Genomic DNA, 72,089 nt, shown 5'->3' on the forward strand with positions numbered 1-72,089 from the left:
TTTATTATTGAATGGTTAGGGTTTAGTATTCAGTGTTTAGGGTTTAGTATTTCCTATTTAGGGTTTAGTAATCCCTATTTAGGTTTTAGTATTCAGTGTTTACAAAATATTGAATGATGATTAATACTTATATTCACATAAGTATACATTTAAGCATGGAAATGTATATCTTAGATAAAATTAAAGTAAATATTGCCATTTGGATTTATTATTGAATGACTAGGGTTTATTATTGAATATGACTAGGGTTTAGTATTCAAGGTTTAGGGTTTAGTATTCAGTGTTTAGGTTTAAACAATATTGAATGATGGTTAATACTTATGTTCACATAAGTATACATTTAAGCATGTAAATGTATATCTTAGATAAATAAAAGTATACATTCAGTGTTTAGGTTTGAAACATTACATTTCTTCACAACAATGTTTATTTTTATTCATACGAATGTTTACTTTTAGTTAGTTACTGAAGTAATAATCTTTGTAAATAAAAGTAATTATTGATGTGAAGAAAAGTAATCTTTATAACAATAATTACTTTTTAGACAACAATAATTATAATAAATATAATATTTTTGAAACATTACATTTCTCCATATCAATTATTACTTTTTATTATATATATCAATGATTACTTTTAATAAACATAAATAATAATATTATTATTTGATCAAATAATTATTATCGTAAGAAAAAGTAATTATTGATATGTATAATGCTTTATATTGAATGAAGGTAAATATTTATATTACCATAAGTATACATTTGTGCAACAAAATGTATATCTTATGCTTATTAAAAGTAAATACTCATATTAGGGTTTAGTGTTCAGGTTTTAGGGTTTAATTTACAGAGTTTAGGGTTTAGTTTATAGGATTTAGGGTTTAAAAAATATAATACTTTATATTAAATGAAGATAAATTCTTATATTTACAGAAGTATATATTTGTGCGAATAAATGTATATGTTATGCTTATTAAAAGTAACATTTACTATAAGCAAATGTAATAATTTTGGGGGACAAATCAAATGGGCGCGGGTCAAGGGCACGGATCCGGGTCAGGGCTGGGGCGCAGGTTGACCCGGCCGCATCCCATGCGGATGCCCGCATGTAAGTCCAGCGCTTTTTTTTTAAGTATTCGAAAATTTTGTTTCCATTTTTATCCATGCATTTATTTTACCTTGGTTGGAAGCTCTGTGTCACATGTCGCGTTCATAGTGTGCCATATATACACATTGCGTAGTCCATATTTGATATTACAAACTGCCTAAGTGCAAGGTACTACCGAAACTCAACTATAGGGAAGGGCTACCGTGAGAACACCTTTTAAAATAAGAAATAAGAACAATTTTCAATGTACGAGATCCTATGAACGCTGGTAACGAGATCCTCGAAAATATAAAAAGCATTGGTAGTTTGGCGGCTGAGAGTGAGCCAAATAATTTAAATCTTGCATCAGATCTAGGCCTTCCTCCTTTTGACCCTTTTCTGGAGGGCCCATCAACAAATGGACCTTTCAGCCCACGTGAGATTTTGGATCATTCTTCTGTTTTGCTGGGGGCCATGGCCCAACAGGGAGAGGCCTCTGGCGCCCAATTAGCAGAAGAGGCGACAAAAGGAAAAGAGAATTCCCAGCAGGCTGCGCAATCCCTAGCTAGAAAGAATTCTCTCGAAGCTCTTCCAAAAGGGGTTGACGACAGTATAGAGAGAGTCTCTTTGTCGGGTGCGGGCTCTCCAAGCATGGTCATTACCCCTGAAGAAAGGCAAAATCAGCACATTGAAAAGCAAAGGGGAGTGAAGAAGAGATGGAGAGAGAGGAAGTCTCTCAACGCCAAAAGGGGAAGGAGAGGACCGAGAATCAGTGTGGATCGAAAGGGAGGAAAAATGGGGGAATTGGGCAGCTTGCAGAGAATACGGTGGCCAAGAGACAAAAGAAGCTCCGAAAAAGGCAATCAAAGGTTAACGATAAGGAGAATTGGAGAAATTTTATTTCCCAATTGGAGTCGGGTAATGAAACTGAAGGGAAGACGTGGAATTACGAGGTTGGCGGGAGTGGGGATCTTCAGCCCTTACAAGACGACAAGATGAGCGAGGAGGGCAGAGCCATCTGGGAATTCGGTAAGAAGATCGGCCTATCTAGTAGCGCTGATGATTCGGTAATGGGGGCGCAAATCGGGATGCTTGATAAGCCGGTTGTTCCGCTGGGAGGGGAAAACGTTCGTTTATGATGAACTTCTTATCTTATAATATTAGAGGCTTGGGAAGCTCGGCGAAGAAGAGAGATGTGCAAGATATCATCCGGCAGTAGAGAATCGACGTGTGTTTCATTCAGGAGACCAAGCTGGAAAAATGGGAGGAATATCCTAACCCTTGTTTTGATGATACCAAAATTCATAGGACTTAAATGTAATAGACTAGAATCGTTTTTGAACTCAAGTGTTAGAGTTCGTTTCTAGTTTAGTTGCGGTGTCAAAGACTGAAGACTGAAGACTGAAGACTGAAGAACGAAGACTGAAGACTGCAGTTACCAACTGAAGTATCAGTTGAAGAATCAGTTGAAGACGGATTATTTAATGCGCGCCATGGACTGATACTAAAGTCAAGTATCAGTTGAACATTCCTCCTAGGACTGATCTTCCAACGTTCAGAGGAAGCCACGTACGCTCAAGTACAGCCGCATTAAATGCAGAGATATCTCAATATCTTATCTCTGCAGAGGTCATTCCTATCTGGTGGTTACTTTTCAGAGATGTCACATCTCCTGTCCATCAAAGAGAGCCGTTTCCACACAAACAAGGAACCTCGAAGATTGAAGCCTCAGCCCAAATTCGAATTGCTCTCCAACGGAAGAAATCTTGAGGACGATTTACGCCAACGGATCTATTCAAGAGTTCTCCTACAAATAGCGCTCGAGGATCACTTCAATCTTCACCGATTCAACGACATAAGCTGAAGCTCTGCCGAAATAGCTACTCAGCCTAAAGCTTAAACCGCCCAAAGCTTGAATCGAAGAAGAGAATTCCAAAGCCAAAATCAGTCACTGCTGATTACATACATTCTCTTAGACCCTAGGCATATATTCTGTGTACCCAGAAGCCAAAGGTCAAACTTGCTTCAAAGAACTCGTTCTTTGTAAGTATAGTTGGCACTCGTTTAAACCTCTCCCCCATAAGAGTGTTTGAGTGACTCGGAGTTTCAGAAGGTGTTCTGAACTCTGATAGGGAAGTCTGAGCACGAGGTGTGCTTAGCAAGGAAATCCTGCGCGAGCTGTGTAGGTGCTGAAATCCTGCGCGAGGTGTGTAGGTAGGGAAACCCTACGCGAGGTGTGTAGGTGCTGAAGAGAGAGTTTATCTTCAGTTCACAGTTTGCAGTGCACCAGTGAAGCACTTGCGGAGTGGATTGTTGGTCTGATCAACCAGCCGTGGATGTAGGAAAGAGTTTTTCCGAACCACGTAAAAGTCTCTGTGTTATTTACAGCTTTCAGTTTTACTTTCATAACCGTGTTATTTCAATTGATAAAACTGAATGCTGACTAACTGAAAAGAGAAACCTTAATCCAACTATCTGCTCCACCGAGGCTATTCGAAACTAAGTTTAATTTCCGCTGCGTATGATATCGATCTGACTCACTATCCTCTGATAGTAAGGAAGAGAGATATCATCTTCATCTTTGCAAACACGACTGAAGCCCCTACGTGGATCAGTTAAGTTCCAGTGACTTAACTGATAACTCTTTACTGAAGAGCTTTCAGTATCAGTCGTCAACCCTGTTGGTCAACACTTATTTCGGTTAAACAGGTGTCTTGTTTGCGTGTAAAGTTTCGTTTCTATCTCTGACTGAGATCCCTCTGATTGAGGTTTGTAGATAGTCACAAAAATAGCCTATAGGTGTATTCCCCCCCCTCCATACACCTATTCGAGACCCCCCGGACCTAACAATTGGTATCAGAGCAGGTTGTTCGCAAGAACTATCTGTCTCTGACTAGTTCTACTTGAACTAGATCCTTATTAAAGGTCTCGAAAAAGTTTTACTCTTTCTTATTGTTTTGTGCTTGCTACTTGCTTTATCTGCTGTTACCTGTTCTCTCTTTTTTGATGGAGACTAACCACAGCAGATTATCTTCTCTACCTATATTTTGTATTGAAAAATACGACATATGGAAGTTTCGGCTTGAAAGCTTCCTCATTGCCCAACATTGTAGAATGTGGGAAGTCATCACCAGCGGTCCAATCATTATCACCGAAACTGTAAAAAGGGTTCCTACTGACATCCGTCAGGAACCTTACGATGAGGACCAGCCCAAGTCAAAGGCAGACTTCACCACAGAAGAAAGGAAGCAAGATGAGCTAGACAACCTCGCCAAAAGCATCATCTCCGGCACCGTTCCTGACAAGTATGTCATGAAGATCATCAAGTGCAGGACAGCAGAGGAGATGTGGGATATTCTGGAAAGAATGTGCGTAGGTTCTGAGGAGATCAAGGAGAATAAGCTTTCCATAGCTTGTCAGAAATTCGACTCCTTCCTCATGCTCAAGAATGAATCTGTCGAGGAAATGGAACAAAGATTCAATCTCATATTGAATGAAGTTCAATCCATTTCCAAAGACAAATACACTCAACGAGAAATCAACTTGAAGATTCTTCGAGCACTGCCACGAGGAGAATGGCAGATCTACTCAGTCGCTCATCAGCATAAGCCAGGATTCAGTCAGCTCCCGACAAACAAGCTTTTCTCCGATCTCATGGCAAATGAGTTCGATCTTCTGAGAAATCTTGATAACAAGAAGGCTGGAGGATCAGACGAAGATGGTCCATCAACCTCAAGAGGAGTTGCACTGAAGGCCTCAACCAGAGAAGGCAAGAAGCAGATCAAGGAGCCAACAGAACTCAACCCTGAGGACTTCTTCAGTCAATATGCCTTGTTGACTGACAGATTCAACAAGATGGAGTCCAAGTTCCGGAAGTACAGAAGGTTCCACAAGCAGCACTACAAGGGAAAAGAAAGAGAAAGGGACTCCAAACATTCCACAGATCGAAGCGGAGAAAGGAAGTTAGCCGCTTACGACATCAAAGAATTGGAATGTTATGGATGTAGAAAGAAAGGACACTTTAAGCATGAATGTCCTGATCTGACTCCAGCTGAGCGCAGGGAACTGAAAGCAAAGAAAGATCGCAGATCTTTGAAGAAGAAAGCGATGGTTGCTGATGATGCTGACTCTTCCAACGACACATCAGAATCATCCGACTTCGACAGTTCCAGCTCAGATGATGAGAGCCGAGCCCTGATGGCCAACGAATCAAAAAGTGTAGCTGACAACAGCTACGACAATGGAATGAATGGCCCAGAGGTAAAATCTCTCACGAAAACTCCATATACTGATAACTTCCTGATGCTTTCAGGAGACCACTCAGAATCTGGAGATAGCTCATCCGTTGAAACTGACGAGTTTGATCAGCTCCTGACTGATCACTGTCAGCTGAGGAAAATGTTCGAAGATCTCCTCAAGCAGAATCAGAAAAAGGACAAGGAGATCGATGATGAACGAGCTAAACATCAGACAATCATCTACTTTCCGGATGAAACATGTCTTGATCAGCTAATCATGGAGAACAGCCGTCTGGAAGAAGAGCTCAGAATCTCCAACTCAGAATGTGAAAGAGCTTCTCATGAAATCAAAAGGCTTAATCACAAGCTGGAAGAAACAGTCAAGAACTGCATGATGCAGTCTCCCATGATGAGCAACTTTCCATCGAAAGGACTGGTCAACAGCATCGGAGGAAAGGTTGCAGCTGCCAAAGGAAATGATATCATGATCATCTCTAAGAATGATCCTTCTGAAATCACAACCTCAGAAGAATCAAGAGATCATGATATGGATGAAGTTCACAAGCGCAGACTGATGGCCAGATCAAATGTTCCACCTCCACGAAGCTACAGACGAGCTAAGGAGGCTCCCAACCAGATCATCATATTGAAAAGGCTGGAAAGCAGATTTCAGTCAAAGATCCGGGAAGGAACATCAGGAGCCAAGAAGAATCTTTCTCATCAACCCAGGAGGAAGAAAGGAGACATCAGTCAGAAACTGACATCCTCAGTTCAGTTTCAGAAAGAACAACATCCATGGAGATCAAGCAATGCTGAGTCCAGTCGAGCCATGCCACTTCCTCGACGACAAGCCACTGGACGTCAGACAAATCTCCATAAGTCTGCAAAGACTAAAGTATCTCACGGAAGATACTTCGGCGAGCAAAGAAGACCTCAACCACTCACCAGACAGAACTGCTACAAGAGTGAGGCCTTCAAAAGGATTTCTCAACGGAAGAATGCTCATATGCCACCTGAAGCGCCAACGACACCGATCAGACATCCAACAATGCGCAAAAAATCAGCCAGACCAATTCTGAAGCAGATTTGGGTTCCAAAGGGAACTCGAACTAACATTGAAGGACCCAAAGCTTGATTGGGTGCCTGAAGCAACTCTTTCTTGCAGGTCAATGTCAGGAAACATAAAAAGAAGGAAGAGGCCAAAGCTTCAATCAGAACGTGGTATCTGGACAGTGGCTGCTCGAAGCATATAACGGGCTACAAAGAATATCTATCCCAGTATGTTGAGAAAGCTGGATCCAAAGTTGCATTCGGAGACAACTCGATTGGAGAAACAAAAGGCTATGGTGTGCTCAACATGGGTAACGCCAGTATCAGTAATGTTAGCTTTGTTTCTGGTCTTAAACATAATCTGTTGTCTGTGAGTCAATTTTGTGACAGTGGTTTCACAGTGAAAATCAAAAAGGATGAATTCACTGTTAGAAACAATCAGAAGAAGGTGGTTCTGAAGGGATTCAGACAAGGAAGTCTCTACGTCGTTTCTTGGGAAGACAGCCCACCAGAAACGTGCCTCATTAGTAAAAGCAGCTCAGAGCTCAATTGGCTATGGCACAAGAGACTCAACCATCTCAACTTCAAGACGATCAACAAACTTGCTAAACATCAACTGGTAGAAGGACTCCCTTCTATTGTATTCCAGAAGAAGCAAGAATGTGAAGCATGCCTCAGAGGAAAGCAGACGCGGACATCATTCAAGTCAAAGACAGGACACTCCTCTGAAAGGATTCTGCATCTACTTCACATGGATCTGTTTGGCCCGATCACTCCAAGAAGCTACAACGGTAGGAAGTACACCTTGGTAGTTGTGGATGATTATTCACGATATACCTGGGTTATCTTTCTTTTCAAAAAGAAAGAGACACTGGAGAAACTGCCAAAGCTGTTGAGGAGACTGAGCGTTGAAAAGGAAGTCAACATCATCAGCATCAGATCAGATCGTGGGACTGAGTTCCTCAATACTGTCATTCGTGAGTATTGTGATGAACAAGGAATCAGTCATCAAACTTCTGCAGCAAGAACTCCACAGCAGAATGGAGTTGCAGAGAGAAGAAACCGGTCTCTAAAGGAAGCAGCAAGGACGATGCTAGCCGAGTCAAAACTCCCCTTGAAGTTTTGGGCCGAAGCAGTCAACAACGCATGCTACACGCAGAATCGCTCATTCCTCACTCAGAGACATGGAAGAACTCCATACGAGTTATGGAAGAACAGAAAGCCATCGATTGCCCACTTTCATGCTTTCGGTTCTAAGTGTTTCATACACAACAACGATAAGAAGAGGTTGAACACCTTCGATTGCAAGGCTGATCCAGGAGTCTTCCTTGGATACTCCGGAACAGAATGTTTAAGCAAAGCCTATCGAGTGTTCAATACTCAAACTCTATGTGTAGAAGAAACACCTCATGTGATCTTTGATGAGTCTACAGATGGTTTCAGGGAACAAGATGCTGAAAAGAATGTTCAGATCACTGAAGGTTCCAAAGCTGAAATCCATACTGACGAGCCATCTACTGTCTTGGTATGGGGACCTGGCAAGGATGAAGATACTGAGATGCTTCAGTATCAGAAGATCAACCAACGGTCTGAAGTTCAAACTGGAGCCAATACAGATGGCAATAGTCAAGGGGGAACTCCAGTTGCTGAAGTTCAAGTTGAACGCGCAGAAGCCGCCCCAGCTCAACTCTCCCCTGCTCCAGAAAGTGCTCAACATCCCAGAGCTATTCTAACTGAAGAAGCTCCACCATAACCTGAAGAAATCAAGAAATATCGAAGATGGTTTGAACTCCACTCTAAGGAGAACATCATTGGAGAACCATTAGATGGCGTCAAGACTCGGAGATCTATGTGCAACCTCGTTTTCGACATCAACCAGAACTGCATCAACGAAGATAAGAATTTCAGCTGTTTCTTATCAACTACAGAGCCGAAGGATATTGAAGAAGCTCTGAAGTCAACAGAATGGGTCATCGCAATGCTAGAAGAACTCAATGAATTCAACCGGAATTCTGTTTGGGAGCTTGTGGATCGACCAGACGATGCAAAGGTGATTGGCTTGAAATGGATTTTCAAGAACAAGAAAGACGAAGAAGGAAACGTTGTGAGAAACAAAGCAAGGCTTGTGGCTAAAGGATACAGTCAAGAAGAAGGAATCGACTACGACGAGACATTTGCCCCAGTTGCCAGATTGGAAGCAGTCAGACTCTTCTTAGCTTTTGCAGCTCACAAAGGTTTCAAGGTACACCAAATGGATGTCAAGTGTGCATTTCTCAATGGAGTGCTCACAGATGAAGTCTATGTAGAACAACCTCCAGGATTTGAGGCTGCTGGACCAGAAAAGGTGTACAAGCTGAAGAAAGCGCTCTATGGGTTGAAGCAAGCACCAAGAGCGTGGTATGATACTCTCTCGGAGTATCTGGTTGAACAAGGCTTCAAAAAGGGATCTGTGGACAGAACGTTGTTCACTCTCAAAGAAGGAGAAGATCTCTTGCTTGTTCAAATTTATGTCGATGACATAATCTTCGGATCCAAATCCGAACACATGTGCAATAAGTTTGCTGACATCATGAAGAACAAATTCCAAATGTCCATGATGGGAGAAATGAATTTCTTTCTCGGATTGCAAGTCAAGCAGACCAAAGAAGGAATACTGATCAGCCAGTCCAAGTATGCCAAGGAGCTGATAGCTAAGTTCGGTATTCAGTACATGAAGTCAGTCAAGATCCCAATGAACACAAACTGGAAAGTTGATCCAGGTTCAGAAGGAAGCTCTGTCTCTTCGAAGAAGTATAGAGAAATCATTGGATCTTTGCTGTATTTGACTGCGAGCAGACCAGATATCGCATTTGCAGTCGGGGTTTGTGCAAGATATCAATCAGATCCTAAGGAAGCTCATTTAGATGCAGCTAAGCGGATTCTGAGATATCTCAAGGGCACACCCAATTTAGGATTGTGGTACCCAGCAGAGGACGACATCAAGCTCACCGGATTTTCAGACTCCGACTTCGGTGGATGCAAGCTTGATCGCAAATCAACCTCCGGAACATGTCAATTCCTAGGCAACAAGCTCATCTCTTGGTTTTCTAAGAAACAGACTTCAGTCGCCACCTCTACAACTGAAGCTGAATATGTTGCTGCCGGAAGCTGCTGCTCACAAATCCTGTGGTTAGTCCATCAACTAAAGGACTATGGGATCGAGGAAAAGGAAGTTCCTATCTATTGCGACAGCTCCAGTGCTATTGCAATCTCCCAGAATCCAGTTCATCACACCAGAGTCAAACATATTGAGATTCGACATCACTTCATTCGTGATCATGTCGAAAAGAAGAATGTCTCTGTGGAATGGATTCCCACTGCTATTCAGAGAGCGGACCTGCTGACCAAGGCTCTTCCAGAAGAGAGGTTCAATGATCTTTGTGCAAAGATTGGCCTCATCAACCCTGAAGAGTGATGCTGTGTTTGAAGATCTTCTCGAACAGTCATGCTGACTGGTGGTCAACCAACTGCTGCTTCTACGTTCGTCGACGTAAAAAGCAATGAAGTTCGAGTGCTCATCTGAAGAGGAAGTCATCCTGATGAATCATCCAGGATCACGTGGTATCAACTGACTACTATGTTCAGTTGATCAGTAAGTATTTTAAGATGCTTACCTTTTCAAAATCAGTTATTTCAGTTTAGAGCTTTAAGTTTTTAGTTCAAAATCTTTTCTCTAACTGATCAGTTTCTTTCAAAAACTTTAACTGATTATTGGAATTGTTGGAATTGGAATATCCGAAATAGGACAAGATTTTTATAAAGTGAAAATCTGTTTTGATTGAACTTGTCCTGATCTTTTTGCCAAAAATCCTTCCAACCTTTTTGCCTCTGCAATAAAATTTCTTGAAACACTCATTGACATGACATATGTAATGATGCCTTTTGAAGTCCCTCGCAGTGACGGCGGACGCGAAATTGTTTCTTCAATTGCATTTAAGGCACAGTTTTCGAAAAACCTTTTCATCTTCTACATGGTTCACATATTGTCTATTTATACCATGTTGTCTTCATAGTGTTTCTGCATTAACTAACAACTCTCCACAGCTTTCACTGTGAGAAAAAGTTTCAATTGTTTCCAAAGTTGCAGATAAAAATTGTTCCGACTAAAGGAGAAATCTATGACTGCAAAGTCATGGAGTGGAAGAATGACGCTCATAGTCTTGGTCTTCACCGGACCCTTCCACTGGATCACAACGTCTCTCCGGCGTCAAAGTTTGCTCTACCCTCACTTGTATCCAGCGAAGCGAGTGTCTTCCATCCTCATGCCCGGCACATGGATTGGAAGTTCCTGTCTAGAATATGGACAGACTTCACCTGTTTCTCAGGAAACTTCTCACCTTTTGGTGAAGACTCCATGTGGTGCAACAGCAATGCGTAAAAGCTCATTGCCATCCGGCGCAAAATCGACAGTGCTAGTCCTCACGACTGTCACTGATTCGATTCTCCATCTTCACATCTTCTTCTCCCCCATGTATGACGAAGGCATGTTCTGATCCAATTCTTTCATGAACGCCTCGTCATATATTTCCTTCGTTTCTCCTTCCCTCCTCTCGCACTTCTAATTCATCTCTTCTCGTCTGTCTCCTCGCTCTTCGGATAGTATGTATAGTTGCATCTCATGATTATCTCTAACGATACTATGCATACTTTCCTTTCCTTCACACTGCTTTCCATCATTCCTCTGTCTCCCCGCCTTCTCCGTCATTCTTTTTCTTTCTTCTCCACCCACTCCTGACGTCCTTCTCCTTCTGCATTCTCGGGACCTCTCCTCTTCTCAAGACGTTTTCACAACTTGAGAATTGGAGTTGTTGTCTCATTTGATTTTCAGCTTCCATGGTCATCTCTCTCTTTTTGATGTTGCCAAAAAGGGGGAAAGTTGGGAAAGTAAGAGTCAGTGAGTAATCTGTTTGAGAAGATTACTCCTGTCCCTATTTCTTGACTGTAGATGGGATAGCTATGGATCACCAGAAGGATGACGTTTCAGAAGAGACCTCAATTCAACGGAAAACAAGTGAGAGTGGAACAAGCTTAGGAACATTGAAGACACGAAGACAGAAGATGAAGATCAAGAAGTTCAAGGCGCAGCCAAGCAGACTGCTGGAGTCCATGGTTTATCCATGATGTTTTTGTTTTACTTTTTACTCCAATGTAAGTCTTGCTCTGTACCTAGACTGATGGCTTATCAGTCCGTTTAATGAAATGAACTTCTTATTGATCTCACCCTGAAGACAATGACTCTTTGTCCAGGCTCTGATTTATGGTTTTATTTCTGTCTTCTTGCTGTTCTGTGTTTAGAACTGTTTTCGTTCTTGCTCTGAGTACAAGTTATTTAGGTTCTGTTGTTAAGGGGGAACAGCTTTCACCCCTTGTCTAGAACTTGTACTGTGAGCTCAGTCTTTTTGCTGTCTAGAACTGCTGTGTGGTTTTGGCATCATCAAAAAGGGGGAAATTGTTGGGACCCTTGTGGAATATCCTAACCCTTGTTTTGATGATACCAAAATTCATAGGACTTAAATGTAATAGACTAGAATCGTTTTTGAACTCAAGTGTTAGAGTTCGTTTCTAGTTTAGTTGCGGTGTCAAAGACTGAAGACTGAAGACTGAAGACTGAAGACTGCAGTTACCAACTGAAGTATCAGTTGAAGAATCAGTTGAAGACTGATTATTTAATGCGCGCCATGGACTGATACTAAAGTCAAGTATCAGTTGAACATTCCTCCTAGGACTGATCTTCCAACGTTCAGAGGAAGCCACGTACGCTCAAGTACAGCCGCATTAAATGCAGAGATATCTCAATATCTTATCTCTGCAGAGGTCATTCCTATCTGGTGGTTACTTTTCAGAGATGTCACATCTCATGTCCATCAAAGAGAGCCGTTTCCACACAGACAAGGAACCTCAAAGATTGAAGCCTCAGCCCAAATTCGAATTACTCTCCAACGGAAGAAATCTTGAGGACGATTTACGCCAACGGATCTATTCAAGAGTTCTCCTACAAATAGCGCTCGAGGATCACTTCAATCTTCACCGATTCAACGACATAAGCTGAAGCTCTGCCGAAATAGCTACTCAGCCTAAAGCTTAAACCGCCCAAAGCTTGAATCGAAGAAGAGAATTCCAAAGCCAAAATCAGTCACTGCTGATTACATACATTCTCTTAGACCCTAGGCATATATTCTGTGTACCCAGAAGCCAAAGGTCAAACTTGCTTCAAAGAACTCGTTCTTTGTAAGTATAGTTGGCACTCGTTTAAACCTCTCCCCCATAAGAGTGTTTGAGTGACTCGGAGTTTCAGAAGGTGTTCTGAACTCTGATAGGGAAGTCTGAGCACGAGGTGTGCTTAGCAAGGAAATCCTGCGCGAGCTGTGTAGGTGCTGAAATCCTGCGCGAGGTGTGTAGGTAGGGAAACCCTACGCGAGGTGTGTAGGTGCTGAAGAGAGAGTTTATCTTCAGTTCACGGTTTGCAGTGCACCAGGGAAGCACTTGCGGAGTGGATTGTTGGTCTGATCAACCAGCCGTGGATGTAGGAAAGAGTTTTTCCGAACCACGTAAAAGTCTCTGTGTTATTTACAGCTTTCAGTTTTACTTTCATAACCGTGTTATTTCAATTGATAAAACTGAATGCTGACTAACTGAAAAGAGAAACCTTAATCCAACTATCTGCTCCACCGAGGCTATTCGAAACTAAGTTTAATTTCCGCTGCGTATGATATCGATCTGACTCACTATCCTCTGATAGTAAGGAAGAGAGATATCATCTTCATCTTTGCAAACACGACTGAAGCCCCTACGTGGATCAGTTAAGTTCCAGTGACTTAACTGATAACTCTTTACTGAAGAGCTTTCAGTATCAGTCGTCAACCCTGTTGGTCAACACTTATTTCGGTTAAACAGGTGTCTTGTTTGCGTGTAAAGTTTCGTTTCTATCTCTGACTGAGATCCCTCTGATTGAGGTTTGTAGATAGTCACAAAAATAGCCTATAGGTGTATTCCCCCCCCATACACCTATTCGAGACCCCCCGGACCTAACAAGATGCCTGCACCTCACAAAGCCCTGGTCACGGCATGGAGACTGCTACGAGATCGTCTGCCAACCTGCGATAATCTAAGGAAGATGAAGATCACTTTGGAAGAAGAGAAGCTTCAATGCTCATTCTGTCACGAACACAGTGAGTCCTCAAATCACCTGTTTGCCATTTGTTCCAGAACGCAAGAGATGTGGAATGCCATACAGAAGTGGCTAGGGGTCTTCACAGCTCGCCCTCGCTCGGTTACTGCGCACTGGATGATGTTCTGTTGTTTCGGCAATGAAAAGAAGATTAGGAGGTTACTTAAGATGGTGTGGGTTGGTAGTTGCTGGATTCTGTGGAAGAAGAGAAACGACAAAAGGTTTGAAGGAAAGAAATGGACGGTTGAAGATGTGATCTTAGAGATTAAAGCTAGGACTTGGTGTTGGTATAAAACATTTGGTATTTTTGATAAGGAGATGAATTTTTCTGTTTGGAGCTCCGAGGACTTGATCTCGAGAGTGATGTAATTTTCGGTACTGCTGGTACCTTGATTTGATTAATAAATTGCTTGAACAAAAAAAAAACACTATACACTACGTGCTCGTTTGGTTCAAGTAGAGGAATGGAAAGGGAATGGAATCAAATAAAGGAGTGGAATGGTAACAATAACCATTACTTTTATTGAGTGTTTGGTTTAACAATGGAAATGAATCATTAGTAAGGGATTCCCTTTCTTTTGTTTCCCCTCTATTTTGAGGGGTAACAAATTGGGTGATTGGGTTACCCTCAAGTAAGGGTAATGATTATCTCATTATCCAAACCAAACAACAAGTAATGGATTCAATTACTTGATTCCCTTTCCAACCTCTAAAAACACCCAACCAAACGTGGGCTAAATCCTAAACACTAAAAACCTAAACACTAAAAACCTAAACACTAAACCCTAAACCCTATACCCTAAAATAAAATATTATAAAACATGTGTATATAAAAAAGAAGAATGCGTAATCAAGAACAATAAAATGCATGTATTATTACATGAAAATGCATAAAACATTAACCACAAATAATTATTTTTGCAAATACATTTTTTTTTTAAAAAACCCTAAACACTAAACCCTAAATACTAAAACACTAAACTATAAACATCATTAAACCCTAAACACTAAAACCAAAACCCTAAAATAAATACTAAACACTAAAACACTACACACTAAAACCTAAAAACTAAACCCAAAATACTAAAATACTAAACCCTAAACACTAAAACCAAAACCCTAAAATAAATACTAAACACTAAAACCTATATACACTTAAACACAACACACTAAAACCTAAAAACTAAACCCTAAACACTAAAACACTAAAATCTAAAAATCATTAAACCCTAAATACTAAAACCCAAACCCTAAAATATATACTAAACACTAAAACCTATACACTAAAACACTACACACTAAACCCTAAAAACTAAACCCTAAACACTAAAAACCTAAACACTAAAAACCTAAACACTAAAAACCTAAACACTAAACCCTAAACCTTATACCCTAAAATAAAATATTATAAAACATGTGTATATAAAAAACAAGAATGCATAATCAAGAACAATAAAATGCATATATTATTACATGAAAATGCATAAAACATAACTACAAATAAGTTTTTTTTTGGGGGGGCGGGGGGGGGGTCAGCAATCAGAAAATCAGTTTTTGAAAAAAAAATTAGGGGGGGTCAACAATCAGAAAATCAGTTTTTGAAAAGAAAAAAAAATTGGAGGGGGGGGAGGTGGGGCAGGGGGGTGGCGAAAATACCAGATTTATTAAAATGAAATGCATTTTTTGTATAATTTAATGCATTTTTATGTGGAAACTTTATGCATTCTTGTTTGATTTTATATGCATGTGAAACATGCCTATTTTTGGGGAGTTGTAATGGGGATGGTTGGGGGTGGTGTGGGTGGGTTGGGGGGTGGTATGGGGTGGGGTGGTGAAAATACCAAAACTGTAAAAATAAAGTGCATTTTTCTGTTCAAAGTTATGTATTTAATGTGAAAACTTTATGCATCTAAAATATATCTATTTTGTGAAAATCTAAAAATATATATATATTTTTTAATTTTTAATTCCGAAAATTATATTCCAATTTTACCCCTCTCCAGATTTTGCCTTGGAATGCCTTGCCACGTGTCACCATCTTGATGCGCCACATGTCATAAATGTGTGGTCAAGAATTGGTCCTACGATACTACCATAAGCTTGGATACTATATGATCCTATTCCTATATATATATATATATATATATATATATATAGGGTCAAGTTAAACAAAGAATGACCCTATGTATAGAGAATAGAGAATACATCATAACCGCCTATTTAGAGGAATTGAACGGTTATGATTAAGTTGAAAACTCCATTTTATTTACTAATTAATCATATTTTATATATTTTTTATTGAATAGAAGGGTAAATATATGTACATTAACAAAATGAATTTACACTCCACAACTACCCAATTACCATCATTTACGGGGAATACATTTGGGAAAATTTGTTTCTCTCTCAACCATCCTACCGCCTTCCCCCTCCCTTGTGCAGTCACCTTGCCGCTTTCTTCATCCCTCTTCGCCGTCAGTAGCAGTGATGAGCAGCAACGCCCGCCACCTCCTCGCTAACGCAGTTCAACACAGTAGGCTGGACCAAGGCTTCGGTCGCCGGGATCTGCTTGTCGACGCACGCGATCGCCGCTAACTTCACGTAACGGGCCCGTCAAAGCACACGGCTGTCGCCGTTCTTGGTCCGATCGCGCATCCCCGCGCTTGCTGCCCATCTCGCCGATCAAGGCGAGGATCTAGGTTCGCGATTTTCCCTGTTCGGCGGCTAACAACAAAGGTAGGGTTTTTGATCTCTTTCACAATTTTGAGAATTTTTTTGAACAAATCTAGTGCGTCGTTTTTAATTTTCTCATTAATTGAAAGTTCAAAACCAAAAGCATATGACTTTACTTTGGTTTCGATTGCAGATTCGATTTTAGAAGGTTTGTAAGAATCAATGTTGCTTCGTTAAGTTCTTTCAAGTTTGCTGGGAAAAAAAAGGCTTCCCCAATATCTGTGTTTGTAAAACTTTGAATTGTTGCTCTGCCGCACGTTCAAAATATTTCTTAGATTGTTAAATTTATTCTCTATATTTGTTCAAAATGTTTATTGTGAAATTATTATTTGAGAAGCATCTTATTTTGTTTTTCTGTAATACGTGCAAAATATTTCTTTGGTTGTTCAATTTAATCTCCATATTTGTAATGATTTTGGTGTTGGGCTTATCCATCTTTTATGCATTTTATAGGATTGATGTTGTTGCTACCACGTACTTAAATTGCAAGCTTGCGGTTGGAAGTGCAGCTGAAAACAAGTAGGAGTAGTTTTATAGTCGACTCCATTTAACTCGGACATCATCGGCATTTTGCAATGATGGGACACAAAATATTGCAAACTGCAGGAAATGTTCGTTTACAAAAATATGTTCTGTTCATTTATAAATTGTATTATGTTCATTTACAAATTGTACATTCATGAATAATACACTTTTTTCAGTGTACCATTTTTATTATTTATACTTTGTGAGTAAAAATTGTGTCATGTTAATTAAAAAATTATGTTTTGTTTATTGAAAAATTGAATTGTGATTCTTCGTTAGATATTATATTCCTGAATAATATTACTAATATTTGATTAAGAATTGTAAAAATATTTAACATAAAATGTTTTGAAGCGTAAAAAAATTATGAACATCTAAATAAAATATTCAAATTTTTCTTGTTGACATAAAATATTTAACATAAAACATTTCGAACGGGCATAAAAAAACTACGAACATCTAAAATAAAATATTCGATTTTTTTTTTATGACATACAATTTGCAACATAGAACTTTTCGAACAAGCTAAATAAAATTACGAACATCTAAACAAAAATGTTGTATAGATAAAGAGAGAGATGGTGTTATTTAGAATTTATTGGTGGCAACACCTAGTTCTGAAAATTGACTATAGGCAATTGCGGTTTTAACGAGAGATATGGTGTGATTTAGAGAGAGAGAGATAGAGAGATTCCATAAATAAATAAATCAAATTATGTGATGATGACAAAAGAAATGGCTGCATAACAGATTTTACGTGAAGATTGGGATATTTAATATCTTACCAAATATAAATGGATCAATAGAATCTTCAATGTATTAATTATCGATTTTCATGAATATGTATATTACTAGTTTGACCTTATCGATTAAAAATATGGCAATAAATCTGAAAATAATATCACCGTTAGATTGGTAAATTTTAATGATCAAGATTAATTCTTCTTTCTCTACATATTTGTCATTCTCTGTTTAACCATTCTATATATATATATATATAATCCTATAGGGACTGTACATTCGATTTGGATCGAACTGATCCGGACTGAACTGAGAAAATCGAGAATCAACGACAGATATTTTGGTGGATCTACTCGGACACAAGTTGTAGTGTGGACTGAACTGAAACTGACTATCGGTTTTGGTCCAGTTCGGTTCAAAACCAACCAGAATGTTCAACTTTGCAAAATGTTTTTTTTTTTTCATTTTTAAATCAATTTTAGCCAATTTAAGAACAATAATTCATTATACTACTAATCAATACATTAAAATCATAAAATTCAATATACTACTCATTATAAAATTCAATTAGCAATTAGGGTTTGAATTGACCCCCATAACAAAATTCTAAATATAAATATAAATAAAAAAATATATTAATTATATTTATTCAGTTCCGTCCAATTTTCGGCGGGTCTCGGCCACCACTACTATAAAAATGCACATACATAACGCTTCATACATAACGGTTTTTTTAAAAAACCGTTATGTATGAGCGCATTTTTGGAAAAGATAACGATTTTCATAAAAAACAGTTATCTATGTACTGTTGTCCATGGAAATAGATAACGGTTTAAGTTAATCCGTTATGTTTATGCGTTATCTATTAGTTTCATACATAACGGTATTACAAAACCGTTAAGCCGACCGTTATCTATGAGCATCTTTTTATAACGGTTGTTTTAACCGTTATATATGAGCGCCTCAAGACTGTTATGTATTGTTTTTAACTTTAATAATATTATAAAAAATTAAAATCCTAATTTCCTAATACAAACTAGCCAACCCACAGTCTCCTTCTCTAAAGTTTCTTCTCTAAAATTTTAGGAAGTATCCCTCTCTCTCGCCACTCTATCTTGATTCTGGTTCACAGCCGCCATGAATCGCCGCCTCCCTCTGGCGCGACGAGGTCAGCGCCTGTTCTTCTTCCTCCTCCTCTCCTTTCCTTTTGTGCCCTATTTCTTCCCCAATAACAAAATCCCCAATTTCTAGGGTTTTCAGCCTCCCTTTCATCTCTGAATTTCGCCCCTCCGGTGAGTCCCGCCATTGTCGCCGCCTCGCACAGTTGCTCCCTGCCTCAGGTAACACCTTTTCTCTCTCTCTCTCTCTCTCTCAAGATCTATTTCTCTCTCCCTTTCTCTGCTCTCCCTCTCGATCTCCATCTCTCATGTTCTCCGCGGCCTCTGCGAGCCGCGGCGGCACATGCAGAGCGGACGGTCATCGCCGCCTGTGCTCTCCTCTCTCTCCCTCTATCTTGCTCCGCCATCCCCTCATTCTCTTTAATTTCGGATTTGGTTTTCACTAATTTTATTTTTAATTTTTAGTTTTTACTATTTTTTATCGTTAAATGTTGTTGTTTCTGTCATTGTTTTTTTATTAAATTTTTTGTCATTGTTTAAGTTGTAGAATCAGATTGGCGGTGGAAAGCCCAAAATGAGATGGTTAGGAACTCAATTTTGTTGCTCTCTCAATTCTTCCAATTCCCAGCCCTAATTTTATGAACTATTGAAGTGAAGCACCTGCTGACATTAATAAACCTGTATCTGCACCTGCTGGAATCATTGATTCTTTGGGAGTTTTGATAGAGAAATTTGGAACAAGAGCTTGAAATATGAAGGTTGGTTTTATTTAATTAATTTGTTTTAATTAGTTTCTTGTGGTGAATGTTGTTACATATCTGGGAAATTAAAGATAGTTAAGGACGATGGTGGATGGGTTTCTCCTCTATCATTATGCTTTCTCTTGGAGATGTTCATCGTTGCTCAGTAGTTACACTTATTTTGGCTACATTTGGACCCCTCATTTCTTGATTTAAGTAGAATTATTGTTTAATATGATGGTTCAACATGTAATATTAGGTTTGCCATATAGAGCCCAGCGTTGTTAGTTTAATCTTGAAGTTTTTCAATGTTCACATTTCTCTTAATTGCCACTTTGTCCCCCAGGTTGGTCTCATTACTTCAATATCAATATGTTTCTTGTTTTGACCTAGTTAGACAGCATATTGACTCTATGGAGTTGCCTGCGGGATTGTGATCTTGGGTTTGGCTCTTTTAAGCATACTGGAGAAGATACAATATGTTTGCCATTATGAGAATTGTGGGAAGGTAATATGCTCTACTGAATTATAGCATGGCTATGTTTTACCATAATATGATAGTATCTTTATTCGATCATGAAATCACCTGAAATTCATATTATTTGTTTAAAGAGAAGTGGAACATAATCCAGTTGTATATCTTTTCCAGGTGATTGTAGATATACAACAAGTCCAACAGATTTGCTGAAGCTGAGAATATATTGAGAAAGATTCTTCATATGATGGAATTATGAAAGGTTTATCATCTTCTGTTATTTTATTATTATCTATTCTACATGATCTTTCAACTTCATTGTAGCTTGGTGACATTTTGTACTTATTATCTATCTCTTCCAATTACTTTGTTGTTTTAACTGGGAATATGAACTTATTTTTTACATGTGCATTGACATTTTCCTTATTCTGCTGGTTCAAAACTCATGGTGGTAAGAGTACATAAATTGTCTGCTGATTTGTCCTCTAGAAACACCTAGTCCCTTAAAACCTGATCGTGTTTAGCCACATAGGAATTAGAATTAGAAGTGCCTCAATTTGGTGATCCATTTTTCACTCTTATCAGGCACCCCTTATTTTCCTCAAGTCTAATTGTAATTATATTTCTTATTAATAGAGTGTCACTGACATGCTATAGCTGAGCTTGATAAAGCCAAAAGTCTATCGAACGATTCAGAAAGGTTAGCATGCATGAGCATTATAACGGAACTTAATCCAAGTCTCCCTTGATGGAAGATAATGGAAAAACCTCTAACCTTTGCAATAGATAACGGTATGAACTTGATTTTATGTTTATTTATTCTATCTTATGGTTCTTAGCTATTTTTTCCTACTAATTTGAAAACTCTATGAATATTTGTATTAGTTTAGCCACTCGTGATGGTTTGCATGGAGATCACTTTCAGTGCAATAGTAGAAACGAAATAATGAGATCGAATCTTTAATTGTGATTGAATAACATGATCCCCTTAATTAAGGAAATGATAATTACTGAGAAATTGAAATTACCATTATATCCTATTAGTGTAACCAGCGTAATTATCAGCATAAATATTGGGATCAAATCTGTCCGTTGATTGTTATAGATCCATTGGTTTATAATGGTTCTTAATTTATATACTAAATCTAGTTCTTATTTTATATATATATATATATATATATATATATATATATATATATATATTAAAGACAAATATTTAAAGAAGTGAGAAACAATCTCATCCATTGATCATGATCCATCAAACGGTCCAGGATTAAGAATAAATCTCGTGTCCAGATTTTGATGAACATATCAATAATTGTGATGAACATGTCAGTAATTTTTTTTTATTAACGGACGTATTTGTTGAAAAGATGTATTTGTTTAAAATTTGCACTCCAGGATTCGATTCTCAAACGTCCCCAAACGTTCAATAAAATGATTGTTATGTTCATCAAAAGCTATTGAAATGTTCAACGTTCCTAACTTTCAGAAAAAAATAATTTCTCCATAGAACCTAACCATATATATATATATATATATATATATATATATATATATATATAGGAAGAGGTTCTAATAAAAACCTCTGTTAAAATGAGAACTAGGAACCTAATCTTGACCTTTTAAATATTAGATCTAATGGTTAGGATTTAGTCAACAAAAGAAACCGTGCATCTATTATATTTTACTGTGCACTTAAAAAATATGCAATTTATGCAATTGAAACCAACAATGCAAAATACTCAAGCAAATCGAAATTGTGCATCTATGCAATTGAAACTGTGCATCTATGCAATCGAAATTGTGCATATGTAGTTTAATCTCAGCCCTCTATTTTATTTAAATCAATGGCTTTAAATTGGTTCCTAGTTTTCATCTTAAGAGGGGTTTTTATATTAACCCTACCCTATATATATACATATATATATATATATATATATATATATATAGAGGTGGGCTAAAATAAAAATAGCTTTTTTGTATAAAATAGGAACAGATCTCACCCATTAATTTTTCTAGATCGTATGGCCAGATTTCATCCTAGTTTTCAGCCTACATATACACGCATAGGATGCTAGAGGATATTGATGTCATTTTAACTTTTCACAATCAGTTACCAATATATGATTAATTATTAGCATATTATTTCCATATCAAAACAAATCTTTTTTTCCTTAAATCATAACCTAAGCGTGTAATCTCTTTAAATATGCAGTGCAATTGTTTACATACTGAAAACCCAGAAAACTTGAGATTTCTTTAATCTCGTCGTTGCTTGAAGATCCATATATATAGGTCGTCTGGTACGCCGTTCTACTCAATTTACTGTTGTAGGCATTCGTGTCTATATATTTAGTATCTAGGTGGTTGTCAATATAAATTCCTTGAATATAATTGCGCTAAATATAGAACACGAATTCCTCATATTTACGATTGGTTCAGGAATTGTTTAAATAATTCATGCATACATATTAGTAATTCATACTCACAGTTTAAACTATGCTCCCCTTATTTTACATATAGCGTTAACACAGATTCAGAATATCTATTATGATTTGGCTAAGTTTTTTTTTTCTAATTCATTCATAATGAAGTAGTGGTTCACGCCATAAGTTTCATGAAATATGTTGCAAATATAGAACAAAGCGTAAATTAAATTGCATGAATTATGTGTTGATACATCAGGAATTGAAAATTAAATTGCATGAATTACGTTTTGATATAACATGGATCGAAAATTATTTTAATCCAATTCAGGAGCTGCTAAAATAATTCATGCAATCAATTTTGTGATTCATTTCTGGTGTGAATATTGTAGCCATATTAGTTCTCTATTCACATCTTAGATTATGTCCCTTGTGCATATCTAGCACGTTGATATGTTTTTTAATTAATTCATACACAATAAATTTGTAATTCATGATTCAAAATAACTCTAATTATTTGATAAGCTTTCCCAGTGATTCATACATAACAAACTAATTATTCATATTTAATATAATTAGTAATATGATAGTAGTTATTTGATTGCATGCATATCAATTGTATCCAAATTCTAGATTGTCCTCTAGAAAAGCATGATATGTTATATTATAATAGTAACCACAAATGTATGTAGATAATTTCATTATATTTTTAATATATCATGTTTCATTTCCATTTAACATCTGATTTTGAAAAGGGGAATAAACCAAGGAGAAATTGCAGGAAATGCGATCGTCTTGTTCTGACTCACGTAATTGCGGGAAGGTAGTTGACAAAGTGAGCGACGAGGAGTGACTACCACTACTGCGTTGTCAATTCATTATCTCATTGCTATTGAACAATTTTTCGTTTTTCACATTTCAATCTTAGACATTGGGTTTTTGGATATTTTTGATGCTTTGAAAAAAAAAACTTCCATTGATTATGACTGTTGTTGTTAACTATTTAGTTTGAATTAAGCTCTTATACTGTGGAACCATTAGATACGTGACAGTCCTTAAATTCCTATTTAACAAGCATTGAATCATTATAAGTTAGTATTTACATCTCTTCACAACAACAAAAATTAATAAAAAAAATAAAAACTAGAGATCAATTCATGCCGATGAACTCAAATATTCATGCAATTGTATGTAACAAATGTACCACATGTGCCGCCAATTCATACCAATTCCTCGATTATTAATATATTTTTCACAGTCACACACAATTGAATTGTCGATATACTTTAAAAAACCCCCAATAAAAAAATGAACTTCACGCTGAATGAATTACTAACATATCAGTTTTTTATAACGTGCATTAATGTTTATGAATCTAAGAATTATTAGTTTGACGCTATTTGAGTATTTTAGCTTATACTTCTTATTAAATTTTGTATGTCATACATTGATATTCAGTTCATGTCCTACAATGATAATTCGGTCCACTTTAGTTAATGATCGATGCAATTGCCTCACTGCTATATCTCCAACTCAAATCTAATTCGTATAAACAAGGGAAGCAGTTTGTAATACCCCGCCCATTAATATTAAGTTTAGAATAATTTTTGAACTTAGATTTGAGACGATTCACGCCGGATTGAGAAAAAGAAATTATTTTAATTCCAACAAAAATGATTTACAAAAGCATTTGTAAATTTAGTAATTAAATTTATATGCTTTGCATATTTATTTAATTAAACATTCAAGCATTTTTATGAGTGAGCTTTAATTTTATTTGGGCCTTAAGCTTTTAATTGCTTGAGTTTGAGTATTCGAATAATTCGAGATAATTATTTGAATGAGAACGGTGAACTCGGAAGTGAGATCTGAGTCCGTTACGACGTTTTTGAAATTTTTGACTTTTTGATGATGAATAGTAAAATACTGCTATTTAGTCTTTTTGTCGACTTTCAAAATCTTACGTGCACGTCGTCGAGAAATATTCTTAGTTTTTCGATACGAGTCCAAAAATGAAAGTTTTTATTTTTGAACGACAAGTGAATAGTAAATCGGAATTTCTCGATAAACGTGTAGATCTCGTTTATCAGAATTTCGAGAACGAGCTTGCATTTTCTATATTTATATAGAATTACGAGTGTAATGAAATTGAGTAGAGGTTGAGAGGGCGAGTAACGAAGAATGTGGGTAATTAGTCGTTAAAACGAGACGAAACGGGATATTTAACAACTAAGTGGGATAATATCCTAAAAGATCTAACCTACCCTACCCATGACCACCCCACCCAACCGCCCAGCAGCCTCATTTGTTAAATACACGGCTGTTGGCAGCCCACAACACTCATTCTCTATCTCTCTCTCACACACTCACACTCAAACACCTACTTATCACGCCAAACACCATTTTTAGCTTGGACGGTGGTTTCAAGCTCCGATTTGAGTGCCGAGACGAGCCCCGATCATTATTTCGATCATAGATTCAAGTAGGTAACAGCTTAACCTACGTTTTGATGGTTTAATTCTCAGTTTTCGTCGACGTAGAAAAAACGTCGATTCTCGACTTTTTTTTCAAACGTTGTCGGATTGATGTGAATTTTTAGTATGTTGTTCTTGGGTAATTATCGAGCATGTTTAATGAAAGAGTTAAGATCGGTTCGAACCGTAGCTAGGGAACCCAGATGGGCAGCCCGCTTTTGTTCTTCATTGCTCTTCATCCTTCGATTTCCATTTGATTGTTGTAACTTGTTGTTTGTGCTTAGGAGCATGCTAGGATTGTTGTGCTTTAAATTCATAGTCTTCCAAGCATGAAAATAGCATGTTTTTATGAAGATCTTGGCTGCCAAAGTTTGAAGTTCAAGGCTGCCATTTTTTTTACGAAAGTTTGAGGTTGAAGATGATGCATGTTAAGGGTTTTGATGTGTTTGTGTTCTAGGATGGTTGATGAGCATGATGAAGTTTTGAAGTGTAAATGTTAGAGTTTGCATGAACTTAAGGCTGTTGTTCGTGTTCAGTTTCTGGAGTCATGCATTGCATCATGTTTTAATTGGTTATTTAAAACTCCGATTTCAAAAGAAAGACGAGTAAGAATATTGTTGGTGTTCTTAACTCAAGAGAATTGTTTTCAAGTATTTATTCTTTAAATTTTGAAAACCCGGCTAAGTGAATCATAGGATGATGAGCACTACACCATGACTTGAGTTTAGATTAAGAGACCTATTAAGAATAGATTTCTTGTAGGCTTTGAACGTCAGGAGGATTAGCACTGCTATTCCGATTCAGAGTTAAGTTAAACGACAGGCTTTGCCTAAGCAGGTGGGCTTACTTTCCAAATGTATAAAGTATGATTGAGTTATTAAGCTCTAAATGTTTCATTAAAATGCAAATTATTTATTCAATGAAATGAAAACTGTTTATCCAATAAAATATTTATGTGCACTCTGCTCTGTTTAAGGCTCGCAAAGTTAATCAATTGAGGTTCTCTTATGACCTAACACGTTGTTTGAGAATTGTGTACACTCGTTAGCTGACCTGGTGGGTTGATCTCCATCGGGCACTAACTAAGAGGCGTTATAAGGGTGCTTGCTGGATGTGTTCCGAAGCATGTAATGTAAGGGCCTGCCTGGGTAGCGTCCCGAGGTCAATTCAACTTGTCTGAGTTACGTCCTCAGGGCAAGTGCAATGGGAGAAATGGATCCGTCGGTGGCTAAAAGGTCCGGGATCACAGCGAGTAACAGAAAGGGAGTGTGACATGTGCGCACAAATGAAATAAATTATTTTAACATGCTTAGAAGTTCTTTCAATTTAAAACCTTCTAAGTTATGTCAAGTATGATTGGATAAACTGTCTTTAAGAAAAAAAAAATATGAAATGTTTATGAAAATGCATGCCCACTGAGTACTTTAGTACTTAGCCCAAAAATACTTTCAAATGTTTTCAGGTTGGCTGGCTGGTGCTGACGGGGCGGAGCTGAGGCTAGGGTTTAAATTCCTATTTTAGACTTCCGCTGTAGCATTCACTCATATCCGTCTTTTGTTATCCCAACTTAAGATCTTTATGTTAACTTTCAAATGATATACTTGACCGAGCTTAGACTCTTCACTACTAAATTTATGCCAATGAATGTCGGTTGTCAGAAGTATGAAACAAAACTTGTGATCCAAAGGGGCATAGCCCGACTTTCAATCCTATTTCGGTTTTAACAAGGTTTTTCCCTTGTTTATTTCTATGAATTATTCACACCTCGATTATATTTATTCCTTCAAGAATTGGGGTGTGACAGAATGGTATCAGAGCATAAGTTTTCTTTCATGTCTCTGATAACCATAAAGTTTTTTTTGATGTCGAGTCTAGAATAGTATCTCTAGACTTCTAATAATGTCAGTAGCCCTCAGCTCGCCGTCACACTGCCGCAACCAAGGTACGATAATAGTTTCAAAATTATACGTATATGTATTTCAGATGTTATGAATGTTTCCAAGAAAAAAGTGTGTGCTTTCAATGAATGATGTTATATGAATTGCTCATCGCCTTCATATAGTTATTTTGAGCCTTTGACTCATATAACCAATGTATGTATGTATGTCGTGTTTGGGACAACCCGAGCCCTTAACGAATCAATGTATGTATGGTCGAGTTAGATTCCTTGAATCTTTTCGGCACAAGCAAAGTTTTCATGAAAGGGACTTTAAATGTCCATATATGTTTAAAGTTTCAAAAGAAACAGAAGTATGCATGTATGTAAGAATGAATGAGAAAGCTTTATGTTGTCGTTTTAGGTTAGCTGCCTATACGATTAGAATGATGGGTCCTCTTACAAACTGTTTGAGTACCACCCAAGAATGCCTTGAGAATGTTAGTCGTGATAGCACCGCTTGATCGATTTAAGTAAGGATTGGTAAGATAGAAATGTTTAACATAGATATGTTACAACATAAAGGCAATGCCTTAAGACTAAGGATTCACTTAAGCTATTTCAATAGCGGTAAGATTAAGTTTTTCACATAAGAACTTACGTTGCTTATGATTATGATGTTAGTCGTGATAGCTTTGCTAGAACGGCATAGAATGGACTTTCATGGTATCAGTAACTTATGATGAAGTACTTGTTAGTAAGTGTTTTAAGTTAGAAGTTTGACCAGAGCCTTACATGAATAAGAAGTTGACATGATTGGGAGCGAAGCTCCCATTTGACTGAGTGATTCGTTTTGTTGGGTCTGGCCAGCCCACATGACTAAGATCTCGGTGATTGTCAATTAAGATTTTTGATCTCGAGGTAGAGCATCATCCCAATATATAGACTCGCACTATATAGTTGTTACAATAGATTTGATAATCAAAGCGATTTTTGGAATCCCAAGCGAAGAACTGAAGCAGATAGTGAGTATGATGAAGTTTTCAACCAGCTGTCAATATGTGAGCCACATGGTGGACAATAATGAGAAATGCGTAAAGGAGTTCGTAAATGAATCGCGTCATGAGATATTCATTTCCCCTAGTAAACCAGGGAGATATTACGAAGGAACAAGCAATGAGCGAGACTCTCACCACCGAGTCACTACAACAAATGGATAAGGAAAAAGTTCATGCACAAACAAGATATGTACACCACCTCAAGATGGAGGTAAAGAAAAAGAAAATGGAATGAAAGAAATAGAGGAAACTCTGAAATGGAAGGAAAGCAATGGAACTAAACTTAAGGTATAACCCGACCCTAAAGCTAGCAAGCTCAAGCCAAAAGAGTGAACGCTTGGGCTAAAGTGTCAGAAGCTCCATTAAGAAGAATGTCCGAATAGAGCAAATGATCTTTTTAAACGGCAAAGAACGTGAACACTATGCCTCATCACCTCAAAGAATAAATTTGGAACACCACCACAATGGAATTTTAGAAACTCACATTGAATAATCATTTGGAAATGAGTTTACATGGCAGAAAGAGTGCCATTAATCCTCGAAGTGAAAGTTACCAAGATGATGAGAAAAGTTTGATGTTAGAATTCCCTAGTCAATCTGAGAATGAGACTTAGGACGAAGGAAACAATCAAGGAAGTTCCAACGATTCGAGAGTACAATGATATTTTTCCCAAGGAATTACCAAATTTTCACCAGACCTAGTTTCATGCAACATAGTATGTCACTATGGGGAGTATTAGTTCGAGATGTCAAACGAAAAGATGATACACTAGGGATGTGTATGGATTATAAGAAGTTTAAGCAAGCTCATACGGATAGATGTCCTCTCTCAAGGACGGATGGCTCGTTTGACCCAATTGAAAGAAGTGAAGTTTCACAAACTCATCGTGTTAACTGAAGGAAACAAGAGGGACCCCTGTCAAGTAGAAATAATCGAAGAATGAGAAGCACCATTGAATGCCAATCAGATAAAGAAGGATTCGTGAATTGCGCACGTGACTGAAAGTTGAGACTAGATTGAGTTTGATACAAGTTCAAAAACAAAGTGATAACATAAGTATCTTGGTGATCAAAGCCACATGAGTTAAATTACCTGACTTATGACTTAGGAATCGCTGTTGTTGTGTACGCATCGAGAAATTGGAAACACTATCTCTACGGAGCTAAGAGTGAAATCTTTACCGATCACAAGAATTTGAAGTATCTTTCGAGTAATACAATTTGAGCTCAAGTCAATAGAGATGACTCGAACTAGTAAAAGTTTTGGATTGTACCATCAGTCACGACTTAAGAAAGCAAAGGTGACAACAGACGCCATGAGTCGAAAGACTGGCTAAGATAAAGTATTTGAGTACCAATAAGGAGAACTGATTGGCTACCCTGTCTCATTCAGTATAAGAATTGTTCTTCGTTTGGAGGCATTATCAAGTTGTGTACCTGCACCAGTGATAGATCCGAAACTAGTATCAAGGCTGGTCGAGAAAGTCGATCACATCTAGTAAAGAATCAAAGAAGCAAGATGAGATAGTCCTAGCCAGGACCTAAGTTATGAAGAGAAATCAATCCAGATACTTGATTGCAAGGTTCAAGTTTTACGAGACAATAATATTGTTCTCGTCAAGAAGTGGAACCATCACAGGATGGAAAAGGCCACAAAAGAGATGAATGAAACGAACGACTAGTATCACAAGTTAGAATACCAGATATGTAATTCCGAGGACGGAATTTTTATAAGGAGGGAGGGATGTAATACCCCGCCCATTAATATTAAGTTTAGAATAATTTTTGAACTTAGATTTGAGACGATTCACGCCGGATTGAGAAAAAGAAATTATTTTAATTCCAACAAAAATGATTTACAAAAGTATTTGTAAATTTAGTAATTAAATTTATATGCTTTGCATATTTATTTAATTAAGCATTCAAGCATTTTTATGAGTGAGCTTTAATTTTATTTGGGCCTTAAGCTTTTAATTGCTTGAGTTTGAGTATTCGAATAATTCGAGATAATTATTTGAATGAGAACGGTGAACTCGGAAGTGAGATCTGAGTCCGTTACGACGTTTTTGAAATTTTTGACTTTTTGATGATGAATAGTAAAATACTGCTATTTCGTCTTTTTGTCGACTTTCAAAATCTTACGTGCACGTCGTCGAGAAATATTCTTAGTTTTTCGATACGAGTCCAAAAATGAAAGTTTTTATTTTTGAACGACGAGTGAATAGTAAATCGGAATTTCTCGATAAACGTGTAGATCTCGTTTATCAGAATTTCGAGAACGAGCTTGCATTTTCTATATTTATATAGAATTACGAGTGTAATGAAATTGAGTAGAGGTTGAGAGGGCGAGTAACGAAGAATGTGGGTAATTAGTCGTTAAAACGAGACGAAACGGGATATTTAACAACTAAGTGGGATAATATCCTAAAAGATCTAACCTACCCTACCCATGACCACCCCACCCAACCGCCCAGCAGCCTCATTTGTTAAATACACGGCTGTTGGCAGCCCACAACACTCATTCTCTATCTCTCTCTCACACACTCACACTCAAACACCTACTTATCACGCCAAACACCATTTTTAGCTTGGACGGTGGTTTCAAGCTCCGATTTGAGTGCCGAGACGAGCCCCGATCATTATTTCGATCATAGATTCAAGTAGGTAACAGCTTAACCTACGTTTTGATGGTTTAATTCTCAGTTTTCGTCGACGTAGAAAAAACGTCGATTCTCGACTTTTTTTTCAAACGTTGTCGGATTGATGTGAATTTTTAAAATGTTGTTCTTGGGTAATTATCGAGCATGTTTAATGAAAGAGTTAAGATCGGTTCGAACCGTAGCTAGGGAACCCAGATGGGCAGCCCGCTTTTGTTCTTCATTGCTCTTCATCCTTTGATTTCCATTTGATTGTTGTAACTTGTTGTTTGTGCTTAGGAGCATGCTAGGATTGTTGTGCTTTAAATTCATAGTCTTCCAAGCATGAAAATAACATGTTTTTATGAAGATCTTGGCTGCCAAAGTTTGAAGTTCAAGGCTGCCATTTTTTTTACGAAAGTTTGAGGTTGAAGATGATGCATGTTAAGGGTTTTGATGTGTTTGTGTTCTAGGATGGTTGATGAGCATGATGAAGTTTTGAAGTGTAAATGTTAGAGTTTGCATGAACTTAAGGCTGTTGTTCGTGTTCAGTTTCTGGAGTCATGCATTGCATCATGTTTTAATTGGTTATTTAAAACTCCGATTTCAAAAGAAAGACGAGTAAGAATATTGTTGGTGTTCTTAACTCAAGAGAATTGTTTTCAAGTATTTATTCTTTAAATTTTGAAAACCCGGCTAAGTGAATCATAGGATGATGAGCACTACACCATGACTTGAGTTTAGATTAAGAGACCTATTAAGAATAGATTTCTTGTAGGCTTTGAACGTCAGGAGGATTAGCACTGCTATTCCGATTCAGAGTTAAGTTAAACGACAGGCTTTGCCTAAGCAGGTGGGCTTACTTTCCAAATGTATAAAGTATGATTGAGTTATTAAGCTCTAAATGTTTCATTAAAATGCAAATTATTTATTCAATGAAATGAAAACTGTTTATCCAATAAAATATTTATGTGCACTCTGCTCTGTTTAAGGCTCGCAAAGTTAATCAATTGAGGTTCTCTTATGACCTAACACGTTGTTTGAGAATTATGTACACTCGTTAGCTGACCTGGTGGGTTGATCTCCATCGGGCACTAACTAAGAGGCGTTATAAGGGTGCTTGCTGGATGTGTTCCGAAGCATGTAATGTAAGGGCCTGCCTGGGTAGCGTCCCGAGGTCAATTCAACTTGTCTGAGTTACGTCCTCAGGGCAAGTGCAATGGGAGAAATGGATCCGTCGGTGGCTAAAAGGTCCGGGATCACAGCGAGTAACAGAAAGGGAGTGTGACATGTGCGCACAAATGAAATAAATTATTTTAACATGCTTAGAAGTTCTTTCAATTTAAAACCTTCTAAGTTATGTCAAGTATGATTGGATAAACTGTCTTTAAGAAAAAAAAAATATGAAATGTTTATGAAAATGCATGCCCACTGAGTACTTTAGTACTTAGCCCAAAAATACTTTCAAATGTTTTCAGGTTGGCTGGCTGGTGCTGACAGGGCGGAGCTGAGGCTAAGGTTTAAATTCCTATTTTAGACTTCCGCTGTAGCATTCACTCATATCCGTCTTTTGTTATCCCAACTTAAGATCTTTATGTTAACTTTCAAATGATATACTTGACCGAGCTTAGACTCTTCACTACTAAATTTATGCCAATGAATGTCGGTTGTCAGAAGCATGAAACAAAACTTGTGATCCAAAGGGGCATAGCCCGACTTTCAATCCTATTTCGGTTTTAACAAGGTTTTTCCCTTGTTTATTTCTATGAATTATTCACACCTCGATTATATTTATTCCTTCAAGAATTGGGGTGTGACACAGTTCACCCCATAGTTAGTACTTCATACAAAAAACCATGGACAGTATTTCATACTTTGTAACCTATTAGTTTGTGCATTTTATCTTCGTAAACGGAAAATATTCAATCTTTATTACTTCGTACAAAATAAATGACCACACATTCATCATAATTTCATAATGTACTAAATAATCTAGAATAATCAACAACATTCGTCAAAACCTCCAATGTATCACTAAGAATTCAATTTACCACACCAAATGCGAAACCAAAGCACAAATAAGTCTGTAACTATCCATCACCCAGTAGTTAAGCTTCTCGGGTAGATCCTGGATAGGAAGATCCAACAAATAATTAAATCCTAATGTCGCCACTGCTTTTGATGCTCGTTCATCTCGTTCAACAAGGACGACTAATGTTCTGGACGTCTGACAACCCACTCCTTGTAATTCACCATCACCGCTTTGCGCTTCTCGTTCCTTGTCTTTTTTATAACAGCGACGGTAGACCTCCAACATCAACCGAAGTGTCTGAATTATCTTCACCAGACTGCTTTGCAACCTTCATTTCTTTACTCTTTTTCAAAACTCCTAATTCATTCAAACAACTAAATAATTCAAAAAATACACAAACATAACCAAAAACATATAACCACATAATGCAAAAATTCAAGTACCACCTAAATATAGAAAAAAAGTACAACCTAAACCACTCTTAAATTAATAACAATTTAACATACCGTCTATCATTGCAAGCTTCAACTCTGTTAGCAATGGGTCATTCCTATGCTTAGTTCGTGCTGCATAAAGATGAGGAATTGTATCTCCTTGCATAAAACAAACTTGATACTGGACAAGTCACATAAACAAACCTTCACTTGTCTGTCTATTGTATCTCCCGAATTACTATACCTTTTCCCCTTTTTGGGCACATTGCTGCAATTCACGCGCAAATTTCTTTCGTTATGCACACATATTGTGGCTTCACAGAACCTCAAAGATATAAATTTATCACACTCACACAAACGCATATCTAATATCAGTTGGGTTCACACTCATCACCCACGCAAACTTGTATCCATTTCTAATCAATTACTACCTAATGAGCTGGCAATCATCAGCTAAACAATCAGAATACACAAAACAGATGTCAATTCAGACACGACACAAAATATTTTCAGATTACAACATGGTTCACGCTAATAAAGTTCGTATATGCAATTTCATAATTATGGATTCATACAACATCTAAAATTGATTCAAGGCCAACATGTAAGAGTGATTCATACAACAAATTCATATCAAGAACAAAACTGATTCATAATTAATATCAGTAATTCAAAAAACTCATAATTTAGCAATATCTTCCTTTGAACACGCGGGTTCACACAAAGTACAGAGTTCTAATTCATGGTTGCAATTCTGGTAAAACACATATATGTTCATGAACAAATGATGTCCCGATTCACATTGTGGACATCATCAGATAATGATTACACAAATGAATATTATTAAATTCGCATTAATACCCCCGAAAATCATCATTGTGACATGTCATCTACAAAAAAAAAGGGGAAACACCAGAAAATAAACCCAAAGTTTCGATTAATTCATATCTTACAATCTCAAAGATCTCAAGAATACACATATATTGAAAAAAGAAATAACAAACCTAATAGAAAAGTTGCAATTAGACGAATTCCTTAAAAAAACTGATATGTGTAGATCCACTACAAAAAATAAAATGACATCTCACACAATATTGTTCTGACACCAATTAATTTGTTTATTAAATTATAAATCTGACAAAACCATTTAAACTAACAAACTAATTCACGCGAATTAAAAATTGTACAAGTACAGTCTATGAATCAAGCAAACATGCAAATTCGTAAGCAAATATACAAATACTTTAAACCATTAGAGAAATCGCACATCACAACTCACTCACCGGAGCTCTTCGATTTTGTCTTCATCATTAAAACATGGGATTAGTTTCGCCTACTTTTTTGGGGTTATAAATTTCTGTTCTCTGCGGAATGAATCTGCAGACGAAATATGAAGAAAATTGCCTGCAAAAAATGGTAGAAACTAAACCCTAAAATGATTCATTTTATTGATTTTAAATTAATTCTCCATAGCAATCATATAAAATCTGATTTTCCTTATTTATTGAGCACAATTTTCGGGGAAATACTATACCAAAAAAGCCCTTGTAAAAAACTTTGGTGTGAATCATACGTATATGACCTTCGAACTAGATAGCTAAATAATTCACAATCTCAACCGTCCAGATTTTTAGATCAAGGGTTAAGATTAGTTCCTATTTTATACACTAAGGGGTGTTTTCACCCTAGCCTTCCCCTATATATATATATATATATATATAGGGTATGGTTCTAGAGAGAACTATATTATTTGTGAGAACGTGAGAATCATCAAATTTAATGCATCCACTATAAAAATTAATGCTTTCGCTGTTAAAATTAATGCACTCAAAAAAATAAAAAGAATTGCTCCCTTCAGGATTCGAACTCAGGATCTGCAATCATCCAACAAGATGATGCATCCACCGTAGATCTTCATGATCGAATGACTGAAAATGCATGGTTCTCTGTTCTTCTTTTATTTATTGGTTTTTTCTTGAACCTCTCCCTATATATATACATCCCTATATATATATATATATATAGAGAGAGAGAGAGAGAGAGAGAGTGGGGTTCAAATGAGAACCGAGATTTAAAATGAGAACGAAGAACCATCTTCAATCCTTGGATCATGAATATCAACGGTGGATGCATCATTTGAAGGAATATTAAATTGAATTAATACTCTAATGCCCGATGATCGTTTCTTGGATTATTATTAATTCATCATACAACGATTAATCCCTAACATGCCCCTATGAATTTAAGTGTTGCACGTTGGTGTTCAGAAATACCTGAAGAATTCAGAAGAATTCGTCAAACTCACAGCTTAACAGACCAGTCAGCTTCAAGCCTTCGTTTGAAGCCTCAAACGTCCTCAAATCGTATTTTGTCCAGAAATACGACTTCTTCGACTTCGAGAGAGCTTTCCGTGGCCGCCTGTTTCGCCTGAATCGGAGTTATGTGGAGGAAGTTATGGTCGTTCTCCCGAAACTGCCAAAACTTGATTTCCTGCGAAAATCTGACTCCAGCTCAGATCTTCTGAACTGTATCCCGCTCAGCTTTCACCGTTGGATGGACAACGATCTATGAAAGTCCCAAGGGAGAATGTGCCTACACATTTCTGGCGCCTCTCTGCTCTCTCAAAACCCTAATTAATTAGTGTATATTTTTTGAGAGCTGACAGTTGTATTTAAATAAATAAATACGTGTAGAGGGCGCAGATTTAGTGTAGAGAACGATTTCTCCCTGTACTAGGGCTAGGAGACTTTGGGCCAGTCCAGGGACCAGATACAAGGAATAAAGATGGGCCTCAAATAAATTAATTATCTATGGTCAGCCCAGACCATATATAATTAATTTATAAATATTAGTTCATTCCACTAGAGAACCAATATTGACTTACCCCTTTATTGCTGGTGATGAGTCGGGGCTTGTATTTAGACTTATTAAATCCCCGTATTTAAAATATCCGACATCCATTAATTAATTAGAGCTCTGACAGCTTAAATTAATTAATCTCTTTGTAATCCTTAAGTAGTACCACTCAAACCTTATTATTGCGCCTGAACTTAATCAATCTGCAGGGTTTAGCGCAATAAACATTATTGAGCTCCTTAAGGGAATGTCATTATCCTATATCGGATACGAGTACTAATACAGATAATCAAATATCATATATTAACCGCTATCACCCAAGATACAGAGTACTCAAGTTACTATATAACTCTCACTCATAGTAAATCAAAGTGATACACGAATTAACATATATATCTGAAATCTTATTAGTATTAAGATTTTATTAAGTCACTGAGATCTTGATTCTTCACTTAAGTCAGATAGAAGAATACATCTCACTGTGGTCCTATCAATACGTTATGACGTACCCGTATAGACAAGTAGTCAAGACAAACTACTTCCATCTATACCGCAGCCTAAACCGATGACTCGTCCTAAGGTCATCTCGATCGGCTGTGATCATATTATATCTCTTAAGGTTATTCCAATTATATGGTCTTTTGTGATCTACAACACACCATATAATCTACTTATATAGAGATAGAGAACATACATATGCAATCATGAACACAAACAGATAGGAGATTAAAACAGTGAACATAGGAATCATTGTATACAAGCATAAAAGATTCTTGCTTTCAGTATACAAATCCAACAATCTCCCACTTATACTAAAGCAAACTTTTAGTATACAATGTGTCTATTTACCAATCACCTAACACTTCTCCCACTTATAGTTAAAGTTTCCTAAGTGGGTGGCATCAACCGCATTCCCATCTTTCAATGAGCATTTGCGATAAGCCTTTATTAAAAGATTAGTAGGTTTCTCCAATATATGAGAATTTATTCTATGAGCACAAAACCTCGATTTACGAATAATCGTATAACTTGGTACTTACTCTCCATGTGTTTGACCCCTTGTAGTTCTTGGATTCCTTAGAGTTTGCAACTGCACTTGAGGTATCACTAAGGTGATGCTTTCACGCAAACTAGGAATCACCCTTAGATCCTAGAGGTAGTGGTCAAACCAAAAGGTTTTACCTCCCAAGGAAAAACATATAGCTCGAGGTAATTATTCTTTATTCCGGTCAGCCTGGAAATCCGAAATCGTATAATCCAAAAAGGAACTAAACTGTCTAACTGGTAAACTATCCTTATTCTCTAGTCAGGGACTTGAAAATATAATTTACCACAGTTCAGTGTCCTTAACTAGGACTATACAGATATCTTACAACCATGCTAACTGCATAGCAAATATAAGATCTCGTACATAGCAATCCATACATGAAGCTATCTACTGCGGAAACGTAGAATACTGCCTTCATTTCCTCAACCCTAATAGGCATCTTAAGACATAGTCTTTAGATAAAAGAACGCCATATCTAAAAGGTAGCAATCATTTCTTGGCGGTATTCATACTACAACGAGTATTCTCAGTATCAATGTAAGACACTCGAGATAAGCCCAACATCTTATTCTAGTGATCCTTTATAACCTTGATCACAAAGATGTATACTATACATCCTTCTATATATATACTACAAACCTCAGTGAGTAACATATTGAAAATGTTGATTTATAAGATGCTTTTTATGTCGAATTTCCAATAATTTATTTAGGATAAAATAGTTCTACATGGAGTTGGATTTTCCTTGTGTGAGCATTCGAATTTTTGCTAAAATCAAATCTAGTAATCAGAAATTTTAGGATCAAAATCAAATCAAATCCAAAAAAATCGATAAAATTGAAAACACAATCGAATTATTATTTTTATTAATATTTATAATTTTATTTTTAAATTATTTAAACAAGATTAAATATAAATACACGATGTGCAAAATGATTGTATCATTGGATACACATGAAGAAGAAGAAAATATAAGAAACAAGAAGATGTGGAGGCTCAATGGCTCATACATGGTGTTGTACATTCTTGGCTGATGTATCTTTGGCCATCTCTATCCTTTTCCAATTTGTAAACTTGGTGAGCAGAAAGAGGCCAATCGTTTGGGATAACAGACCACATGTCAGCCCAATCCATAATCCCTGTGCCAAATACAAGATAGTTTATACGTAACAGCCGATTTGAACTTGAGATTTTTAACTTCAAGCATTATCACCGTAACGACTTGAACTTGAGATCTTTAACAATGGAATTATTCGCATTTTTTGGTTTCCATTAGTGTTACTTTTATTTTATTTTCTTTTACCTTTCTCTTCAAATTCAATTTCTTGAAGATTTGAAATTATTAATTATCTTTTAGCATTTAATTTCATTTTTTAGTTAATAATGGATTATCATGACTAATTAATCCATAATTATGGTGTTGAAGTTTCAATTTTTAGTAATGACAAAAAGTGACAATTCAGATTGGTCCTAGCCCTTTAGTGATAAATGGTTATTTTATTTGATAATATTATAGTTTACCTTGGCATGGAGTGTAGTCTTGAATGCAAGAAGAGCAGCGATAACCATTCCAATGCAGTAGAATCCTCCCAAATTGATGTACACAACCAGATGCTGCCAACCACAACCCCTGGCAACCCCTGCAGTGAAAACAAAACCCAATGAATCTGCTCTTTCAATCCAGCTACGATTACTCAACATTACAATGAACAACACACAAACCTGATAATATCCCTTGAACAAAATCGCACAATATGGACACCACGAGAAAGGGTGTCATGGAGGCGAATGCATCGATTATCACAGGGCTACTGCTGAAGGAGCTGGCCCAGAGATTATGACCTAAAGCCAGTGCTAAAACCACTGCCAGTGAAAGGACAACGGTTAGCTTAAGAGTGACACGCATGGCATGCCTCGCTCGATCAGGGTGTCCAGCGCCCAACTCGTTAGACACCCTCGTGCTGCAAGAGTAGACACAAAACAGCCATATTTTAGCAGTAGCAAACGCCATTAAAATAAAGCGGATAAATTTGTATTCTTACCTGGCTGCAGCACTGAGGCCATAAGCAATCATGTAGGAAATTGCTTCTGTGTTCACACTGATCGGTATGAAGTCATTAGAATTTTCACTAAAAAACATTCAAGCTTCAAATTAGATGATACTTACCACATTGCTATGAGGGAAGTATTCAACTCCGAGTTTGGCATCACTCCGGCCAACAAAACAAGAATCTCGAAAGCCCAATATTCCAGACTGATATAAGAGCATATATGATAGCATCAATCATAAACCAATGACAGAAACTCTTAAGTTCCAAATTTATTATAAGGAATAAATCACTCACCACACCATTGCTGCAGAAGGCAAAGCAAGCTTCAAGTATGTCCATATATGAATTAAACACTCTGAAGTAAATCCATCCCACGTGTGTTGGAATTTCTTGGCCCTAAGCAAGTATGTGGCTAACATGAAGACTGAGATCCACAAAGATATGGAAGCTGCCACTGGACCTCCCCTGTATCCGAGCGGGGACCAATTAACCAAAACATAGGCAATGCCAATGTGCAGGACAAGAGGGACTATCGAGCACACAACCAGTGGCATAACAACTGACTGTGTCTGAAGAAACCTCAGCATATTTTGCAAGAAAGCGTAAGCAAATAGCCCGGGGATCAAATACTTGAGATACAAACCGGCTGCATTTGCTATTTGAGGTTCTTGTTGTAGTAAAGTCAGGACAATGTCGGAATACCACCAGAGAACAGATACAATGACAGTGAAGATGAGTGATACAATGCAGGACGTCTGGAGATATACTCCCATGATCCTGTACATTTTCGCGCCATATCCTTGGCCACATAAGGTCTCAAGAGCACCACTCAACCCTACCTAGGATCAGAATTAGTAAATCAACTGAACCAGAAGCTCTTCACAATAGGCCAATGATTGTAGAAACGAGGTAATTCACACATCAACATAGCTGAAAACATGTAGATCATTATGTCTCCATTCTTTCCTCACTAATTTTAGAAACTTGAGTAGAAATTCGAGAGCTAGAAACAGAGTTCATCCGATATGTATACTACAGTAGTTAAAGAAGCCATGTTTGGTGTTCATTTGAATATTGCATGCTTAGCAAACGCATTTCCATATAATTACATACTAAATAAACTCAAGCTCAAACTTGATCACATGCTTAGCAAATAGCAAGCCGAGATTGAGAAGAGTCGTTTAAGATGAAAAATAAGCAAATCGAGCTACCAAGTTAGGATTATAAATTTACAAGTTAAACCAAAATCGAGTTAAGCTAATAAAAGCAATAAAGTGGGATTGAGAGCAAAAAAAGTAAAATGAAGATCGAAATAAGTTGAGAGTACCATGAAAGAGAAACCGGTGACAGCAGCCCAGGAATTGGCGAGATTAGAGGAAGCGAGTTGGAGTTCTCCGAGGTGGCCGACGAACATGACGGAGACGAGAGGGATGAAGTAATAGGCGGCGTTGGTGAGAATCATGGGCAGCGCGAACACCACCTGATTCTTGGCTTCCGCCACATCGATCAGCTTCTTCAGCAGCCCATCCGAAGGCTTCCTCTCCAGAAGCGGAGTGCCCTCCTTGCTGCTGCTTGAAGCTGAATCCATACCCTCTCAAGATCCCTTTCCCGACTTCAAACACTGCCTAATATAACTATATACTACTATATATGTACATATCGTGAAATGCACGACCGCCCTATTTTATTTTATTTTAATTTTTTTTTAGGTGAGAAACAACTTCGTAAGTTTAGTCACCAAAATAGAATTTTGTTCGATTTTGTCGTGACTAGCGACGTGAGTGGGTAACAACTTCTGTGTGAGATTTTCATGATTAAATATCCAATAAAGTGAGATTTTCATGATTAAATATCAATTTATTGGAATAAAAAGGAAGAGTGCAAGAAAACGAGAAACTCATGGGTGTATCACGTGATTGGATTCTATCCAACAACTAACATATTAAATCCCATAACTTTGGTGTCTAGTTGTAAATATAAATTTATGTATTTAATTTAACAAATATAAAATTGTGTACAATTTTAAAATTTATAGATTAAATTATTTGTGTAAGGTGCTATATTTCTACTTGATCCTCTTATTATTATTTTTAATTGATCATTTGATAATATTTGAGTAGTCCTTCAAATTTGTTGGACAAATATATTTTCGATCTTCTCTTGGACTTGATCTTCGAGTTTTAAAACATTAATGTGGAGGGCCTTCGTCTTATTCTCGAACAAATATTGGCTTGACTTGAGATTTGAGCTTTGGAACATTGATGCAGATAACCTACGCTGGATCAAACATTGGGTTTGACTTGAGTTTTGAACTTTATAACGTTGATGCAGATAGCCTACGCCTTATTTTTGGATCGAACGTTGGACTTTATTTGAGAACGTAGATGGCCTACGCCTTATTTCACGATCAAACGTTGTGTTTGACTTGAGCTTTAGGCTTTATAATGTTGATGCCTACGCCTTATTTTTTGATCGAACATTGGACTTGAATTGAGAACGCATTGAACCTCGATGGGACACTTTGAATATTGAAGAGAAGTTCGTTGCAGAGAATTCTCCTCCAATTCTTGAGCTCTTGAATTTTGATTTAGTGTGTTTAGAACTGTTATGAATACCCTTATTTATAATTGTAGGAATTTTGATTAATTTAGTGTGTTTAGAACTGATATGGAGACGCTTATTTATAATTGTAGGAATAGTTAGGCTTTAGGGCTAAGCTGCATGATTATGGGATTAGCTTTTGAAGATTGATATATATCAATATTAAGATTTTACTTTTTTTTTTTTGTTTGAGAAATTTACATTATTAAATAAAGAAATTAAAATGTCGTGTCACAGGGGACTCGAACCCAAGACCTTTGACCTTAGGCATTAACCACTTGCCGCTTGGCCAACTCACGCACACATATTAAGATTTTACTTGCTGCTAAAAGAAATTGATCTATATCTTTAAGATATGGTATTACCAGAACCGATCACCTACCCACCGTGGGCATGCATAATGTGCCCACCATGATATGACAATTGTAATTATAGTAAGATAATTTTAATTAGAGTAAGATTGAATAATTCTCTTTCCTAATTAAAATTGCCACGTCAGTGGTGGGCACGTTATACTTGCCCACGGTGGGTAGGTGATCGGTTCTGATGGTATTACATTTAATTTTGGATTCTATAAGATTTTAAAAATCATGTACCTACACTAGTACGTCGATAATCTTTTCCCTTTAAAAAAAATTAAATGTCATCTTTATTGGAATAAAAGGAAGGATGCAAGAGAAAAAAAATGGTATTATCAAACAACTATTTTTTTTTAAAAAAATATAGTTTAATTTAGTAATTGTTAATTAGGATTGATTGTATCTAATTAGGATACATTATATTATGGGTGAAAATTTAGAATACCCATATCTATAAGACTATAACTTGTATCTAGAAAATATTCATCCTCATAACAAATAGGAGTATGTTAAATCTACTCAAAAGTACTATATTATTCTTAGTTCATGTTCCAACAATAATTATGTGTTGATTTGTCAATTTTGTTTCTTCCGAACTACCCACTAGTAGGGATGGCAACGGGCCGGATCTGGACCGGGTCTGGCCAATACCAGATCCAGATCCGTTTTCATATACTAGATCCAGATCCAGATCCGTGGATCTGAAAATTTTGGATCCAGATCCGTCAGATCCGCGGGTCCACGGGTCCAGATCCATGAATCTACTATTTTTAAATTAAATTAAAAAAATTTCACAAAATCAACAACACCTAATTTCCATCATGAAAAATATAACACAAAATACTTTTATCTAATTACTTTTAGTTTTTATTCTTTTGAATATAATTTATTTATTATTTTTAATTTAGTTAATATTATTAGTAAACTAAATATAAAATATAAAATATATATATAAAATAAAACGGATCCACGGGTCGGATCTGGGCCGGATCCGGATCTAAAATTTCAAGATCCAGATTCAGATCCAGATCCGTCGGGTCCAAAAAATTGAGATCCAGATCCGTAAAAACGGATCTGGATCCACGGATTTGGACCGGATCCAAGATCCACTGCCATCCCTACCCACTAGTCGAAATTCACATTATATAAACAGCTAATGTGCTTTTTATCGTTTTAGATATAGTAAAAGAGTAATAGGAGTATGTTAAATCTACTCAAAAGTACTATATTATTCTTAATTCATGTTCCAACAATAATTATGTGTTGACTTGTCAATTTTGTTTCCGAACTACCCACTAGTCGAAATTCACATTATATAAACAGCTAATGTGCTTTTTATCTTTTTAGATATAAAAGATTAATGAGTTGTATTGAATAATTATGATTTAGCCCATGTTTGATGGAATGTTTTTAGAGGTTGGAAAGGAAATTAATTAAGTGAATTTATTACTTATTGTTTGATTTGGGTAATGAGTTAATCATTACTCTTATTTGAGGATAACTCAATCACCCAATTTATTACCCTTCAAAATAGAGGGAAAACAAAAAGAAAGGGAATTCTTTACTAATGATTCATTTTCCTTGTTAAACCAAACACTCAATAAAAATAATAATTATTGTTACCATTTCACTCATTTATTTAATTCCATTCTCTTTCCATTTCTCTATTTGAACCAAACGGTACACATTGAAATAGAGAAATGGAGAAATCGAGAAACGAAACTCTACCAATATTCAGATAGAGAAATGGAAAGAGAATGGAATTAAACAAATAATATATTGTATAGCAATAAATTTTATTATTCTTCTTCTTTGATTTTCTTCCCTTCTCAGAAAAATCCACCTTCTCCGACCATGCCCGTCTCTCTCCCTCTCTCTCTCTCCCTCACTCTCTCTCTCTCTCTCTCTCTCTTTATTCAGTGCTAAAATTGAACATGAAGTAAAGTTACACATTTAAATTGGACGTTTTTAAAGTACAAATTATGACGTGTCATTTGGAAGACATGTCGGTGCTAAAATTGAACACGGAGCAAAGTTAGTCATATTAATTGAAACTTTTAAAAGTCGTGCTAAATTTGAAATTCGCCTTAAGTTCATGATATTACATGCATTTATCTTTGTAATATTTTGGGGATGCTCAGTCACCCTCATTTTTTTTTTTTTTTATCTTATAAAAGTTGTTCACTTTTTCGAAAAATATATCGACTTTATCACTAGCTCCGTCGCTGCTTGGTTCAACATTAGAAGATTCATCATGAGCTGCTTTATATTGTTGAGGAGGCATTGACTTTGCTTTGCAACAGAGCTTTTTGCTGCTAACACGGATCCATCCTGATCGCCAAGACTTGTTGATGATAGAAGAAAATGGCTAGAGTTAATTCTATGTATCTCTCCTTTTAAAAGTTTCGACTTTAATTAAATTTCTTTAAAATATAGTGCTTCCTCTATTCATGGAATAATTTTCTAATTTTTCTATTTTATCCGTCCATAAAATATTTTCTTTTATTTTTAAAATAATTCTATTTGTTAGTATTACTTTAATAATCATACATATTATTACTAATAAATCAATAGAAACTCATTAATTATCTTTACTATTTCCCTCATTAAATATATAATTAAATTTTCATAAATTTCATAATCACTGGTACGAGAAAGTTATGAATAGAGAAAAGTACTATTTTAGCTCAGCCACTGTCTTTCTGGCCGTTTGTTTTGGTTGGTTGTTTGCCTATGAGTTAGCGCTGGCCACCCTATGTTCTTGAGAAAATAATACTCCTTCTGTCACACCAAACATGATTTATTTTTTATTTTGAATTTTTTTTTATTAAAATTAACTCATTTTTTTAAAAAATATTCTCTCCGTCCATAATATCATTTCTACTTTGTGAACGACACGAATTTTAAAAAAATAGTGAGTAATAGTTGATAGTAGTAGGTATTATTGTGAATGGAATTTGTATTCCACTATTACTATAAATAGAAATAAAAATGATATTATTGACCGCCCAAAATGACAAAAGTGAAAATGATATCGTGGACGGAAGGAGTAATATTTAACTTTAAAAAATTATTGATGATGACTTGAATACTCATCAGCGTTGTGCTTAGTAATTTAAGTCTACTTTACCTGATTACGGTTATTATTATTATCACAGGAACTAATGAGCGCAGGTCTAACTAAAAAGACTTGATAATAAATGAATATGAAGAGTCAATCAGCCTTGACCAAAGTGCAGAGTTGCTGCCTTGCTAGAGTGCAACACCACCAGCGCAGACCAGAGCAGACCAGAGCAGTGCAGCAGCGTTGCGCAGCCAGAGTAGCGCAGCCAGAACAGCAGAGCAGAACAGCGCAGCAGAGCTGCGCAGAGCAGCAGCGCAGCCAGAGCAGCACAGAGCATTAGCGCAGCAGAGCTGCCCACCTTACCAGAGCCAGCGCTGCCAGAGTGCAGAGCTGCCCGCCTTACCAGAGCCAGCGCTGCCAGAGTGCAGAGCTGCCCGCCTTACCAGAGCCAGCGCTGCCAGAGTGCAGAGCTGCCCGCCTTACCAAAGCCAGCGCTGTCAGAGGGCAACTTACCAGAGCCAGCGCTGCCGAGAGCCCTACCAGAGTGAAGTGTTTCCAGAGCTAATCTTGCCGAGAGTTAGCTTTACCACCAAGTTGGGCTTCATGGGCTTTAGGGTTAGGCTCAATTAGTTATCTATAAATAGGGATCTTGTACATGAAAAGAGCATGATTTATTTGGGAGCAACACACTTGTAAAATGTAATTATCTCGAAATATAGTGAAAGAACTCGAAGATCTCCCGTGGACGTAGGTCTTAACAACCGAACCACGTAAATCCTGTCTCGATTACTGCTTTTTAGATTAGGCGTTGATTTCATGCTTCACCAATTATAGGTCTTATTATTTTATCTAATTACACATTCTCTTTAATTTTGATGTTAAAAACAAATGAGTCATATTTAGTGAGATAGAAGCAATATTATATTAACTCCAATATATATATATATATATCTATATATATATATATATATAGGTTTCATTAAGAAATTAAATATTTTACGATATTACGAAACGTTAAACAAATTAATAATTTTGATGAACAAATATTTCGATTTAAGTTCGAATTCTGGAGTGACGAGATTTTTAATAAATTCGTCAGTTTATTAATATTATTAATTTGTTCATCAAAATTATTGATATTATCAATATTTGTTAATTTCATAAAATATTTAATTTCTGAAAATGAAACCTTTCTTTTTATATACTATATTATACTATCAACACATGTGTATAATTTGTAGACAGAGAAGAGAAGCTGTACCCCATGCCATCTTAGTCAAAATAAATGCTCACATCAAATTTCGAAATGTGCAATGATTAAATCATCCATATTTCGCCATCGTCCTAATACACGTTATTAATTTCACGTTTCAAAGATGCATGGAAAATTAACCAATATGGTTGGTAGTTGCGACTTGCTATAAATTAACTACTACTTCTACCCGCGTGCGATGCACCGTAATTATTAAAATTGAATGAAATATTAAATAAAAATAATATTAAACAAAATTAAATTATTAAAAAGCAAGAATATTAAAAAAAATCCACACTAATAACTCAATAAAGAACCTAAATATGAAAACACGCAAATTTTTATTTTTGTATAAAGTGTAATGATAAGTATAGTTATTAAAAAAAATATTTTATATGATATTAAGATAAATACAAAATAAATTTATATCTTAGATATTGTATTCCCGTATTCTATATTTATGTGACTTCAAATACCTTAGAATTTATAAAAAAAAATATGTACTATAAAAATTTCAAAATGCAAATTTATAATTTTGTACCCATAAAATGCACGTTATCAAAATTTGTAAAATCTTGCATAGATACAATTTCTACCTTCTATATCCTCTGATGAGGATGGCATTCGGGATTCCCGATACTTGCGTAATTCCATCCCGAATACCCCTTGAATACCCTCTGACGATATCCTTCCCCCCTTCCCCGCGGAACCACACCGCGCTCCAAGACGCAGGTCTGACTCGGGAGATCTGAAGACCCACCGAGCATCATCGAGGCGGAAAGAAGCCTTGCCTGCAGAAGAGGAGATGAAGGCCCCAGAATGTCGTAAAGCCTCCTTCACCCTGCACAAAGACTATGCTAGAAGGGTTAAAAGATACTTTAGGCCCGAAAGAAAGCTGTGTACCGGGAGGTAGTTGTAACTCAACGGCAGGTACTTTCACCCTTTTTGCAGGGACCGCCTCCCTTCAACCACTTCGTTGTCGGCTGACGTGGAAGATGCTTTTAAAAAAAATGAAAAGACCATTTTATCCATAATAATGGACGGAGTAAAGGAATGATGGGCCAAGAGGCCCATCGAAATCTAGCAGGAGAAATGCCTAAAAAAGTCCAACCCAAGGGACGACTTATATATACATGTAAAAAATGTGACTTAGATGAGATATGAGAAAACAGTGAAAATATTACCGGTAGAAGAGATAAATTTTGAAAAGGAGAGTTCGAAACTAGAGTGTTGGTAAGAACCGCCTTCACCAACTGACGTCGTCTGTGGGAAATCTTGAGTTAAGGCGTGGATTGTTCTTGTCGTTATTTTCATTTTTTTTTGTCTTTGGTTGCATCCTTTGATGATGGAGCAACTGCGAAATTTGATGCCGGAATTTAACCAAGTAGAGGAGGGTAACCCAACCTCGCCGGAGCGTTGTCAGACAGAGACGGTTGAGCCTACGTCGGTCCGGGGAGTGGGAAACGCCAGAGGTGATAAAGTACAAGGAAGCTTGAGAGTGTTACAGTGACCATCCCTGGAGTGGGAAACGCCAGAGGTGATACAGTCACTGCTGGGTCTGCTCCAGACTTTCCTAGAACAACAACAGGAGACACCGGTGATCCGTACGGTTCCCCGGCTCGATAAGGACAATGCCCCCTGTGAAGAGAAACCACCACTGAAAGAAGGCCAGAACAATTCTGCCCAGGAGGGAGAAGGACATGCTGGGGACGATTCTGTGCACGAGGATTCCTCCCAGGAACCACAGGACTCATCGGAGGATCCTACGTTTGACCCGGCAGAAGGCCGACCTGGGGAGAAAGAAAAGGTGAAGACCTCAAGGGATAGATTGCCTCGTTGAGGGAGGCGTTACGGGGAAGAAATAATAAAATGAAGGCCTCTCCCACAGCTTTTTCGGTAGGAACTCGTCCAGGGAGGTCGGAATTTACGGAAAAAGCCCTCGAGTCCACTCAGTAGATCAGCTGGAGATATCCTACGCGAAGGCAGCAGATACCTGAGCATATACAGAAGAGCCCGTTCTCGGACTATATCTTGTCAGATGTGTTGCCACACACTTATAAACCCATTCACTTGGATTATGATGGAAAAGACGACCCGGGTGCAGATGGCTCATTTTGAGGGGATCGTAACCCTGCATCAATACACAGAAGGGGTGTTAAGTGTCGCATCTTTGCCACAACTCTCACCGGTCTGGCACAAAGATGGTTTCAGTCTCTTCCCACCAACTCAATCCACTCGTTCGAAGACCTGTATGGGTTGTTCATGACTCAGTTCGCGAGCTCTCGAAAGGCAGAGCGGAACGCTATGACATTGATGGATATGAGGTAGGAGCTAGGAGAGTCACTGAGAGATTATACTAACCGTTTCAGTATGATTGCCTTGGAAGTACCAGAGGCAGAGTCTCAACTCAGGAGCTATGCCTTTACCAGAGGCCTCAAGCCTGACCCTTTGTTTGGTTCTCTGCAGATCCAACCATCAATGTCCTTAACCTTGCAGATACAAGAAACGGCCTTAGTCCTAGTCATCATCGGGTTGATGTTGCAGGGAAATATCCTCGTGTGTGGATGATCACAGGCGCTAATCCATAAGAAGTCTAGGAGTGGTATGAATTCGGGGCATTAGCCCCGATCTATACTATATTATAAGCATTCTAAAATTAAGGTCTACCTAATTAGATCCAAGAAGTCGTGTATGATGCATATATGAACATTGAGTTCCTAAAAAATGGAGATGTTCTTGAGCTCTATTTTTTCAATGCAGCACTAGAACGAGTAGGAAAGAGAAATCATGAACATTTTATAAAGCTTTGGAGACTCATTGTTCAAGCCTTGAACCGAATCCAAGTTCCAAAGAGTCAATCTTGATCATTGCTACCTTTTCGGAGGATCAAATTTTAACACGATAGCATGGGGATTATGGGTCTGTCTAATGGAGATGGACAAAATTAAGTCAAGATTTAAATTCTTTCAAAATGCAAATTCGGGCTTCTTTCTGTTAAACACAATGACAGGAACCACCACTAAGTATGCGGAAAATTTGTTCAAAGCGAAAAGAACTCTTCTAAGAAAGAACCAGTTTGTGGGGTATAAAGAGACTCGTCACAAATTCTACAACATGACACATTTTGGCCATTGGGCGAATATAATTTGTTCTGACTGACCAAATAAGAAATAACCGAAGTTTGGAAAGGGCTTCTTCTTACCTAAAGAAGACAAGAGAAAGTTCTGATCTAATAAACATGAGGTAAAAAAGTTTCCTCATCAAAGAATACATCGAGCACCAAAAAAGTAAGATACCTGATAAAGAGAAAATGGTCATATGACTCTAGGCATAGGGAGACACACCAAAAAAAAAATATATGGGTCGATAAAATTATAGGAGAAACCCCACTAAAAGAAAATGACAAAAGTGAGTACAACCACATGAGAACCACTATCAACCAGTAGTGGTCTATTATCTCATCCATCGGTCCCTACCAAAGCATTACCAACTATATAATAAATGAGGGACCCGAAAACATGTAAAGGCACTGAAAGTTGTTTGACACCTTACAATTATGATTGAAGAAGAAATGGGTTTTTAGAATCACAATGAACTCGCTAAGAGAAATGAGGTATCAGCAACCAATAATGCAAGACAAATAGTGGCGTTCAGACCTCTATGAAAAAAGACTTTGAAGAAGAGAAAAGGCATTCAAAAATATCCATACTTCGAAAATCATATTGCTTTCCCTCTCCAAAACCTTTCTTTGTAATATTTTCAATTTTTTTATGTTCCATGTTCGAGCTACCATGGGTAGCTAACCAAGTTTGTCTCCTTCCTACATAAGATTTTACTTATGTATTAAATATATTACTCCCTCCGTCCCACTATAAGTGGCTCAAAACTTTTCGACACGGAAATTAAGGAGAATGTGTAAATTGGTTAAAAGTGGTAGGGCCTACGCTCTTTTAAGGGTTAAATTTTTTTATTTATGGAAATGTGCCACTTATAGTGGGACGGCGCAAAATAGAATACAAGTCATTTTTAGTGGGATGGAGGGAGTATAATTTTCTCAATAAACATTTTGTTTTTGCTCAAATTTTCGACTGAGTAGATATTTTCTTTTGTTTACCAACTAAATATAATACGTCAAGGCTGGGAATGTTAAGAGAAAATCATCGCTTGACCATCTGATGTGTCTGTGTGGTCGGATCTAATCTATAAAACAAAGGTGATAGACTTTGGGTGATTCACAGTTGTTACTGAAGAAAAAGTGTTAAACCATCTCTTGCGATGTGTGGTCGGAAGTATCCTGAGGAGGTGGACGGTTCGTAAAATGCAACAAGTAGATTCCAGAAGTAGTTCGACTAAAGGTATGAAGTTGGTTTATGTTGAGATTAACATTGAAGTTATACAGAAGCGTATTGAGCCTGATAAGTCTTTACCGACTATTCAATATGTACAAGGAATTGTATAAATAAATGAACAATTATAGAATTTCATGTTAAGGGTAGTTTTGTCCATTGCCAATAATTTGGGCATAACATGCATGTTTTTATAAGAGTGGGCAATTTTCATTTCTACTTAATTGAGTTGAAATTAAATTTTCTCACTTTCATTAAGTAGAAATGAAAATTGCCCACTCTTATTATGCCCAAATTATTGGTAATGGACAAAACTACCCTTAACATGAAATTCTCTAAGTTCATTTATTTATACAATTCCTTGTTCATATTGGAAATAGTCGATAAAGACTTATCAAGCTCAACATACTTCCGTATAACTTCAATATTAATCTCAACGTAAACCAATTCCATACATTTAGTTGAACTACTTCTAGAATCTGCTTGTTGCATTTTACGGATCGTCCACATCCTCGGAATACGTCCAACCACATACTCGTAAGAAATGGTTGCAACACTCATCCTTCAGTAACAACTGTGAATCACCTAAAGTCTGTCACCCTTATTTTACGGATTAGATCAAACAACACAGACCGATCAGGTGGTTAAGCAATGATTTTCTATGAACATTTCCAACCTTGACGTATTATTTTTAGTTGGTAAACGAAATAAAATATCTACTCCCCCGAAAAGTTGAGCAAAAACAAAACTTTTATTGAGAAATTATAATATATCTAATACAGAAGTAAAATCTCATGTAGGGAGAAGACAAAATTGTTTAGCTACCCATGGTAGCTCAAATTTGGTACATAAAAAAAATCTAAGATAGGTTTTGGAGAGGGAAATCAGTATGATTTTCGATGTGTAGATGCTTTCGAATGCCATTTCTCTTCTCCAAAATTGTTTTTTATAGAGATCTGAATTCCTTCTATCTGTTTTTGCATTATTGGCCTCTGATACCTCCGTCCTCGTGGCCAATTCATTTTGATTATGAAAATTCCTTTCTGTGTCGACCATGATTCCAAAGTGCCAAACAACTTTCTGTGCCTTCACATGTCATCGGGTCCCTATTCTATTATTTAGCTAATAATACTTTGGTAGAGGCTGGTGATTGAGATAATGGACCATTATTTGTTGATAGTGATCCCCATGTAGTTGTACCCACTTTTGTCATTTTCTTTTAGTAGGTATCCTACTGTAGTTCCATGTCGTTTTCTTTTTGGGTGGGTTTTTCTTGCCTAGAATCACATGACCCTTTTCTCTTTATCGGGTATCTTACTTTTTAGCATCGTAGTTATTCTTTGATGAGGCAACTTTTGTACATCATGTTCGTTGGATCAAAACTTTCTCTTGTCTTGTTTGGGTAAGAAGCCCTTTCAAAACTCCGCTTCTTTCTTATTTGGGTAGTCATAACAAATTCTATCTGACCAATGGTCAAAGTGTGCCGTGTTGCAGAATTTGCAACAGTCTCTTTACTCCCGCAAACTGGTTCTTCCATAGCAGAGTTCTCTTCGCTCCGAACAGATTTTCCGAATATTTAGTGGTGGTTCCTACCATTATGTTAAACAGTAATGTTGCAATCTGAAAGAATTTAAATCTGGACTTCATTTTGTCCATCTCGGTTAGACATACCCCTAATCCCCATGCTTGTCGTGTTGAAATTTGGTCCTCCGAAAATGTAGCGATGATCGAGGATTGACTCGTTGGAGCATTGATTCGGTTCAAGGCTTGAACATTGGGTCTTTAAAGCTTTATAAAATGGAAAGTTTCATGATTCCCCTTTCCTGCTGGCTCTGGTGCTGCACTAAAAATGTAGAGCTCAAGAACATCTCTATTTTTTAGGGACTTGTTGTTCATCCATGCATTGTACGCGACTTCATGGATTCATTAAGGTAGACCTTTAATTTTGGAAAATGTTGGTGATGTAGTACAGAATGAGGCTAATGCCCCGAGCAATGACTCGGATTGAGTCCATTTCTTGTATTGAGTTTCTTCCACCTAGTTTGGTAAGCCTACCAAATAGGAAAAATTTCTGGAATGATGGTATCAATCTTAGATTTTGCTCGTCATAGGATTAAGATTAATTTCTCCCTCTTTTACTCTGGAGGTGCGGGTTGACATGATGATTTAGGATGTGACTTCTTTATATCATTTTTTCCTTGACCCTCTGGTCTTATAACCATCGACTTAAGACATGGGCTAATTGTACTTGAATTCCCTGCTATAGGTATTTCGCCCTGTACAGTAATGTCTTCTTTTATCAGAGAATTTCTGATATCGTGAAGGAGCGACCCATGTATAGGATTATGAAGATTTATCATCTCCATCATGCATGCTTGTATTCGGTCGTATACTTTTGTTTAGTCAATAACTTATATCATTTCTGCTTGTTTGACATGGATAACACACACTTGCCATTCTTATTGTAGGATCTCCATGTTTTCACAGAGTTTCCTTTGCCTTGTAATGATACAATCAAATTCAGTTGGCTCTATCCTTTGTCAAGAAATCTACAAGAATATTCATCAGATTTCGTACGAAAATATCAAATACTCCCTCCGTCCTATAAAAATAGTCCTAATTTTCTTTTTTGGGGTGTCCACAAAAAAGTCCTATTCTATTTATGAACACTACCCCACAATAGATTACCCTCCATATATTAACTTATTTACCTATTTTACTACATGGTGGGACTCTGTCTCCACTCACAATACAATTATTTATCATTATTAACATTACCTTTAATGTGGGACTCTTTCCCAGTTATAACATACTTAACTACTTTTATTAAAACTTGTGTCATTCCCTTCTTTTATAGGACGAAGAGAGTATATAATATTGACATTTAGCCTTCCATCTTAGTAATCTAGCATTTTTAGGTTTAGATTCATTCATTTTGGTTAAGAAAGCTTTAACATTAGTATTGTCAAATTTCAAGATAAGTTTCTTAGCCAGTAGGAATAAAGGCCAATTATTAAGGGCTTCCTTACTGCATAGAACTCTTTCTCATTGATGTGCCAACGCTAGGGGTGATGAACGGATCAGGTACGGGATAACCGTACCGAAAATTCGGATATCCGTATCCAAAAATATAACATTTATGTTACCCGTACCTGTAATAACCCGCTCTTTTAATTATTAAAAACCAGTAACGCGATAATTAATTATTGCGTCTTTCAGTGATGATCTATGATTGATTTCGACTTATGACTTTGAGTTATATAATATTTGAAGCAGAGTTATTATTTTATTTCACGTGAGAAACCACGATAAGGATTATTGAGCAATCAATAATTATTATTTCAGATTGTAACTGACTTAGCAAAGTCATGTTATTTAATTTTTACAATAGAAATATTATTTATATTATTAGTTATTATTATTATTGTTGCTTAAGTCGTGAATTTATTCCGGCTTGTGAGGAAAATTAAATCTTCGGATTTAATTTAGATATTAGATGAGCAAATGAATTAAATCTATGGATTTAATTTAGAATTATTTTACAGTTCATCGATATTAATATCGAGCAGATACATCATCACACGTTACATATTGCAGTTATAGAAATTCCAAGACTAGATTTTATTTCTTTTATTTACTTTTCACTTTACACAATCTGCCAACAATCTACACAATCCCCCAAGAGATAGGAGGCGTGTGAGTTGTGTGCTAAAGCTGCAAGCTACAACCGCACCCCCCTCCAATCCCCTTCTCCATACCTATGTACCTATTCCTTGGCATGCTCAAGCTACAGCCGCAATATCCCCCAATCCCCTTCACTCTACCCCTGTACCTATTCTCTAGCACACTCAAATGTGCAGCCAACATTCATTCTTTTAGCCTCAAACTTCATCCAGTAAATCACTTTCATTATCTTCCATTCCACACATAGAATCCATCGAAGAATAAGGAGAAGCTGCATTCATTGTTCTGCCAAAATTCAAGGGGTAAGCTTTGCTTTAACTCTTTTCCTTTCAGTCATTAGTCTCACCTGCATTAACACAAAGAGCAACAACCTTGAATATTTTAGATTCTCCCAATCCATTTTTATCCAACGACATCAGCCAACCAACAAGATACTCAAGGTATTTATGCGACGACCCCTGTTATTCAATCCAGTTTGCATTCATACCATCAAACATGACCAGATTCAAATGATAGAAGATCTATATAGCGTAATAGACTTAGCAGCGAAGTACACTTTATAATATAGAGCACCAATTACTTTTCTTTTGTGCAAGTATTAGTATGTATAAGAACTCGACCGAGCATAGTATGATTCTTAAGCAAAGCAAGGATGAGACTGCATCTTGTTTATATTTAGGTTAGGAATCGATAGATGAAGCAGAGTAAGATTTGGCTTAACTTTAGAGGGCTAGGGCCACTGCCTTGCTGCCCCATCGAACTCCGAGAACAGCAGTGTCGACGGCGTTGACCGGTGAAGGGTAGACGACTCCCGACCCCAGCGATGGCTCCTCGTCGATTCGGGAGTAGCAGCAGCGGCTCGGTGCGCGACGACGGTAAAGTTTTAGGCGGAGACAACCGAATTGAATCGGCATGAGAAAAGTTGGGGCTTTCTTTACTCCGTTCGCCGGATATCGAAAGTGGTGGCGGCGGGTTCAGCCGAGAAGCTCGCCTTAATGCTCCGCGATTCGTTAAATCGAGAGAGTAGAGAGAGCAGAGCAGAGAGCGAGAGAGCTGAGCAGAGAGAGAGGACCGAGGGACGGGTTTGAGGGAGAGGGTCTTGGGCCTTCCCCTTTATTTTTTTTACTTTGTTATTGGGCCTTTGGGCCAAATTCATTTTAATTATATGAGTTGCCCTTAATTGGTTCATTGTGGATTAATTATTCTTTTATTGATTGAGCCAGATTTATTTAATTATTCAGTCCAATTATCTGATTCATTCACTCGAGCCATTTATTATTTTTATTTGGGCTGCAGATGTAAATAATAGTGGGCTGTCATTATTTATTCAAGCCCACTTTTACTTATCTAATTATTAGGTTGTCTTATGTTTGAGCCTTTTAATTATTGAATTATTATTATTGCTATTATTTCTTCCATATTTAGTTAAGCCCGAATAATTATCAGTCTTGGTTAATTGATTAATTTGATCCAGTTATTACTAAATTATGGATTAATTATTATGGGATTATTGCACGAGTAATCAGATTCAGCTATTCTCCTTTTCCGATTAAATAGGGCAAGATCTATTAGATTCTCATGTGAGTTAAAACACCCTAAGACGAACGGGTTAGTCATAGTTATTTACCCGATCGTGCGAAACGAGTTTCAGTTAGTTTATTTTGCTTTTAATCCGAGAGTTAGGATTAATAGTAGAATTTCCCGGACTATTAAGTCGGAATAATGTATCATGCATAAGAGAGTCATGCATCATTAATTTCACATTCTCATTAATCAAGGATTCCCTTCGAACACATATCTTATATTATATTCTCGCAATTAAGGTCAAGCGCGAGAGTAATTACTAGGCAAGAGCTACTGCACCACAACAAGAGTTGCCAGCAGGTGGGCATTACTTTCATATATATCAAATGAGTTTAAATGTTACGTTCAAGCAAGTTATTTCATGACAAAATCTTTGAGTTGAAGTTATTTCAAGTATTGTCTTGCCATAAAATGTTTCAACTTCAGTATGATATCTATCTGATGTGGCTTTGCCAGTTATCATGTAATCGAATTCGGGTCTTGAGCAGTTGATAGCTATCCTGCCTTGACTAGTGTACACGAGGGACCGTGAGTCATCTAGCGGGTTGGTCGGTCCGGTGTCCGTTGAGAGGTGGCCACCTCTCCGGCACGCAGCTTCAGATATGATAGATTATGAGAACTTAGACTGCAGTCGAACTTTAAGAATCACAAATGAATTTAGTAAGCTTGAGCCTTTTAGCAAAAACTTCCTTGTTGTACTGTTTATGATGGCATGACAATTTACAATTTATTTAACATGTAGTATTTTATACTTAGGCATACGTGTCCACTGAGTACTTTTGTACTCAGCCCTGCATATATTTCTAAATGTGCAGGTTGAGCAGCTGCCGGTGGTGATGAAGTGACGAGCGAAACCCTTTTGTCTCATCCTTATGTATTAATGAACTCTGGGGATACATATCTTCATACATGTAATCAGAACCTTATTCCGCTGCGTACTCAGAAGTTATGTTATTTTGGCTAAGTCGGAGTTATCCGAACTTACTAATTTATTTGAGTCTATATGACTAAACCTCCGTTATATTATAAATATTCCTTTTGTTAACAATGATAGAATACGATCCTCCCTGTTTGATTATCCCCTTTCTACCCCGCTTCTAATCTCCCTCCCTTAGTCACGGTTTTCCCGGCTTAATTACCATTAATAGGCTCGGTCGTGACAGTACCTGAACCCGAACGATATTCAATTATCGGTTAAATGGGACGATTATAGGGATCAGTTATACAGGTAACCGAAATACCATTAAAAAAATTTATAGCTATATATGTCAGAGGGCAGCCTTGTTAAATCAAACATACCATTTCGATATTTTCAAAACCAAATACACCATTCCTGAAAATGCATCAAAATGTTATCTTCAAGAAAACAACCAAGAAAAATGAACTATCTGGCATATAGCATATTGAGCAAGAAAATTATAACAATATTGTCCACCAACAAAAACAACAACTAAGATACCTGCGTGAACCGACATATGGGAAATAACTCCTCTAAAATCTAATTTATTTAATCATGATACTATTGAAAGTTATAGTCATGATAAGGACTTGCATCAATATTACAAAGTGTAAAACTTAGAAGAATTAAAGAATGAAGATGTTGTCACGACTCACGTAAATACTATGTAGTTAATGATTTCATTGAGTTGAGTTAATACTTGAATATGGTTTATTATTGATTGTTCTATTATATTTGATTTAATTATTAATTTTTAAGTTGATAGCTTTCCTTTCACGTAAAGTTTCTTTAGTGATATTATAGATATCATATTAAATATATTTATATTTATAAAATTATTCTTTATAATACTAAAACTAATTAAATCGGTTAATCAGATATACCTGAACGGTCCAAAAAATCTCAATGCTCATACCCGATAACCGTACCGTTTAGCCAAATATCAAGTATTCAGTTATTCGATAACTGGCGGATTTCAGTTTGGTTCGCATATAACTAATACCCGATATCCAAATAAGCAGGCCTAGCCACCGCACAGCTTCATCATTAGGAATGATTCCACTACAATATCTACATAGTTCTTCTCCATTAGGAGTGAACTTAGTGAGAACTGCAGCCCGCCAAAAATCACTCGCATCTGTCTAGTACTAAGTTTTCCTTATCCCGTGGTATTGAAAGTTCTAGGAGATTTTCGCAAATCTCTTTTAACCTGTTAATACCCTATCGATGTTTGATGAGCCCAAGTTTTGTGCTCTTTTTCTTTGTTGTGTCTAGGTCTAGATCGAGTCATTTATGTGTGTTTTTGCGTGTTTTTGTGTCTGGGAGGACACTTGTTTGAACAGGGCCTCGTGGAGCTATAATGGGTAAGATGGAGCGAATTTGATGAGATCTGGGAAGGCACCTCAACGACAAAGTATAACAAAGCTTGCAAGTTGGATGCAATCCAAAGATCGAGAGTCACATATGCTGATCTGTTGGGCACGATGTTGATCGAGTAGGTAGTACCGCTCAGGGGAGGAGTTCTATCAAGTCCTAGGCATTTGGAGCAGGTTCCAGGAGAGAGTGTTGCAACCAAAGCTATCTGTCACTGACCAAGAGGTTGGCCTGACTTACGCTCGGATACCAGCATCCACCACGAGAGGTATCGAAGGCACGAAAAGGGGCAGGATGAAGGAAGAAAAGGTGAACAGGGAAGGATCCATCATGACCAGGCATCTAAGCACGACGTTGATGTGGCAGATCCGGTGTACGAAGATAAGGCGCGTGAATATTCATTTTCCCATGCGCAAAGTGGATATGCATGAAGCTTCAGGATACGCACGGATCAAGGGTAGAGATATCCAAGGAAGAGTCCTCAAGTTTGAAGACTCTGTCTAGGTCAGCCTGGACACTCCAACTGGAGTCGGACTCTTCTGAAACCCTAGCTGCGTGTTGGCCTTTGGCCCACGCCTGGATTCTTATAGATACATTTTCCCATTTCATTTTGTGTGGTGGTTAGACGGAGGTGCGCGAACTAGAGGAGTAGGCCGAGTACCGGAAATAATCTTTACTTTTCTACATTTTAGGAGTTAAAGTCTCGTTTGGGTAAGACATTTAGTTTATGCTTTATGTTGGCAGCGTAGCATCCTAGCTATTTTCCCCGTATTAGTAAGTTTACTTTATTTTATTTTCATGTCTTCTTTATCTTTTGTACTCGCAATTTACTTTATGTGTAGCTAAGTTTATCAATCTGGGCAAGGTATAGATGAAGTGAATATGAACTTATAAACTCGTGAGGTCTAATTGTGTGCTTAAGTAATTGGTTGTGTTCCCGAAGTGCTGGGTATTATAATCAAGTGTCTAAATCGACTTGATTAGTTAACAGGTCATTAATTACTTGAGTAGACTTATATCACCAATAAATCAAGATTATAAGGTGTGTACGATCACTGTGCGTCTTGAGAGTATTTGTAGGCACGGGAGATTGAAGTAGACTTCGGTCTGCCTAAGTTCAATATCGGGTCTATCTAGGGCTAAATGCTTCATGGTTTAATTGCATGCTCTGAGGTGTCCTATTGCATGGTTAGGTCGAGATGGTTTAATGGTATATAGCGTCATTTACCTTGAACACACTTAAGGATAGATTTTCTTCGACAATGGAAGTGCACGTGATAAGTGAGAATGAGAGCACAAGCCATTGGTAAGTTATAACCGACAATATTGTAATGAACATCTTAACCAATAAGCGAGTGTAAGAAATTATCCAAAGATTCGACGTCTTAACCAGATTGCCTTTTATCACTGATATTTCTATTTAGTGTTTTCAGTTTATTTTCATTAATTCGAGTCAAGCTGAGTTAGTCCCGAGAGGTGTCTCGTGACCATGACAATAGTCCACCCCACCATTTTCTTATTTATGTTCGTGACAAGAGACAAGCTGCACCAACTCCCTGAGGGATCGACCCTTGCTTCCACTAGACACTACGCCTGTCTTGGGCAAGGTTATAAATTTATTTGTACGGCTGAAACGACAACTTCGCTTAAAACCCGAAGTACAGCCGTCGTCAATGTTCCTCTTTTCAAATGAATGGAACATCCTTCGTTAGTAATAGACTAAAGATTTTACTGTGTCCTACAAGATTTTTTTTATAAGAATTCCTACAAAATTAACAACTTCCAAAAAACTTTAAAGTTGTTTATGAGATCTTCTGGGAAATTCTGGACCTTTTTAAGAATATGGTCTTATAGAATTATCCCAGTTTCTTCAACAGGAACTCCATCTTCTGAGTTGCAACAACCGTCTTCTTATCTGACAATATTAATCTCTCATTTTGGCAAACATCTGCAAAGTTCTCTAAATGTTTGACATGTTTGTTAATATCCTATGATGCTATTGGAAAATAATCAATATAGACGAACATAGATGTAGAATAATCCTTGAAGAGATTATCCATTTTCCTTCGGAATATCTGTGGCGCATCAGCTAGCCCATAGGCATGACATTCCTAATATAATGTCCCTGTGGAGTTGAGAAAATTGTGAACTTCTTATTTCCTTCATCAATGCGAATCTGGTAGAAGCCTGAATTGCAATCAAACTTAGAGAAAACATTAACATTCCTAATGCAGTTACTAAGGTGTTCTCTACTTGGGATAAAATATCCGTCAAACTCTAGAATATCATTAATTTCTTTATAATTAATAACTAATCTAGGTTTACCTCTTTTGATCTCACTATGATTCCTTACCTGAAATATGGGACTGTTGTACGGTGAGTTTCCTGGTTCGATCAATCGCAAATCAAGATGTTCCTTGATTATGCTTTTCATATCATGTTGATCTCGAGTGTTAATCAGGATTAGTTTATACCTTACAAACTCATGCTCCTTAAGTATTTTAACTTTTAAGGTAGCTCTGAGTTGATTATTGTCCCACCATGCCAAAGGATTCTCATGATAACATTGTTAGATCCTCGTTTTGACATCGGCCATGGACCTATGTACTTCTTCCCTAATATCTTTGTGAGATATTAAGGAAAGTTTAAGGATATGGATTCTGTCAGTCTTGAGGTCGGATTCTCCATATCTGCATTTTAGCAGTATTTCTTCAAATCTCCTTTGATCCTTCATCTTTGGATGTCGAAGTTATAATTTTGAAGCGCGGATTAATGTATAATATGAACTATAGAGAAATTCCTTGAACTTACTTGTCCATAGAAATTTAAGAGTGAAAGTATCAATTTTGGATATAACAATTTTAGGAGTGCAGATAACATAAGGATAGTATAGACAATTTGGTCAAAAAATACATAAAATTATAAAGATGAGAATTTTTCATGTCTACTTTAGAAAATCAGGCATTTCAATGTATTCACACATTTTAATTTCCACTCTTGATTTGTAAGACAATGCGGCGGTATCGCGTGAGACAGCTTATTCTAAAGGAATTTTGTGTGAGGCTGTCTTATGAATCAATGTTTGAATTAATTAAAATATAATTAAATATTAAGTCACAAATATTTTATTGAAGATGAATTAAGATTGAATTTTAATCTATTTTTACATACTTTCACTTGAAAAATGGTTTCAATAATATTTGTAATGTTATAAGAGTTTATAAGTTCTAATGTATCAAAATTTGTAAATTGTCAAATTATTTGAATATCTATACTATATTAAAAAGGGAGTTTTCAATTTGAAGTCAATTTTAAAATTGAATGGCAATTTTGTAGTTATAATAAAATTGAATGTTTATGTTTATTTTCCTTTTTATTTTCATTTTCTTTAACTTCTTATTTGTTATTACATTTCTTTCCAAAATTGTGGAATTTAATTAATTATAAAATATTTAATATGCATATCAAATTAAAGATCATGATAAGAACTTTAATATGATATATTTTATGAAAATATTTGATTTTTCTCTCTCTTCTCTCTTCTTTTTTGAATAAATATATTTTAAATTCTTTTTAATTTTTAAAACTTATTTTTTATTTTTATTTTTCATAATATCAAATTTTATAATTGTGATTTTTTTTTATTTTTCAATATTCAATTCAAATATATTCAATTAAAATTAATTTTTATTACATTTATAGATATAATAATTGAATTAATACTAATTTTATATAAATATAAATATAAAAATATTTTTTCGTGCATTGCACGGGATGCAAATGCTAGTTTCACCTTATAAGCAAGAGAGAGAAAATACTAGTTAGATAGATATAATGCGAGGAATTAAGATGAAATGTGGTTATTTTTGTAAAAAATTATTGTGTAAGTTGGGATTTAGAAATTTATTTTTTGAAAAGCTTATCTTTACATCTTAGGGTGCGTTATCTTTGCTTGTAAATTTATCATGAAAAAATGAAGAATAAATCGAATTTCACCCTTTAAATTCTTTTTTTCTTTTCCCTCATTTCCTACAAAATAGAATTTAACCCTTACACATTCCTCATTTTCACTACAAAGGACATGTGATAATATTATCCCTCCTTTGTAGTGAAAAGGAGGAATGTGTAAGGGTTAAATTCAATTTTATAGGAAATGAGGGAAAAGAAATGAAGGATTTAAAGTGTGAAATCTTGTTTATCCCTTTTTTTTCATGATAAATTTACAACAAAAAATAACACACCTTTATAAATTATTTAAAAGTTAATTTTACCAAATACTTTGCAAGACCTTATAATAGGTCATATAAGATGAGTTAAACATCCTTTTGATACATGTTCGTATCGAGATCTGCCTGCTACCACTAAACTAAGCCTGATGTGTCTGGCAGAATTATGAACTGCCAATGATTCCACACAAACACCTCAGATCAAGATTCAAATACCATCATTTTATTTAAAAATCACCAACATTTTACAAGTAGGAAGAAGTAGGTAGGAACGAAACATAAAACTCTATTAAGAAACATAGGCTATTTAGTACTAACAATTAAGTGCATTTGATGATAAAAAGAAAGTGATGTCTGCACCTTGAGATTTGCTGCAATAAATCACATAAATAGTAATTCATTCAACCTTGGTTTCCTTGGCTTCTTCTTTGGCTTCTTGTTTGGCTTCTACCACCTTAGGTTTGGGTGCCTTGGCTTCTTTGACTTGGTTAGGCTTAGGATTTCCTTTTTTGGGCTTCACGAAGCAGAAACATGAGCAGCAAGGACACTGGAACAAGAACTTCATCTTTGTGTCTCAACACTCTGCTTCTCTTCTCATCTACCAACTAAATGTGTGTGTACCACAAAACTTTATGGCTTTCGGCAATTCTCATTTTTATATGCTTTTTCTATTCTAATTTTTTAAATAATTCTTAACTTTTTTATTATGGGATTCCATTTCAGTCATTTTCACAGTTGAAATTTTTTCCTAACAGTCACAGGATAGATAGACAGACATGACGTAGTGCTTCTCCGTCTCTGGTATATTACACCATAATTTACGCTAGATTTTCATGTGCCTTCAAGCTTTGTTGGATTATTGTAAATTTGACGTGGCTTGATGTGTGTTAAAATAGATACTACTATATTTTATTACTACCATGTAAGCTCAAGCCCACTCAAATTAGTGATGATCCTATTCAATTTTTGTGTACTAAAAAATTATGTACGGGCATAAATTCACATAGTTTTCCGCAGCTTAGGTATTAATTTGTTAAAATTGATAATTTATAATATAATTGAAGAAAAGATAATAGTTCGGTGGATTGATATAATTAATTTGTTAAAATTGATCATTTGCCTATATATAGGGTTAGATTTTAATGAGATTGCTATTTTTCATTAATTTTGAGACTAATGAATAAGGAAATATATAATATAAGAATAACGATATTAAAAAAAATTAGTAAAATTTTTCGCTCCCTCCAAAATTTGAACCAGGTAAAAAAATTCCTCGTCCAAATATATCAGTCATAGGAAACATTAAACCACCTATAAATGAATCTAAGATCTCATCATATATGAGTGATTCCATTAAAAAAGACACGGATTTTAAGAAAGAATTGGTAGATAATGTGTTGAGTGGTAGTGAGTGGTTGTGGTTGAATTGATTGTGGAATTATGAAAAAATAAGTCGTTGTAGTTAAAAAAAAAAAGTGCGTAGAGCAATGTTCAAAAATGAAAAGTGAATCTTTCTTATAGGACGACCAAAATGAAAAATGTGATACTTTTTTTATAGGATGAATGAAAGTATAAATCTACGAATAAACTGCTTATAATAGCATAATTAGTTAATATAGTGAAATTTTCGGGTCCTCCAGAATTCGAATTCAAGTTTAAACGGCTATTCGTGCATTATAAACGACTTATTCGTAGATTTATATGGGCTCATTCATTATATTTCATTTACACGATAAATTTAAATGAATTAATATCAATCATAAAATTAATAATAGACATTTCAAATTTATTCTCATTTTTCACTATATTCCGCGATTTTCACTTATCCTTTCTCTATGTATAAATGTGTATATATATATATGCGTCTGTGTATATGATTATTGAGTATATCAATCAAATTAAAATTTGAAGTATGTAATGTAGCTTGTGGGACATGGAAAATGGGTAGTAAAGTGGAATTTGGATTGAATGATTTGTCTTGAGCTAAAAAGATATATATCCAGGCTGTTAAGCATGAAGCATAGGAATGGGGCAGTTTTACTTTTGTGCCCCTGTAAGGAAAAAAAGGGTATTGTTCAAGATTATACGGATTTGATTTTGATTGGTGGGCCAAGAAAGGGGGCAAAACCATGTTCTAGATTAATTATGCGACAACTATACATCAATTGGATGCCTGCACACCACTTGTTAAAGCAGTGGTAAATAAAGTTGGGTGCCAAAATGCTCATTCTTCTCAATTCCGTTAATAAATATGGTTTGAGTAATAATATGTGATTAATAAAATAATTTAATTTGTATTACTTGTCCTGTAATGCATAATTCATTTTTTACTCTATTAATCTAATTAGACAATTATTTACTATTTTAAAATTAAATTGATTATGTAAAATCCTTCAATTTTATCATACCATTAAAATTAAATTGATTATTGAAAATCCTTCAATTTTACTTTATTTTATCAATTTTATTTATCACATCCATCAAACTATACGTTCCTTACATGTCTACTACCCGAAAATGTATATTGAAGAGTCTGGAAGGTAAAATGGGAAAATTATAAGTATATGGAGTTGTTTTAAGATGTGCAGTTGACGTGAAAATCTCTTCTACCACAACATATTCGAGGAACATTAGTTACGAAAAATAAATATATAGGATTTTAACTAACACAATTTACAATCTTAGTTCGTTCCGTTCCTCTCGAGCCACAATTAACACAACCTCATATGAAACCTAGAGTCCCGTTCTTCCTCGCGGCTTCAAGTGATCACAATTCGATATCCTATTCATTTCATAATTCCAAAAGGAATAAAATAGTTAGTAAAAAACAACTTAATTCGTATGTTAATCATGGTTAGCATGTGACGCCAAAAATTTAAGATTCGAATCCACTGTCACATAATCTTTAAAATTTTATTTTTCCTTAATACCAAAAAAGGATATGGAATTTTTTAAGATACAATTGGATACTCCATCTGTCCATATAAAATGGTCCTAGAAGGGGACGACATAAATTTTAATAAAAATAGTTGAATTTATAGTTAGTGAATAAATGGTATCATCTAAAAGGTATTATTAAAATAATGATAATTAATTGTATTGCAAATAGAAAAAAGACTCTACCATGTGGTAGAAAAGGTAAATAAGTAGATGTAGTGATGATAATAAGTTATTGATAACACTTATGTTTCCATGATTTTTCATGTTCGTATGATGTCAATTTTATGGTAAATTGAGTGTTGGATGATTGTGTTGTGCTTATATTGTTTTATCTTGTTATATATGATATTTGCTCAAACTTTGATGGAATTTACAGAAATATTGAGAACAAATTTGGAAGAATGGTTCGAAATAGAAGTTGTAGATCGACTTGATATAAGTTCGTGGCGCAAATCGTAAATCGGAGTACGGAAGAAGGAGACATGACAGAAATACGAAAGTCGCGCGCAACAACGGCGACCGAAACGGTGATCGCCGATTCTACTGTATTGTCCGCATTTTTGCGAGTTTTTGGGCTTTTATCAGTATTTTATTTTCGAGCTCTGTACTGTATTTATCCCATGTGCCTATATATAGGTCATTTTCCTGACATACCTATTAGACACCTCTCTTCAACTCTTTTCATATTTTCTTTCTTTTAGACTTAGAATTTTATTACTTTCATAGATTAGATTTATTTTTCCTGCAAGATTGAAGACTTTAAGATTCAAGCTGTTACTTCATAATTTCTTCCGAGTTTTTATCAATTTTAATTATTTTATTGTTTTCTTCTTTACTATGCTTTTAATTTACTAGTTTTGCTCCCGTGCGATGCACGGTAATAATTATTTAACAAAATTCTTTAAAAGTATAAGTAATCTATACTTTTTAAAGTTGAATCTCTTCTTATATTATACAATTATAATAAAATTAATAATACTTTTATAACTTAAAAGATAACATTCATAATTTTTTTAAGTTATATAAGATAGATCTCACTAATACTATAATTGTTCAAGTAAAGGTGACTTTTTTATAGTTGTATGTAAGTCAAATCAATGACCAATATCTCAATTAACAACATATTTTTATCAACAACCATTATTAGCTAGTTAAAATGTCTTTCAAAATATTTATCTATTTTTTATTTTAGGTTTCTACTAAGCAAGAAAGATTTTGTAAAAAAATCCTATGCATATAGTAAAAAAGATTTTCTAGAATTTTTATTATTTGATGCATAATATACAACTCATAATTTTTTCAAAAGACTTCATTCATCGTAGTTATATAGACTGATTGAATTCTGCACAATGATTAAAAAATCATTGTAAAAAAATCCCCTTTTTGATGATGCCAAAACCATACAATCAGTCCTAAGACAAGAGACGACTGGAAACAGAAAAGAAATATGCTAAACAGGGTGAATATTATTCCCCCTTAACAAATTAACCTGAAATCTTGCTAACTGAAGGAAAAACTGAACAGTTAAAGAGCTGGAAGAAAGCATAACTGAAAGACATAAACAAGTAATCAGAGCTTGGACAAAAAGATATTGTCTTCAGGTTGAGATCAAGAGGAACGACATTTCCATTTCAAAAGAACTGATGAGATATCAGTTTTTGGTATAAAGCAATACAAAGCCAAAACAGTAAAGGAATACAACTGAAATAAACAAGCTAGGGCTTCTGCTCATACAAACTAAAAAAAGGTAATCTTGATGTCGTCGTACTCTCTTGGATGGCTTCTTTCTGTGACTCCCCAAATTCTGCACAGAGCTTCAACCTCCTTCTTGATGGTTTCGCGATTGATGTGATTCTTGTGCTTGAGAGGACTTACAAAAGCTCTCAGGGGGTAGAGGATAGTTGACATCTTAGCTTTATCTTTTGCTTCAATCAGTCTCTTCACCATTCATTTTTCAGTCCATGTTGGAAAGGAAATATCTCCATACTTTTCTCTGGAAATCTGGGTCTTGGTCAAGTTGGCCAAAAATAACCCATTTGGTGTAGATTTCCTCTATTCTCTCCAACCAAGCATTCATGTCATCAGATACCCATTTATCAACGCGATCAAACTTATTAAGATGAGATACCAGAAGACCTTCTTCGACGTATTGCTTAATCATTTGCCTTTCTTTCAACTTGATGGTGGAAGGAGGAGGTGCAGGTTCAGAAAGCTTCAATGCCGTTTTGGCTCGCTGCTCATGTTCTCTCGGCTCATGCTCTTTTGATCTGGGTCTCTTTCCGTATTCCCCAGACTAGGACGGAGCGGATGGTTTCTCTTTCGCAACTTTGATTGATCCAACTGAAAGTCCAGGACCCCAATTATCTTCCCCCTTTTTGGCATCATCATCGGGGAGCATGCCAATTCGCTCTTGAAGATCTTGGAGGTCGTTGAACATTTTTTGGATAAGGGCGGTGTTGGTCGAATCACGAACAACATGAAGTTCAGCCTCCAGTTTAGCTATCCAGATGTTGACTGGTCGAAGCTCTTCTGCAATGAGTATCTTCGTGCCGACCTCTGTCATGAAATCCTTCATAAATTTAATGCAAAGCTTGTCAAGCTTGTATTGAGCATCCAAGAGCCTTTCCTTGGCTTGGAGTTAAGCAATCTTCATTTCTTCTTAGAGACTGCGATGTCTTTATGAAGTTGGGGAACAAAGACAGTGAGAGAAAGTAGACGAGCAGCATCTTCAAAATATGTTGTGGAGAGGCTGGTGAATTTTGCATTTAAGGTCGCCAGCTGAACTAAATGCTCTATCATGTCATTAGTGAGCGTTGCTTCCACTTCTTTGAGCTTCTACATACTTGAGTGCATAGATATCCCTGCACTCCAACTCATGCTTGAGTTGCTCGATCTCTGTTTGTTGGTTAGAGACCAACAATCTCAGCACCTGATTCTGCTCTTCGATGCCCTCAGGTAATTCGAAGGATACTCCTCGGGGAGTGTTGTATTTCCATGCAGTGAGACGCGCATCGGTTTTTTCATCGGAATCGTAAATCCGGTAAGGTGGCCTCATGATCTCAATGTGTTCCACGGGCAATTCTGGAGGAATGAATGGTGCTTTGGATTTTTCCTTTGATGAAGAGGCTCCTTGAGTAGAAGACGAATGAGCAGCTTCAGTTGGTTGGACTGGAGGTTCAGTTGGAGCTCCAGTTGGCTTCTCTGCAGAAGAATCAGAAGCCATTGTAGAGGTGGCATCCTTGGTAGGCTCGTCAATTGATTGATGGGGATCAACTGGAATATCAGTTTCTTGCTCAGAGGCAGCAACTTATTCTTGTTGGGGAAGAACTTCTTCAGTTGAAGCAACAACAGTAGTGGCTTCAGAAGTTCTTGGTTCAGTGGCTTGTTCTGCTGGGTTGACCTGCACATTATCACAGGGGAAAGCAGGAATACGTGGAATGAGACCCTCAGCAGCAATGCTAGCAGTGTCGACAACCACTTTTAGTGCATCAGCAACATCTTATTCTTGAGGTGATACAAGGCGACTGGACTGATTCTTCAGTTATATCGACAACTTGACCCTCTGGAGAAGTTGGGTCAGTGGTTGTCATCTTCTCTAGTTCAGGAGCTTCAGTTGAGGCTCCGGCACGATCAGTATCCATCGGTTGTGGCTCCTCTTCAGTTGCATGACTGATGGGTTCAGTCGTTGGTTGAGCTTGTTGAGCTTGGGCTGCAAAAACATCAGTTTCTTGAAGAGCAGCTTCAGTGGATTGCAGAGCCAGGGGCTCTTCAATAGCTTTGGAGGTGGAAGTCCTTGCATCAGTGTTAGATTTCATAGGACCCCTCGTGTACCCTTGAGACTCAAGATAGTCCAATGCGAACTTATCAAAGTCATGTATGATGTTGTACAGCCATGCCTCCTCATAGGCAAATGTGTCATTAGATTCAACGATGTTGAGTTCATTGATCTGAGAGCAAGGAGAGTAAAGGCAAGAAGGCGATGGAGATTTTGGTAAGCTTCAAAGGTGGAGTTAAAGCAGGGAGAAGATGGTCAAGATATAAAGTGGCATCCCTATCGGCTTCTAATCTCAAGGCTGCAACAGCCTTTTGTTGTTCTACAGTGCCATAAAGAGTTGGCACTGGAGATAGTGCCATAAACAGTTAGCACTGGAGAGGAAGGTTGGATTTCATTGCCTTTGGTAGATATCTTTACTGATATCCTACCGGATTTGGATTAAGGTTTGGATTTGGGTTTGGACTTTTTAAGTGTTGTGCGTGGACGGTGAGGAATATTTATGGGGGCGACATGAGGAATATCGAAGGGATTTTCAATTGGGGTGGAAGAAGGCTTGGAAGTATGAGTTGGAGACACTAGGGTTTCAGTCTCAATTGATGAAGGTTCAGAAGTTACCTTCAACTTGATCTTCTTGGAGGTTTTAGAGCCTCTCTTCGCCTGCTTGAAGAGGCGGAAGTGATCAGTTACTGGCAGCTGCTCCAGCGAGTAAACTTGAACGTGACTGGTGGCCTCAAGGATGATTTGGGTCACCCTATTCCCTTGTCAGAGCATCATCGCCGGCTTCGATTGAGTAGGTTCATTGTAGAGCAAATCAAGATATGTTCATTCCCAGTTGTAAGGACCTGGTTTCAGAAGTGCAGCCATAACATTCTTCTGTGGCTGCAAAGCCTATTCCAGGGAACCTGTTGTGCCAAACCAGCATTTTTGAATCATCTTGGCCAAAAGATTGTGGCCAGGCTTGTAAAGCGCAAGCTTGAGAGTCCATTCAGTGGGAGTGCTCTCCTGAAGCATTACGGTCTTCAGCATTTTATTTGCCTTTGCATCAGTGATGATGGAGGGCTTTGAACCAGTGTTCGGTAGGTTGAATAATTTTCAAACATTCTCAGAAATGTTGATGTGGACTTCTTCTTGCTCCTTGAAGTCCGGTGTGGTGAAAACGTTGATCTTGGATATCAGATCACCCGCGTCATCAAACTTGAGTTCTTCGTAGAACTGGTTGATCGAGGTCTTCAAAAAGAAAGGGGCTTCAGCAGTGACGAAGGTGAGCCACTGGTGTCTCGCCATGATATCTTCTGCTTCCATGTAACCTGCCTTTTGTTGGAATGAGGAACATCCAACGATTGCTCATAACATACTAGTTTTCCACTGCAATCAACTGATGCCATTTCTTTTTATTCTGAAATAAAATGGTAGATAGAATTTCTCACAGGGTATTGTTGTGGAGCTTAGGGTTAGATGCAGGAGAATGTGAAGAAAAAGACTAAGTATGGAAGATATTGATTCTTATAGGCTGATATGATCGGTCGTGGGAGATGAACAGTTACTTTAGGGCTTTGAAAAGACACTGGCGGCTGAAATCCACACGCTAAGGTGTATTTAATGATATTTGAAATACGCATTAAATGCCTGTCAGTTGAGTTCCTTAAAATAAGGGATTTATGCAATAAAGTGTACTTTGATTAGTCACTTGAAAAGAAAATACTGAAAATTGATTTTGAAAAAGGCGGGATAAATTAAAGACCTTTTTAAATGAAAGTTGTTGACTTGTCGTGCAAGGATATTTCAGTTCCAGTTTTCAACAATCAGTTAAAAACATTTGAGGCCACTTATCAGTTAAAAACATAATTTTAAAGAAGTGAGGGCCTAGAAAGATTGGACTGAGAAAGATTACATAATATGAAATTACTTACTGGTCGACTGATCATTGTAGTCAGTCGATACCACGAATTTTAGTTGAACCGTTGACTGAGCTTCAGTTGTCGTGACTTCAATTGAGATCCTCTTCTTCAGTGAATTTGCTTCTTTGACCAGCATCATTCTTCAAGATTCAGTAGTCCGATCATTCCGCATAGGTCATTGAATCTATCTTATGGAAGTGCCTTGGTTAGCAAATCTGCTCTTTGTATGCTTGTATGGATCTTCTCAACTGAAACGTCCTTCTTCTCCACATGATCACGAATAAAGTGATGACGTATGGCGACGTGCTTGCATCTGGTGTGATGTACTAGATTCTGCGAGAACGCAATAGCACTGGAGCTATCACAGTAGATTGGAACTTCGTTTTCTTTGATCCCGTAGTCCTTTAGTTGTTGCATTAACCACAGTAGTTGAGAACAGCAACTTCCAGCAACAACATATTCAGCTTCAGTTGTAGATGTGGCGACTGAAGTCTGCTTATTTGAATACCATGAGATTATCTTGTTGCCTAGGAATTGACAAGTGCCGGAAGTAGATTTTCGATCAATTTTGCATCCTGCAAAATCTGAGTCCGAGTATCCAGAAAGCTTGAAATTATCGTCGGCTAGATACCAAAGACCTACATTGGGTGTGCCTTTGAGATATCTTAGAATGCGTTTTGCAGCGTCCATGTGAGAATCTTTAGGGTCTGACTGATATCTCGTACATACTCCAACTGCAAAGGCTATGTCTGCTTGCAGTTAGATACTGATTTTCCTTCAGTTCCTGGATCCACTTTCCAGTTGGTGTTCATTGGAATCTTCACAGTCTTCATGTGTTGAACTCTGAACTTGTTGATTTGTTCCTTAGCATACTTTGACTGATTGATCAGTATCCCTTCTTTAGTTCGCTTTACTTGTAATCCCAGAAAGAAATTCATTTCTCCCATCATTGACATCTGGAATTTATTCATCATAATCTCAGCAAACTTCTTGCACATTCGTTCAGACTTGGATTCGAATATGATATCATCAACATATATCTGAACAAGTAGGAGATCTTCTCATTCTTTCAGTGTGAACAAAGTTCTGTCCAGTGATCCTTTCTTGAATCCTTGTTCGATCAGATACTCAGAGAGAGTATCATACCACGCTCTTAGTGCTTGCTTCAGTCCGTAGAGTGCCTTCTTGAGTTTGTACACCTTATCTGGTCCAGCAACC

At 36.7% G+C, this 72,089-nt stretch overlaps 2 protein-coding genes and 1 long non-coding RNA gene across 5 annotated transcripts; 2 read left to right on the forward strand and 1 right to left on the reverse strand.

Moving 5' to 3' along the window:
• Positions 1 to 13,449: 13,449 nt before the first annotated feature.
• Positions 13,450 to 13,953, forward strand: LOC131008306 (uncharacterized). The gene has a single exon (XM_057935194.1). The coding sequence runs from the start codon at positions 13,450 to 13,452 to the stop codon at positions 13,951 to 13,953; it is 504 nt and encodes a 167-aa protein (XP_057791177.1).
• A 4,680-nt stretch (positions 13,954 to 18,633) lies between these two features.
• On the forward strand, positions 18,634 to 20,825 carry LOC131013358 (uncharacterized). 3 transcript variants are annotated; one of them, XR_009097655.1, is made up of 5 exons: positions 18,634 to 18,923; positions 19,243 to 19,459; positions 19,839 to 19,949; positions 20,091 to 20,178; positions 20,553 to 20,825. It is a non-coding gene; the product is annotated as an uncharacterized LOC131013358 (long non-coding RNA). The 3 variants fall into 3 exon arrangements; XR_009097656.1 differs by having other exon boundaries at positions 19,835 to 19,949; positions 20,091 to 20,825; XR_009097654.1 differs by having other exon boundaries at positions 20,091 to 20,825.
• A 16,771-nt stretch (positions 20,826 to 37,596) lies between these two features.
• On the reverse strand, positions 37,597 to 40,615 carry LOC131013359 (protein DETOXIFICATION 19-like). The gene is made up of 7 exons (XM_057941422.1): positions 40,138 to 40,615; positions 39,105 to 39,649; positions 38,927 to 39,013; positions 38,802 to 38,858; positions 38,482 to 38,720; positions 38,281 to 38,399; positions 37,597 to 37,898 (listed from the first exon to the last, which is right to left on the reverse strand). Exons 1-7 carry the CDS (start codon positions 40,396 to 40,398, stop codon positions 37,764 to 37,766), a joined length of 1,443 nt encoding a protein of 480 aa, XP_057797405.1. The 5' UTR covers positions 40,399 to 40,615; the 3' UTR covers positions 37,597 to 37,763.
• Between the last annotated feature and the right edge of the window lie 31,474 nt (positions 40,616 to 72,089).

Source organism: Salvia miltiorrhiza, chromosome 2 (genome assembly GCF_028751815.1).
Source record: "Salvia miltiorrhiza cultivar Shanhuang (shh) chromosome 2, IMPLAD_Smil_shh, whole genome shotgun sequence".
Classification (NCBI taxonomy): Eukaryota; Viridiplantae; Streptophyta; class Magnoliopsida; order Lamiales; family Lamiaceae; genus Salvia; species Salvia miltiorrhiza.

Excerpts from the sequence above, each read along its gene's own strand:
- LOC131008306 (XM_057935194.1), top strand. The coding sequence starts at position 13,450 with ATGCCTGCACCTCACAAAGCCCTGGTCACGGCATGGAGACTGCTACGA.
- LOC131013359 (XM_057941422.1), bottom strand. The coding sequence starts at position 40,398 with ATGGATTCAGCTTCAAGCAGCAGCAAGGAGGGCACTCCGCTTCTGGAG. Across the intron at positions 39,650-40,137 it reads TCACCGGTTTCTCTTTCATG|GTAGGGTTGAGTGGTGCTCT; the intron begins GTACTCTCAACT and ends TTCTGATCCTAG. Across the intron at positions 38,400-38,481 it reads TGTTCAAGGGATATTATCAG|GGGTTGCCAGGGGTTGTGGT; the intron begins GTTTGTGTGTTG and ends TTTTCACTGCAG.